Raw genomic sequence first — 72089 nt, 5'->3', positions numbered from 1 at the left:
TGACTACATACGGAGCAAAATGAATGAATCTACACTCTAAAATATGTCTATATACATCTGTATGTGGTAGTTATTTGAAATCTCTAAAAAGACAAGTATTTAGGAACGGAGGGAGTATTTTGTACTGCCTTCCCTGATACTATGAAATCCAGGTGGCAAACCTTCCTAATTATGCTGTGCCTTGGCCTGGGTAAAGCCTTTCAGTGGGTGGGATTATGACTGGTCGTTGCTAACACGAGACGCATGTCGCCTGTGAGGTCCGGGGCACGCTTGAACCACTTTGAACTTCTGAACTCCAGGATTTATGTACTGCATTTACTAGTAAGTGTGCATGTGCACATCTCAATTGTGATTAAATGATCACAAAGTACTGTATATCATAAAAGTAGAAATGTTCCAAAATTGTTGATTAAATGATCACAAAGTATATAATAAAAGTAAAAATGTTCCAAAAAATATATGAACCGAAGGAATGCACAATAGTGTAATGTCGCTTGTATTTGTCCAAAGCTCCTCGGGTAGGTTAATCCACACAAAAACCAAAATTACTATGCTAGTAGCCTATAAAAACATCAATGCATCAGTTCTCCAAATTTGACTAATGCAAGTACTTCTAATGTAATTTGTTTTGAAATAGAGCAATGTAACCCATCTTCCCTTTGATTAAACCCAATGGTTTTTAACAATGGTATTTTTGCATCGAAAACAATTTTGAACTCTCATAATTCATCAACCTGAAGAATGTTATCTTAAGAAAACAACATCTGAATAATGTTCTAAAGATATCCGCTTCAATTTCTGAATTCACTGTTAGGCTATATTTTCTAAGGGATAAAAACAGAACTCTGAATTGAAATCATACTACTACTGCTGATGCTACTACTACTACTATGAAGTGATAGTGCAACTGCTGATGCTGCTACTACTATTACTGTGAAGTGATAGTGCAACCAGATCCACAAAACATGAGAACCAAAGGTTGCCAATCTAAAGATTGTCCATTGATTCAGTATATTTCCTCAGCATGTCGCTGTTTCTCCTCAGATGCGTTTAGTTCATTAGCAATAGAAGATTGTTCATCTGTGTTTTTGTCAGCTATGTTGGTCTGAATACGAGTGGGCAGGCTCTTGAAAATTAAAATGCTTTACCCTTGGTTATATGTGTTACGTGATCCCAGACTCCGGCCCCCGCGTCGCCAACCCTTGGTGACATAGGGGAGATCGCGCCACCGTGCCCTAGACCTCCTCTCCCCGATCTCTCCTTCCCGCCGCCGCCCGAGTTCACGCCGGCGAAGTCCGACTGTGGGCTGTGACGGCGGCGGCGGGGTCCTCTCCTCACGCGCGGTGGCGTCTTCCTCTAGCGGCGGCGACATGGTCACTCCGGTGATTCGGCGGCGCGGTGCGGCATGATCCCGAAGAAGGATGTGGCGGCGACAACGGCGACGCAGCCTCCCGCAGCGGAGGCACCCCTGTGGCGGTGGCCGGAATCTCGGATCTCGCCGGGCCCAGTTGGGCTTAGGCGGGCCGGTGGATCTGTTGCGCGGCGGCAAGGTGGTGCGGTGGGCCTGACGTAACCGGCTGCTCTGGCACTGTGGTGGTGCCGTTGCCAGTCAGGCGGCGGCAACTGGTTCTTTTGGTCCGGTCCCCGGCATAGAAGGTGGCGATCCATGCACAAAAAGATGGATGGAGTTCTTCGAACAGATCTGGGTGAAAACCTGCTCTCGGCTAGATGCCAAGGCCGACGATGGCGACACTCTTCGGTGTCGTTCCTTTTTTGGAGGCATCGTCATGGAGAAGTTCTAGGCCAACATCTGCTACCTCCGAGGGAAACCATAGATCAGTAGATCGGAAGACGGCGGTGCTCTTGTGTCATTTCCCCTTGGGGGCGTCGTTCTTGGAGGTGTGCATGGACTCGATGGACCAGTGACCGCAACTTTGGTGGAGCGGTGCTTCATCCTACACATTGATGGCAACGGATCTCGACAGTGTGGTGCAGTGCATATTCGGTGTCCGATGTGCGGGGATGGACTCGCGCAGGAGGACGACGCTGTCTGGCGTCATGGTGGCGTCGATGGCAGAGAGGCCTGACATGATCGATGCGTCAGTTTCTGCTCTGAAGATGGATCGATGGAAGACGGTGGTGTCGGGCCTTGCAGGATGCGCATGTGGTGCCTGTTGTGACTGCGCCGGACCGGTGTGTGACCCAGTCCCGGTATGTAGTTAGGCTGGGGCATCTGACGTTAGATGTTAGGCTTTGGTGCGATGTCTGTTTGGTATTAGGCTCGGACATTCGGCACCCCTTCATCAAGGGGATAGGAGTAGAAACAGGTGTTGCCTGGATGGTGGCTTTAGGCATACTGATGTTTTTTTTTAGAAAAGGAGGATGTACCCCCAGCCTCTGCATTTGGACGATGCATGCAACCATATTATTAATTATTCACAAAGACCATACAATGTGATACATCAATAATCCTAAAGCCACCATCTTGGCAACGTTGTTGCTACTCCTATCCCCTTGATGAAGGCGTGTCGAATGTCTGGGCCTAATACCAAATAGACATCGCACCAAAGCCTAACATCTAAAACCTAGTGTCCCATCCAAGCCACTACTTGGATTGGATCCCACACCGGTCTGGCATCCCAGTGAGCACCGCACGCTGCAAGGGTCGTCACCTCCATCTTCCCTCGGTCCATCCTTAATGCAGAACTGATGCACCGACCTTGCTAGGCCTCTCTACCATCAACGCCACCATGACGCCAGACAACTTCTCCTCCTGCGCGAGTCCATCTCCAATACACGCCCATCGCCGAACCTCCGCGACACCATGCCGCCGGGATCCGCCGTCGGTCTTGCGGTAGATGTAACACTGCTCCTCCTCTTGTCCCCTCCAGCCAGCACGTGCTCCAAAATGATGCCCCCAGGAGGGACAACGGGCATTGAAGGTGCCATCATTGTTCGATCCAGTAGACCCAGATCTAGGGTTTCCCTCGGAGCATCACGAGTGGGGCGCCATGACCTACAACAATGATGCCTCAAGAAGGGAACAACATCATAGACGCCGCCATCGTCCGCCATGACCGTAGTCCGCGCGATTTTCACTGGAAATCACGCCCCCCCCGAACTCGCAGGTGACTGAAACCGAACGGAGCTTCGCCGTGAAGACCAAAGCCGACGCCAGCATGCCGGCAGGGAGCCTCCAACTGCCCCTCACCGGTCCTCCACACGCCACCAGTTGCCACGCCGGGGCGGATCTAGACGGGACACCAGATTCACGGCTTCCGTCGCCCATCTTCAAGCATAGACTCCACCGAGGGGAAGAGCACCATGCCGGCCATGGATCTGGCTGCCGCCGCATAGGCAAAGGAACGCCGCCCTACCTGCTGCTCGCGGATCCAACACCGAAGTCGCCCCTGTTGCCTCCGAGTGATCCCGCAGCCCCCGCCGTGTCCGGCCCTCCACACGCAGGACAAGGCACCGCAACACCGCGGTCGGACCTGCCCGTGCGCCGCCATGCCCCGGATGAATGCGCCGCCGCCGCCCGAGGACGCCCGCCCGCTCCGAGCCCTCGCGCGAGGAGGAGATGGGGCCCCATCACCGCCAGCACCTACCGGGCTTTGCCCGGCGGTGCGGACCGATGGCGGTGAGGGGAGGAGAGGGGCGGGGGGTCCTGAGGCGCCGGCGGCTAGGGTAGCCCCCTCGGTCGCTCGCGGGGGGAGCGACACGAGAGGGTTACGCGGGGGAGCCATGTAGTGCGCTCTCTTCAGGCGTAGTGATATATTACTTTGTAAGGTCTTTGTGAATAATTAATAAAATAGCTACATGCATCGTCTAGATGCGGAGGCCGGGGATACATCCTCCTTTGTTTTAAAAAGGGTTGAAGTCATGATGAGGATATTACTCCTACAGTTACACCGACAACCCCTATTGCTACATATACTGGATGAATTATTAGAGCTCGCGCACGCCAATTAAATTACCAGGTACTTCGTTTCTTGGTAACGATTCTCATGTTCATGAGAATATGATGCTTCCTAAATTGGATGCATTTGTTTTACTTACAAATGAAGGGCCTAACATGGATAAGGATGAACATTAGAGCATGATCAAGTATGGAGGGGATGGCGCGTGCAAGGGGAACAATAATGAAGTTTTCCATGGAGTTTTCAGCACTTAGGAGTCACCATGATGACATATAAGGACATAGATGAAATATATAATATGACCTTTTATAAATTTCGTCCATAGCTTAATATAGCTGCCGCATCACCTTATTTTTAGGCCAGGCCCATGTATTTTCGCAATACACTTAATAGGCAGTTTAGAGTTTGCATTCATAGGGAAAATGACTTAGGATAGAATTTAGTCCCACCTTACCAAGGGTGGGCAAAATTCTCCTCTATCTCCCTATAAATACAATAAATACATCCCTTAGGGCGTCGTTTTAGACTTGGGTTTTGTTTAGATTAAAGTTCTTCATAGCTGCAACTCGCGTCATTCATTTGTGTTCAACGACCAGACCAAGATGTCAAAGAACCCCACTTTCATCAATAAAGCTTTCCTTTTATAGTCGAAATATCCATATTGCAATGTCAGTTTCCTACTTGTTCTTTGTTTATGTGCAGGAAATAGACCTCGTTGTCAGTTGATCATGCTCCGGCGTGATCAATAACCTCTCGGAGTTGTCTTAGCGATTGTTAAGGCGTGACATCTTCGCATGTTCGTAGTCTGATCGTCAAAGTTGACTTCCACCAAAAACGATAGCTACCTCTCATCAAAACACCTTCGCCTTTATCAAGTGGTATCATATTTCTAGGTTGCTCGGTGAGATTTTACTAGTTTTTCGTAGTCTAGATCGCATTTGTTTCATACCTATAATCCACAAAAAAGCCAGAAAAATATGGTTAGTTCATCGTATCCAAACCAATCTAAGCCTTTGCATAATCTTTTTAGTGTTTTGCTCTATTGAATCTATGGTTGTATCGTCGCGTCGAGTTGCTGGTCTTAGCATTTGTCACATGTTTTCATGCCGCCGGCGCACCATCTTCATCGCCACTGCCAAATACCATCACTACATATCTGCCACCAATCCGAGTCCATATACACCACCCATATCCGTCGCCATCAGGCCAATAAGAGTCCACCTTCAACACATATCCAACGTCCTCATGCCAAACAGAGTCCACCTCCAGCACATATCTGCTGTGATCATGCCAATCCCAGTCCAGCTCCAACGCATATCCATCACCAGTCCGAGTTCCACCAGATTCATCTCCGCCACCAGTCCAATTCAACCAGATATACATCTCCACCACCAGTCCGCTTCAACCAGATATACATCTCCGCCGCCAGTCCGATTCAACCAGATATACATCTTCGCCACCAATCATAGTCCGAGCTCACTATCTGACTCTTTGTTATTGCTTTCAATATCACGCCATAGTACATGTCGTGATCAAGTATGTTCTAGCCTAGGACCAGCACAATACCGTTGTTGATCATTTATTCAACTTTGCATGTCTGAATTGATTATTGCTGATCCTTTTTGCTACCATATTATAAGCCTTCCCAGCTCCACATACATCTACACACGCGTTTGACACCACCTGGCAATAGATTTGTCCAAGCTTTGAGAGTGTTAACTACAACAATTGCCGATCGCCACCTACTGCTTGGTAAGAACGGGTAATAATTTCTGATTAGCTTGACGGATTTGTGGCTTTCCACCACACCACAACCTACTAGTAGTCAGTAGGACCATATTCTTGTGTGTTTCTATTGCTGCTAACCATGACAGGATCACACGCCGACGAGCTAGACTAGGCGAGCATGATGAACAAGGAGCTACATGATAAATTTCAATAAATTATGTTTGAAAAGGTGCAAGAATGTTGCTAATTTTGTGGCTGTTACTACTACCGTCGAGCACTACGATTACTATGATGGTGATTACAAAGATGATGTTGTTCAAAATCAGATTTACGTGCTGCCACCAATACCAGCACCAGCACCAACACCAACACCAGGTCATCTACATGCATATAATCGCAATGGCAGGGCTGCACCACCCCCTGAAGTACGAGATCATGACCATGTCCCTAAACTGAAATTGAATATTCCACCGTTTGATGGTAGATACATTCATGATGTCTATCTTACTTGGGAGTTAGAAACTGAACAACGTGTAGGAACAAAGTATGTCTACCAGAGGAGGGGTGAATGGGACTTCTAAAATTTCTTTCGAAACTTCAAAACTCTCGGAACCCAGGAGCAGAGCGAATGAAAACAAACTATAGCGAGCAAATAAAAACTAGCGAATGATAACAAAAACCGGCATAAAAAATGAACACATGATTGAAACATATTATACAACGCTGAGCGAATGTAAATAAGAGGAGTAGAGGAGACCAGTGATGCTCGATAGTGACAAGGTATTTGGTAGACCAGTTTGCCCTTCTGCAAAAGGACTACGTCTAGTTGGAGGGGTTGTGATTTAACACATAAGATAAACTCACTTAGCCCTATTCTCCTCAACAAATGATTCGTCAATCAATGCCGATTACTCATGGTAGATACTTGAGGTGATCTCCTAACCTTTACAATCTTATTCTTCTTTGAGAACCACAACCAACCTTGGTTTCTAAAGAAAATGACACCTAACAGTCTAGAGAGTCGGTGGCTCTCAAGAGTAATAGGTGGAGCGTACTGGACTTAGATTCGAGTGATGTTAAACCACTACCTAATTTTTTGGCTCTGGGTTTTTTCTCTTGATGATTTTAAACTCAAATCACTCAGGAGAGAGGGTTGGTCACACAATCTTCTTGGAATCACATGGAGCAGCCAACTAACAATGTTTGTGCGGGGTGGCTATTTATAGCCGCAACCTTCCCTGGTGAGAAATGACCATTTTGGACACATGGTCCAGTCAATGGCCAACCGACACGTTCTCAGCGGCCGGATTTTGGGAGCAACTGTAACATTACTTGAGGAACAAGTAATGCTAACTCCTCGCTCTGAATAAAATCTCTCGCAGCAAAGAAGAACAACATATTTGGCTAGCGAGTATTCATTCGGAACACAAAGAGAGAAGATTTCTCTCTAATCTCACATAGGATTTGGTTTAGCATTAGAGAATCAAAGTTTTGAACTCTATACCTCTCTTAATAGTACGGTGGTCCTATGACTCGGTAAAGCGAAAGAAGAACAAAAAAATAAATGCTACATCTTCACTTCGTCTTCAACTTCTCAGTTGTAGTCAATTTCTTCGGACAAACACCAAACCAATTGATTTGCGTCAACAATTTTTGGGGGTCACTCTCGATAGCATAATCTTCGGTGATAATCCTTGCTGCCACACAAGAGATTATCTTCAGAGTTTGTACCAAACTCCACATGACTTAAGGGACTTGTTACTCTGTGTGTACTAGAAAACACATTACTCCCTCACTGTTTATGAAAACAATCTCCAAAGCATAAGGAGGCAAATTTATTGCACCAACAATCTCCCCATTTTTGGATGATTGTTGGCAAAATAGATAATCATTAAAGTAAGGATAGATAAGAAAAAAGTAAATCAATCGAAAGTGAACAAGTGTTACTCTAGTCGAAGATGAAATGGACCCCCCTAAATGCATGCAGGGAAATATTTTTTGAGATACAATTTCCTGCAAGTGTTAATATATGGAGGAAAATTCAATCATTCAAGAATAATTGATTCGCACTGAAGAATACTATCCAATGATAGCATAGTGCAATCATCCGAAACTTCTGATAATAATTGCACCTCAAAATAGATACTTCGAGAGATATGGTGCAACAGGAGGGGTTATTAATATTACAGCACAAAAGTTTAACGAGAGTTTTACAACTTATCAAGGTCAGCCATGAGAGGTAGAAGTTTCAAACTAGAGAGAAAACACAATCAACTAAAACCAAAAGGCAAATCTACTGAACCTCGATGTAATTCTCCCCCTTTTGTCAACAAGTGGCAAAAAGGTGAAGAATAACATGAGGCTTGAAGCTAGAGACTTGTATCACTCCAAGGCATCACCGGATGAGCTATTAAAAGATTCTTCTTCGTCTTCGAATGTGACTGGAGGCACAAGAATTTCTTCGTCGTCAGCAGCAACAACTTTTCCTTCAAGTGAAATGACATGGGGCAGAGCAGATGATCCAGGCATGGTGGGATAAGCCAATGGAGGAACCCGAGTCAATGCATTGCCTTTGGTTGGTTTTACAGTTAGCCACCGGGGAGTGCTACTTCTTGAGCTTGTGTTGGTTTTTCCCTTAAAGAGGAAAGGGTGATGCAACAAAGTAGAGATAAGTATTCCCCTCAGTTTGAGAACCAAGGTATCAATCTAGTAGGAGACAACGCACAAATCACCAATACCTGCACAAACAATCAAACAACTTGCACCCAACACGATAAAGGGGTTGTCAATCCCTTGATGATTACTTGCTAAAGTGAGATCAGATAGAGATAGATAAACGACAAAGTAAATATTTTTGGTATTTTTGGTTTATAGATTGGAAAGTAAAAGATTGCAAAAATAGTAGATCGGAAACTTATATGATGGAAAATAGAAATTTATATGATGGAAAATAGACCCGGGGGCCATAGGTTTCACTAGAGGCTTATCTCAAGATAGCAAATAATACAGTGGGTGACAAATTACTGTCGAGCAATTGATAGAAAAGCGCAAAGTTATGACGATATCTAAGGCAATGATCATGAATATAGGCATCACGTCCGTGTCAAGTAGACCGAAATGATTTTGCATGTACTATATTACTCCACACATCGACCGACTCCTACCTGCATCTAGAGTATTAAGTTCATGAAGAACAGAGTAACGCATTAAGTAAGATGAGATGATGTAGAGGAATTAACTGAAGCAATATGATGAAAACCCCATATTTTTATCCTCGACAGCAACAATACAATACTTGCCTTGCTACCCCTACTGTCACTGGGAAAGGACACCGCAAGATTGAACCCAAAGCTAAGCACTTCTCCTATTGCAAGAAAAACAAATCTAGTTGGCCAAACCAAACCGATAGTTCAAAGAGAATTACAAAGATATCAAATCATGCATAAAATAATTCAGAGAAGATTCAAATAATATTCATAGATAAACTGATCATGAATCCACAATTCATCGGATCTCGGCAAACACACCGCAAAAAAGTATTACATTGGATAGATCTCCAAGAACATTGAGGAGACCATGGTAAGAATCAGAGAGAGAGAGAGAAGCCATCTAGCTACTAGCTATGGACCCATAGGTCTGTGGCAAACTAATCACGCTTCACCGGAAGGGCAATAGAGTTGATGTAGAAGCCCTCCGTGATCGAATCCCCCTCCGGTAGGGTGTCGGAAAAGGTCCCTAGATGGGATCTCACGGGTACAGAAGGTTGTGGCAGTGGAAAAGTGTTTTCATGGACGCCTCTGGTGGTTTGGGGGATATTTGGGAATATACAGGCGAAATAATTAGGTCAGGAGGGTCACGGGAGGGGGGGGGCATGATAACCCACAAGTATAGGGGATCATTTGTAGCCTTTTTCGATAAATAAGAGTGTCGAACCCAATGATGAGCTAAAGGTAGAACAAATATTCCCTCAAGTTCTATCGACCACCAATACAACTCTACGCACACTTGATGTTTGCTTTACCGAAAACAAGTATGAAACTATTTTGTAGGTGTGATGCTAGAACTACTTTGCATGAATAAAACTAGAAGTACTTTACAAGATAATAAAATTTATGTGTTTAGTAAAAGGGTTTGTGTCAACAAGAAAGTTATTTGTCCCTAGGCAATCGATAACAAGTATCATTCTTGCAATTCTATATGAGGGAGAGGCATGAGCTAACATACTTTCTCTACTTGGTTCATATGCACTTATGATTGGAACTCTAGCAAGCATCTGCTACTACTAAAGATCATTAAGGTCGTGAAACCCAACCATAGCATTAAGTATCAAGTCCTCTTTATCCCATACGCCATAGCCCACCTACTTGGGTTTAAGCTTCTGTCACTCTCGCAACCCACCTTAAGCGAACCATGAACATATTGCAACACCCTACAGCGAGGGCTCCTCACATTTGCGCGAGAACGGAGGGCACCGTAGGACAACACCATAAATAAAATATACAATCATACCAACCAAGATCACGATTAACCCACAGGACAAATCGGATCTATTCAAACATCATAGGATAACCATAAATCATTGGAAAATAATATATGAAGTTGAGCACCATGTTTAAGTAGAGAAGCGGGGAGAAGAGGTGTTACACCGCTGCATAGAGGGGGAGAGAGTTGGTGTTGACGGTAGCGAGATTGTTGATGTAGATCGCCATCTCGATCGTTGCCCCGACGGCACTCCGGCGCCACCGAAAGCGAGGGGGAGAGAGCCCCCCTCCTTCTTCTTCTTCCTTGGCCTCCCCCTAGATGGGAGGAGAGTTCACCCTCTGGTCCATGGCCTCCATGGCGGCGGAGGGGCGGGAGCCCCTCCGAGATTTGATCTCCTACTCTGTTCTCTTCTGTTTCGCACTCCCCAGATCTGGCCCTTCACGGTTTCTTAAATTCCCAGAGATTTGTAACTCTGATTGTGCTGAAATTTTTACACGAGTTTTTTCCATAAATTATCTTTCTTGCGCTAGAAGAAGGGCCCCAACCGACTTTCGAAGAGGGCACAAGATCCCTGGGTGCGCCAGGGGGTGCCTGGCGCGCCCTGGTGGGTTGTGGGCTCTGTGGCCCCCCGTTTGCGTTGATTCCACCTACTAAAAATCCCACCTAATAAAAATCACATATATTCCAAAATAATTCTTCGTAAATTTTTATCGCATTTGGACTTCGTTTGATATGGATTTTCTGCGAAACAAAAACATGCAACAAACAGGAACTGACACTAGGCACTGAATAAGTAAGTTAGTCCAAATAAATTATATAAAAAGTTTCCAAAAGTATGTAAAAGGTGAGAGCGCTGATATGGGTCGTACTACCATATGGTAGTACTATCCGGACCATTGAACCGCACAGATGAGGGCAGTTCGGCGCATTGAATTCCATGTGCGCGATCTCCAGAAAATGGCGTAATTCGCGAGCGGGCCACCCCAAGGAGCCGGGATACGATACGAATACGGGGGGTCACTTGGGTCGGCCCCGCATAGAACACACGAGAGCTGACGGAGTTAGACCACTGGGACAGAGCGGAAAGGGGCACTGAATTGAGGCGGGTGCGTCCTGGGAGGATACGGAAGCGGCCACCGCCGTGGCTGCCGAAGAGGTTTTCCCGGTAGATTAGGTGTGCAGGCGACCACGGCCGCCCCCACCTTCCCTCCCGTTCGCCCGACCTGGTCCACCGATTTTTTTGAATGTCTGTCCATGTTCTGTTTTGCATCTCAGGTTGCCCATCTTTCCCGACGGTGGCGTGGCGTCGGGTGGGTCCGTCCAGGATGAGATTAGCGAGGGTCCGGCTGGCGCCGTGCTGGGGTACCTGGTTCTTCTGTTGCTGGTCAAGATAACTGCGGCCAGCCATCGGGAGAAGGTAGAATCGATAGCGCTCCAGCGGAGTCCGACGAGTCAGCAATAAAGCCTGATCCGAAGGCAGCCGACTGGATAAGAAGGTACATCTCATATCATTCCCCGTAGACTAAAATTCATAGATGACAACCCAAAAAATGGACAGTTCGTGGTGGATGCCCCCTCCAGTGTTGTTTACAGGAATTTCCTTAGTGTCGGTGCTGTATATTTTTTAGGAGAGTGTTCGTAAGTCCAAAAATTAGCCGTATGGTGTGAACTGCTAAATTTGGTGAGTGTGAGGAAGAAATCAAACAAAGCCAATGTGTGTTTCAGCCTAAGAGGGGGTGATGGTAAAAGAATATGACTTTGCCATCCAAACTAAAGAATTCCTATATCATTTGTTGGGCTGCAACGATATAGTTACGTATAGAAAATAATCTTGGCAAAAATTATCTTTTGTGTAACCAAATAGTGTGGCCCCAAAAAAGTGGTAGGATAAAATTGTGGTTCAGAGAATTCTCTTTGTGTTGACAAAAAATGTTTTACTCCTTACATTTCGCCTTGATGTCTCAGTGGTGCAGGGTCCGTGTGGGCGCAAATCCTATAGAGCGAACACCATGCCCAGGAAGGATGGGGGTGCTAGAGAAGACAATCAGGGGTTTTGCAGACAGAGACAGAGAGGAGGTTGTGAAGCTAGAATTGGGTACATCCTTCGACTCATTGACAGAGGCTTATGATTTTTACAATTTATATTCGTGGGAGCATGGTTTTGGGATTAGATATGGGAAAAGTCGGCTGAATCCAGACAAAAGGAAGACCATGCAGGAGATCGTCTGTGGATGCTCGGTACAAGCACTAGCCATTATGTGATCGTCTGTGGGTAGAATTAATATGCTTTTCCGCTAAAGGATGAACTGGTCTGTTTTTTTTAAATGATGTGGAACAGGGGAAGCCCTTGCAGGAGAACACACGATCCTGTAGGTGTGAGTGTCCGGCAATGATTAGGCTTTTGTGGGCATCCGATCAGGTAGAAAAAGATGCATTGTACAAAGGGACACATACTAGGCCTGATAAATGGGAGAAATGGAGAAGAGTTGTTTTCCTGGTGAGAATGCATGACAATGGTGAACACTTTGAGTGCGAGTGTGGGCTGTCTGTACACATGCCCATGTACTCAAGGTTGTTGACTATACTTTGCATTTCAGATCAGATCACAAAGCCGATGTTTGTAAAAACCCCAATTTGTTGACAAAAATATTCATGCGTTCCAGGTGATGGATTATCCTGGGATTACTGAGATACCAAAAAAAGCATATAGTAAAAAGATGGACAAAAGAGGCTCGTGACATACTACCAGAACACCTGCAACACTACCAGCGAGATAACATTGGTGCGACCACATTGACATTCAGGCATAACCGAATGTATGTTCAGGCGCTGGAGTTGGTGAGGCTGGGGGATGCTAGTGTGAAAGCTTACGAAACTCTAATGGCTCTGTTCAATCAAGCACTGGTCCTGATGGGACCAATTGATATGGCGAGAGATGGCCTAGGACTCGAAGATCGCGTGAACAACAATGGTCAGCGAAATGGAGACGAGGTTAAGTTCAGTGCATTGAAGATCAGGAAGACATGATTTCCAGGCACAACAGTTCGCTTGTCGAGTTGGCGCCTCCCAGTAAGAAGAGGAAGGCAGGGAGGCTGACGAACAGTAGAGACAAAGCTCCGTACGAGGGGATGACAAAGAGGAGTCGGTTCTGCAGCATCTGCAAGACTAAGGGGCACAAGCGCACGACTTGCCCGCAACGAGGTGATGCCCCAAAAATGCCTAGAAAAGAAGCAAAGTGCAGCAACTGCGACGTCGTCGGGCATAGGAAGAACACATGCGGCAGAGCTGCTGGCCAAGGTGCTGATGGTGATGTGGTGTAGATTTAACCCAGAATTTCTGTTGTAACAAAACTTGTAAAAATGTTGCTTTGTGTTCCTAGCCAACAAGCTGGCCAGCTCGCCGGTGGACATAAATGAGTGTCACACGGCTATCATTGACGAAACTGCACTAAAACACCACCACCCAGGCGGCTCAGGTGCTACATATGCTGGTCCAAGAAAAAGCATGGAGCGAAGACCGTACTGGACCAAGTTAGATGAGCCTCGTAAATGATATCAAACAAACACATTCGCCACTGTGCAAAAATGAATTCCCAAAGTGAATACATCGGCCTTTACCTGCATGAACGTGGATCTCGAGGAGGATCAACTACTGGGATAATAGTACTATATGGCAGTATGAGCCATATCGAATATTCGGTAAAAGTTGAATAATATTGGCATGAAACAATCAAAAATTATAGATACGACGAAGACGTATCAGCATCCCCAACCTTAATTCCTGCTCGTCCTCGAGTAGGTAAATGATACAAAAGATAATTTTTGATGTGGAATGCTACCTAGCATAAACTTGATCATATATCTAATCATGGCATGAATATTAAGGCATAAGTGATTCAAAGCAATAGTCTATAATTTGACATAAAGAGATCAATACTCAGACATCCCAACAAACAATCATGTCTTTCAAAATATCAACGCTAAAGAAAGCTATCCCTACAAAATCATATATTCTATTCATGCTCTGTCTTCTTAACACAAAGTATTTATCATGCACAACCCTGATGACAAGCTGAGCAATTGCTTCATACTTTTTAACGCGCTTCAGCTTTTTCAACTCTCACGCAATACATGAGCGCAAGCCATGGATATAGCACTACGGGTGGAATAGAGTATGATGATAGGGGTAAATATAAAGAAGACAAAAAGGTAAGAAAGTCCCACACCTGCGCGGCTAACTAACAGGCTATGGAGATGCCCATCAATTGATATCAATGCGAGGAGTAGGGATTGCCATGCAACGAATGCACTGAGAGCTATAAGTCTACGAAAGCTCAATGTGAAAACTAAGTGGACGTGCATCTAATCCTATAATGAAAAATTCCCACTAGTATATGAAAGTGACAACATAGGAGACTCTCCATATGAAAAACATGGTGCTACTTTTAAGCACAAGTGTGGTAAATGATACTAACAATGCCCCTTCTCACTTTGTTTATTTATTTTTTTCTTTTCCTTTTTTTCTTATTTCTTTTTCCTTTCTTATTTCTTTTTTGTCTTTTTTTCCTTTTTTCCTTTTATTTTTCTCTCATTGTTCGGAGTCTCATCCCGACTTGTGGGAAATCATAGTCTCCATCATCCTTTCCTCATCGGGGCACTGCTCTAAAAATGAATAATGATGATCATCACACTTCTATTTATTTATAACTCAAAAAAATTACATGTAACGTCTCGGATGTAACATTCCATAATTATAACCCCAACTCTTGCCATTTCTGGCTATGTTATATCCTCCGTGGTTGGGTTTTGTCCTTGTTTTGCATTTTTATTCATGTCATGCATTTCATCTCATGTCATCATGTGCATCTCATTTGCATTCGTGTTCGTCTCATGCATCCGGTCATTTTCCCCGTTGTCCATTTCGGAATCCGACACTCACACATGCACCCGTTGCACCTCTTAGATCTTGTTTCGTGAGCAGTAGAAAAACGTTCTCGGAATAGGCCGAGATTTTTTGAGTGGCCTTGGTACATCACCTGTAGGCCGCCTGTCAAATTTCGTTCCATTTGGAGGTCGTTTGATACCCCAACAGTTAACCGTGTAACCGTCGAAACCCCTCTCTCTTTGCAGCCCAACACCCCTCCACAACAGCCCACTAGCCCATATAAACCCCCTCCATGTTATCCATCGTTGGATCACGATCGTGTGGGCGAAAGCCGCACCTCATTTGGACTCTCCTAGCTCCCTCTACCTATAAAAATGCCTCCCCCTCCGAAATCACGGGAAAACCCTAGCCATTTCGCTCCCCGCGCCACCGAACACGTCCGCCGATGGCCGGGCCCGTCCAGTCGCCGCGTCCGGACCAATCAGTGGCTTCCACATCGCCTCCCGCGCCCACTTCGCCGCAAGGCCCGCCGGGCCCAGGCGGGGCCCGCCCGACCCGACCGAGCCACCCGCGCCCCCGCGCCTCTCGGCCCACGCATCGCCGCGCCGGATCTCGCCGCCCGCCGCTGCCTCGGGCATCGCCGGACCTCGCCGTCCCGCTGCCGTGCCGCCACCTCACCGCGTCTTCACCGTCCCTCTGCCGCGCCGCCACCTCGCCGCTCGCCGCCGCCGAGCGCCGCCGCCCACGCCGCGCCGTCCCCGTCGCCGAGAGTCGCCGCCCTCGCCGGATCCCGTCGCCGGCGCCCTACCCCACGAACCTCGTCGCCAGATCCGGCCTCGTCTATCCTCGGTTCGTGTGCCGCCGAAGAACCCTAGATCTCGAGGTCGAATTTCTTTCCAAGTCCCCAGATCTACTATCTCATGTGTGCCCCTTTGACATGCCGTAACTTCATGCTCGTGGCTTCGATTTGTGCGTATGATATATCAAAATGTTCATCTCGTGATGATCTACATGCTACTGTCATTTGCATGCATTTTACTGTCCCTATTGATGCCCTAATATGCATTGCAAAAGTGCTAAATGATGTTGTCTGCTAGAATCCATCATAGCTTGCTGATTTGTCTTTTTCATAGCATTTTGTGTGTTCATCCTTTGAGCATCATGTCTATATGTTTTAGGAGCATCCTCATGCCATCTTTAAAGTGGTGTAATCCTTGTATTTTTTTGTGCCTTGTGGTGACTAGCACAAGCATGCCAAGTAGGCCACTTGATGTTGCTGTTTTCAACCACTTAGTTTTTCTGCCAAGTCTTTTGCTGTTACATTAGGTTGCTATGTTGACTTGTTGCCACAAATAGATCCATGCATATTTTTATGAAGTTCAGTAAGGGTGTTTTGAAGATATGGTTATTCTCTATCCATTCATGCCTTTTTTGGTAATTATGGCGTACTGTATCGTGTCATTACCATGCTCTCTTTTTGCTAAATATTATTGCTGTCAGTCTGTTAACAGGAAGTGCAATTTTGCCATGTGTTTTGCTAGTGATCCATGCACCCTATGAATGTGCTCTTGACATGTTTAGCTTCATAAATGTGTCTTCTTACTGTTAGTTGCTTTGTTATGGCATGAAATGCTTTGTGGTGAGTGGCACATGCTTTCCAAGTTGCTATCATGAATCTTTTTTTGCCATGCCATTTTTTTTCTACTAAGTCTGAATCTGTTCATATCACTTGCCATGTTTGCATTGATACTACCGTCTTTTCTGTGCATTTTTGGCTCAAGTTCAGTAAGGGAGTTTTGTTAATTGCCTTTAGTACTAGCATGCCATGCTCAATTTTGCCATGATAGGTTATTGTAGCATGTAGTTTATTAGCTCTAAACATTGCTACCTGATGCTGTTTATGCCATGTTCAGTATTTTCACTAAGTCTGTGAAACTGTTGTCATTTGCATTTTTCCATGCTGTTTTAGACTTGTTCTAGTGAGTTCTAGCAGGATCTCAGTGTTCATGATTTGTGAAACTTCATGTGTACTTCATTGCCATGTGTTTTGTTGCTTTGTTGGAGTGCTGTAACATAGTTTCATGATGCATCTTAAGTGCTATGTTGCTGTTAAGCGCAGTTTTGCATCGTTGTTGTTTTGCTTGTCATTTGGAAACCATGCATCCGTTTCTAGTGATCTTTATATCGATTTGGACCGAAATCTCCTAATCTTTCCAGTGGCATGTTTGGTTTGCCAAGTTGATGCCATGGTCATATTTTCCCTTCCGGAGTACCCATATGCATTGCACATCATATCTTGCATCCCATGCCATGTCTTGCATCATGTTGCTTGTGCATTGCACCGTGATTGATTGTTGTTACGTTGCTTGTGTTCTTGCTTTGGGAAGAGCTGGGAGATGAGTTCATGAACGAGGATCCTGTCGAGTACGTTTACGAGGAGCAAGCTTTCGAAAACCCTGAGAACTTTGCAGGCAAGATGATCATTACCCCCGATATCACTTCTATCTTTGCTTGCTAGTTATTCATTCTATCGCTATGTCGCGCTACCTACCACTTGTTATTAAGCCTCCCATATTGCCATGTCAAGCCTCTAACCCACCTTCCTAGCAAACCGTTGTTTGGCTATGTTACCGCTTTTGCTCAGCCCCTCTTATAGTGTTGCTAGTTGCAGGTGCAGTGCAGGTTGTTCCATGTTGGAACATGGATATGTTGGGATATCACAATATCTCTTATTTTAATTAATGCATCTATATACTTGGCAAAGGATGGAAGGCTTGGCCTTTTGCTCGATGTTTTGTTCCACTCTTGCCGCCCTAGTTTCTGTCATACCGGTGTTATGTTCCTTGATTTTGCGTTCCTTACGCGGTTGGGGTTATGGGACCCCCTTGACAGTTCGCTTTGAATAAAACTCCTCCAGCAAGGCCCAACCTTGGATTTACCATTTGCCTAATAACAACTAAAATTTGCCTAGGGAGTAATTAAATCGAGGATTCTTAATCAACAACCCGGGCCAGTGTTCCTCTGAGTGCTGGTCCAACCTGGGCGATGTGCGGCGCCCCCTGGGCAACCAGGGTCTCAGCCAACCCGATGCCTGGCCCATCCGGTGTGCCCTGAGAACGAGATATGTGCGACTCCTTTCGGGATTTGTCGGCATATCGGGCGGTCTTACTGGTCTTGTTTTACCATTGTCGAAATGTCTTGTAATCAGGATTCCGAGTATGATCGGGTTGTTTCGAGAGAAGGAATATCCTTTATTGATCGTGAGAGTTTGTGATGGGCTAAGTTGGGACACCACTGCAGGGTATAAACTTTCGAGAGCCGTGCCCGCGGTTATGTGGCAGATGGGAATTTGTTAATATCCGGTTGTAGAGAACTTGACACTTGACTTAATTAAAATACACCAATCGCGTGGGTAACCATGATGGTCTCTTTTCGACGAGGTTCGGGAAGTGAACAAGGTTGGGTTATGTATGAACGTAAGTAGTTCAGGATCACTTCTTGATCACTTCTAGCTCTAGTCCGTTGCGTAGTTTCTCATCTTACTCTTGTACTCGTATGTTAGCCACCATATTTGCTTAGTGCTTGCTGCAACTCCACCTTATAACCACATCCTACCTATAAGCTTAAATAGTCTAGATCTCATGGGTTTTGAGATTGCTGAGTCCTCGTGACTCACAGATACTACCAAAACAGTTGCAGGTGCCGATGATACCAGTGCAGGTGATGCCACTGAGCACAAGTGGGAGTTCGACGAAGACCTTGGCCGTTACTATGTTTCCTTTCTAGATGATCAGTAGTGGTGCCCAGTTGGGATGATCGGGATTTAGCATTTGGGGTTGTCTTCTTTTCATTTGGATTCGTCCGTAGTCGGACCTTGTGTGTACTCTGATTGATGTACGAATATTTTTGATCATTGTGTGATGTGGCGATTGTAAGCCAACCATTTACTTCCTTGTTCACTTACATGGGATTATGTGAAGATGACCCTTCTTGCGACCATACCAAAATGTGGTTATGCCTCTAAGTCGTTGTAACGCCCCATATGTAACCTGCCATATTTGTATTCCAACTCTTGCCATTTTTGGCACTAAGTTATGATATTCCTCGTTGTTGGGTTTTGTCTTCGTTTTGTTTTTGTCTTTGTCATGCATCTCTTATCATGTCATCATGTGCATCGCATTTGCATACGTGTTCGTCTCATGCATCCGAGCATTTTCCCCGTTGTCCGTTTTGCATTCCGGTGCTCCTATGTCCTCCGGTGTCCCCTTTTACCTCTTTTCGTGTGCGGGTGTTAAACGTTCTCAGATTGGACCGAGACTTGCCAAGCGGCCTTGGTTTACTACCGGTAGACCGCCTGTCAAGTTTCATGCCATTTGGACTTCGTTTGATACTCCAACGGTTAACCGAGGAACCGTAAAGGCCTCGTGTGTGTTGCAGCCCAACACCTCTCCAAAGTGGCCCAAAACCCACCAAAACCCCCTCCATCATCTCGGTCGTTTGATCACGATCGCGTGGTCGAAAACCGCACCTCATTTGGAGTCTCCTAGCTCCCTCTACCTATAAATGTGTGCCCTTCCCGTCCATTTCGTGGTCCAAACCCTAGATCCATCCCCGCCACCGCCGAACACGTCCACCGCCGGCCGGATGCGTCCGCCACCGCCCGCGTCCAATCAGAATTTCACACGTGTCCCCTACCGGCTCTCTCTCTCCTCCGGCCCGCCGGGCCCATCACGGACCCGCCCAGCCCGGTCGCCGCCGCCGCTCGCCCGAGGCGAGGCCGCCTCACCGCGCCGCCCGCCGGCCTCCCCTCGCGCCGCCGCCGCCACCCGGCTCTTCCGCCGCTGCCGGCTGGACTCCGCCACCGCTCGCCGCCCCGTCGCCTCGTCTTCCGTGCCGCCTCGAGCCCACGCGCCTCACCCGAGCTCCTCTCCGTCCCGCGCCCCGCTCCTCGTGACCCCGCCGCCGGAATCGACCCTCCGCCGCCGTCTCCCACGCCTCCGACCACCTCGCCGTCGCCGGACCCGGCCCGCTCCAGATCCGGTCCGGGTGGACCAGATCTACCAGGCCCATGATCCAAACGCCTCCGCTCGTCCCCGCACGTCTCCGTCTCGGAACCCCGAGATCCAGTTTTTGCGAGGGTAAAAATCTGCTAAGTCCTGAAATTTACATATTATATTGCCCTGTTCATTATGCCATAACTCATCATCCATAGGTCCGTTTTGGGCGTGTAGCATATCAAATTGTTCGTCTCGATGTGTACTTCATTTCATTCCATTGCACCATGTTTATTTGAGTTCATCTTGATGCCCTAAATGTTGTTGCAAGAGTGCTATGTAATGTTAGTTTCAGTTTCTTAGCAGAGATTGGACATTTGTCATTTTTGCCATGTTTAATGTGTGCCTCCTATGAACTTGAGCCCTACATGTGTTTTTAAGTATGCCATGCCATCTTTACAGGGGTGTATGCCATGTATTTTTGTGATCTATGTGGTGACTAGCACAAGCATGCAAAGTAGCTCTCGTAATGTTGTTGATTTCAGGGACTTCGAATTCTTACAAGTCTTTTCCCTGATAATATTTTTATGCCATGTATTCTTGTTGCTACAGAGTGATCCATGCCTCTTTTGAGCATGTTCAGTAAGGATGCTTTTGAGATATTTTTATGCTCTATCCATCCATGTCTTTGTTTGTAATTATGGAGCACCCTAGCATCACTCAATCTTGCTCTACTTTTGGTATAATATGTTCCTGGCAGATTGTTTACATGGTAATCAATTTTGCCGAGGTTGTTGTAGTTGATCTATGCATTCTATGAGAGTGTTCTTGCCATGGTTAGCTTATTTATCATGTCTACTTGTTGGGTGTATGCTTAGTTTGTCATGCAATGCTTTGTGGTGAGTGCATCGAGCTCGTAAACATGCCTACGTGAATCTGTTTTGCCATGTTCCAGTTTTCTGGTAAGTCTGAATCTGTTAACCAAACTTGCTATTTTTACATGGTTGCCATTGTATTTTGTGATCCCTTTTGGCTTATGGTCAGTAAGGGACTTTTGTTGTATGCTTTGAGTAGCTTCATGCCATGCTTTGCTTTGCCATGATATGTTCCTGTAGCATGTTGTTATGTTGCTCTAAACTTTGCTTCCCGATGTTAATTCCTGACATGTTAATTTCACTAAGTCTGTGAACCTGATATCTTTTGCACTTTTGCCATGTTTGTTTGAACCTGCTTGTAAGTGCATCTAGTGCCACCCCTTGTTGGTTTTGGAGTATTGACGACAAACCTAGTTGAGGGACTAATGTGTTTGTGAGAATTGCAGGATAACACAGGTAGAAGTCCCTCATTGATTCGGTTTTCCTACTAGAGATGACCCCTAAAAATATATGAAGACATTGAAGTCAAAGGTGGTATATGAAGATATTCACATTGAAGACTTTGACAAGAGAAGGTACCACATGAAGCCTATGGAGCTCAAAGACTTAGATCTTTCCTAGTTCTTTTTCTTTTGTGTTGAGTCATAGGAACCACCGTACTGTTAAGTGGGGTCCAAGAGAACCAGTCAGACTGACTGAAGTGATGCCTAACCAAAAACCTATGTCTTCGAGTGAAGACTATGAGAGCGAATCTTGTCCAGAGTCGGACAAGTCAGCTTTGCTTGTAGCCCAAGTAAAGTTGCCGTGTGAGTTTGAAATCTAACCGTTGGAACACGTGTCAGTTCCTTAGTGACCCAGGGTCATTTCAGACAAATCAGGTCAGGTTGCCAAGTGGCTATAAATAGCCCACCCCCACAACCATAAACGGTTGGCTGCTCAGATTGAGAGTACGGCTTTTGTCGTTTGAGAGCAACCCACCTTGAAGCCTTTGAGAGAGAATTCCTTGCGAGGATAAAGCCCTAACCACCCAGAGCCAGAGAGAATTGGGCATCACTTAAGTCTTCTTGTCTGTGTGATCTGAAGACTTATTACACTTGAGGACTGTGCATCCTCCAGCCGGTTAGGCGTCGCGTTCTGAGCATCCAAGAGACATTGTGGATTGCCGGTGAACGAAGTCTGTGAAGGTTTGGGAGTCTACCTTGAAGACTTACCAGAGTGATTGGGCGAGGTCTGTGTGACCTTAGCTCAAGGGGAATACGGTGAGGACTGGGTGTCCTGAGCTGCGTGTTCAGGACTGGGTGTCCGGGACTGTGTGTCCTAAGGTTTAAATACCTAGCCGCCCAACCAGACGTACAGTTGTCACAACAACTGGAACTGGTCCAACAAATCATTGTCTTCAACGAGTCACTGGTTTCATCTTCCCTTCCCTTTACTTACTGTTGCTCCTTGTGAAGTCATTGTATGTTTGCACTATCTTTTGTCTTCACTGAGTGACTGCATGCTTTGTATGGCTTCATAATATCTTCCTACCTGATCCTTACTACATTGTTGCTATTAAGTCATTGTGCTTTCACTTCATTGAACACTTGACTATGGCTTGCCTAGTGTAGTCTACCTTCCGCTGCATGGTAATAGGTTTATTTCTATCGTTTGTCTTCATAACTTCCATGTTTTGAAGACTTTCATAAAAATCGCCTATTCGCCCCCCTCTAGTCGATATAACGCACTTTCAATTGGTATCAGAGCAAGGTGCTCCCTTGTTCTGTGTGATTCGGTTTAACCACCTAGAGTTTTAGCTATGTCGACTGCAGGGATAATTAAAGTCTCCGCTGCGTGCCCCGTCTTCGATGGAACTGAATATCCCTACTGGAAGAATAAGATGCGCATGCATCTTGAAGCCATTGATGTCGACCTATGGTATGTCGTTGAAAACGGCGTTCCCAAGGCTGGAGAAGGTGTCATTGCTGCTGACGTCAAGAAATTTGTTCAACTGGACTCTACTGCCAAGAATATCATCTGTGGTCACCTGACCAAAGGACAGTATGGCAGTGTGAGTGCTTTGAAGACATCTAAGCTGGTCTGGGACTGGCTCTCCAAGGTCAATGAAGGCATCTCAACCCAGAGAGATCAGAGAATCAGTGTCCTTCGCAACCTCTTCAACCGCTTCAAGCGAAATGACAATGAGAATGTCGAGCACACTTTTGACCGACTCACTGACATCACAAATGAGCTTCAAGCCCTCGGCGCTACTGAGATCACCAAACATGAAGTCGTCAAGACACTACTGAGATCACTTGATAGTTCGTTTGACATCCTAGCCCCGATGATTCAAGAACGTCCTGATTTCAAGACACTTGATCCATCTGACATACTTGAGAGGCTCAACACACATGAGTTTTAGCTTTCTGAGAAAAGAGATATCTACGGTCCATACTATGGACGAACTCGTGCCTTGAAGGCAAAAGCTGTCTCCTCATCTGAAGAAGAATCTGACAGCAGTTCTGATGATCCTGAAGACATTGGAAGAGAACTTGCTATGCTTGTGAAGAAGTTCCAAAAATTCACCAAGAAGAAAGCCTTCAGAAAGTCTTCCCGATCAAGCTCAAGGAATGATGAAGCTTCTGCTCACGACTACAAGAAGAAAACATGTCACAAGTGCAAGAAACCTGGCCACTTCATCTCTGAGTATCCACAGTGGGACAATGAGAAAAAAAGGAAGAAGAAGAGCAAGGAATATGACTCTGACGACAAGAAGAAGAAGAAATACTCAAAGTCTTCGTCCAAGTCTTCCTCAAAGTCTTCATCACACAAGAAGAGCTCATCTGGCAAGGCACGTGCGTTTGTTGGCAAGGAAATGGACTCGGAGGAGGAGTCCGCTTCTGAGGAGGCGGAGGTGGAGTCTGAGGAGGAGTCCGATTCAGGCGTCGCAAGTCTGGCTACAACATACGTTGCCAAGTCCATCTTCAATGCTGAAGACAATGACCTCATCACCGACACCGGTGCAATTGACAAGGACTACCACGCTTCTACCTACTGCTTCATGGCACGCGGTGCCAAGGTAAACACACGCACTACTCACTATCAAACATCTAGTGATGATGACTCTGATTGTGATTCAAAACCCAGCTACAAAACACTTGCTAAAATTGCAACTGAACAGCAGAAAGCTATGGAACATATTCAAAAACTGTTAGACAGAAGCGATGATCTATTAGGTGCTGAAATGACTCGATCTGAATCCTTAATTGAAGACATAAAAAATCTTCACGTTAAGTATCAGGAACTTGAAAGTCGTCATGAAACTCTCTCAACAACTCATGAAAAGCTTTCCTATGATTATCTTCAAAGGAAGCAAGATCTTGAGAAATTGAGAGCGGTTCATGAAGATCTTCAAAAGGAAAACGAGTCACTTCACTCCAAACAGATCAGTCCCGCTCAGGAAGGATTTGAACCACCATGTCTTAAATGCATTGAGCGTGATAATGCTACTTCTGTTGCTGAATGTTCTACTGCTACTACTGTTGCAATATCTTCAACTTTTGATGTGGTAACTAACCCCTCTGCTGAGGATACCACTGCTATTGCTGATGAGAATGCTAGGTTGAAGACATTGCTTGAAACAGGGATGTACAAAAGTCTTAAAGGGCATCAGACACTATGTGATGTCCTCAAAAAGCAGATTCTGAACCGAAACCCGAGGAAAGAGGGTGTTGGGTTCGTAAGGAAAATGAATGCTGATGGCTCGTACTAGAAACCTGAGCAGTACCCCAAAACCATGTGGGTTGCTGCAAAGGAACCTTCAGCAGACCCATCCAATCTATCCGGCTTCACCTGTGCTAACCCCATTATCGTTGATGAATCCTTTGATGCAAACTATATACTGTTTAAGAATCAGAATGGTGAAGTGTTTGCCAGGTACATTGGTACTAACTGCAGGAATGGACCGCCTATGAAGAAGATCTGGGTTCCGAAAAGGTGTCTGGAGAATCTTCCTGTGAATGTCATCATGACACCTCATGTGAAGAAGACAAACCTCAGACCAAAGGCTTCATACGGTCCAAAGGCTTCATACAGACAGAGGACTCACCTGAGTCGCACTAACGCAAGTGTTTTGCAGGGAAACCATACTCAGGCATATGAATATGAGAGCGGTTCGTCAAACCGCCATGTTCATAAGACCAAGAACTATTCTGCTTATTCTTATGAGTACTATTGTCCGCCTGCAAGACTGTTTGCTAGGGCTCCAAAGCCAAAATTCTCAGATGCTGCACTTAGACTTATTGCTTCTCAGCCACCCTTGAAGATGTGGGTGGCTAAGAAAGCTTAACTCTCTTTTGCAGGGAAAGGTCTCCAGCAGAAAACCAAAATCATCTGACGCCATTGCTGGGGACCTTAAACATCTTGTAGGGCGCAAGATCAAATGCCCGAATGGTCTTACTATGTACTTCGTTCCTGAATCGCTTTCTACTCTCCCTATTAGTCCTAATCTGGATCTTGGCTTTCATAACCCATTGGTTCGTCAAATGTTTTTGCTTCACAATGCTCTTGGTGAAGCATATCCCCTTAACTGCACTGTAGGGTACGACACCAGCGTCTTCAGAATGGATTATTGATAGTGGGTGTACAAATCACATGACTAGCAAAAGAAGTCTTCTTATGGACTCAACCTTACGTCCGTCCGACAAGAGCCACATCACATTTGCTGACACTGGTAAAAGTAAGGTATTGGGTCTAGGTAGAGTTGCAATCTCAAGGGATCAACACATGGACAAAGTCATGTTTGTTGAATCCCTTGGCTTCAACTTAATGTCTATCTCAATGCTTTGCGATTTGAACATGATCGTAATATATGGAAAATATCGTTGCCTTGTACTAATGGAATCTGACAAGTCTCTAGTGTTTGAAGTGTATCGAAAAGATGATCTGTACATAGTAGATTTCTCAGCAGGACCACAACTTGCCGTATGTCTTCTAGCAAAAGCTTCAGAATGTTGGCTCTGGCATCGGAGGCTTGGGCATGCTGGCATGAGGAACCTTCACACCCTTGCGAAGAAGAAGCATGTCATAGGCATCGAGGGCGTCAAGTTCAAGAAAGACCATTTATGCGGTGCCTGTGAAGCAGGGAAGATGACAAGGGCCAAACATCCTTCGAAGACAATCATGACCACTACTCGACCCTTCGAACTGCTTCACATGGATCTTTTCGGTCCCACTCATTACTCAACTCTTACTACTACTGCATGCCTCTATGGCTTTGTTATTGTTGATGATTACTCTAGATACACTTGGGTGCACATAATCCTTTACAAGACTGAAGTGCAGGATGTCTTCAGATGCTTCACCAATCGAGCTATGAACAATTATGGCGCCAAGATAAAGCACATCAGAAGTGACAATGGCACTGAATTCAAGAACACTGGCCTTGATACATATCTTGATACCTTGGGCATCACACATGAATTCTCAGCCCCGTACACGCCACAGTAGAATGGCGTCGTCGAACGCAAGAACAGAAGACTCATTGAGATGGCCAGAACGATGCTAGATGAATACAAGACCCCAAGAAAATTCTGGCCTGAAGCCATTGATACTGCATGCCATACAATCAATCGTGTTTATCTTCACAAGCTTCTGAACAAGACATCCTATGAGCTCCTTACTGGCAAGAAGCCAAATGTCAGTTACTTCAGAGTATTTGGCGCAAGGTGCTGGATCAAGGACCCACATCACACCTCAAAGTTTGCACCAAAAGCACATGAGGGTTTTATGCTTGGATATGGAAAGGATTCGCACTCCTACAGAGTCTTCAATCTCTTTCATTACAAAGTGGTTCAAACAGTGGATGTGCGGTTCGATGAGACCAATGGTTCACAAAGAGAGCAATTGCCAAATGTGCTAGATGAAGTTCCATCTAGTGAATCAATCAAGCTAATGGGAACTGGAGAAATTATACCTTCTGAAGCTCATCCTGAAGAAGAACTTATCATCTCAGCACCTGATCAACATGAAGACAATGCTCAGCCTGAAGACATTCCTTCTAACAACGACAATGATCAGCAAGAGCAAAGTCTTCGCCGTGTACATCCTCGCGTTGCCAATGAAGTGCAGATTGAAAGAATAATTGATAACATCAATGCACCCGGTCCACTCACTCGTTCAAGAGCATCTCAGCTAGCAAATTTCTGTGGGCACTTTGCATTCGTCTCACTAACAGAACCCAAGAAAGTTGAAGAAGCCTTCATGGAACCTGAATGGATTCAAGCTATGCAAGAAGAGCTTCAACAGTTCGAGCTGAATAATGTATGGGAACTAGTTAAGCATCCTGATCCACGAAAGCACAATATAATAGGCACCAAATGGATATACCGCAACAAGCAAGATGAGCATGGTCAAGTTGTCAGAAACAAAGCTCGTCTCGTTGCTCAAGGATATACTCAAGTGGAAGGCATTGACTTCGATGAAACATTTGCTCCTGTGGCTAGACTTGAAGCCATACGCATACTGCTGGCCTATGCAAATCATCACAACATACTTCTATATCAAATGGATGTAAAGAGTGCTTTTCTCAATGGCAAGATTGAAGAAGAAGTGTATGTTGCACAACCGCCTGGCTTTGAAGATCCAAAACATCCTGACATGGTATACAAGCTCAACAAGGCACTGTATGGCCTCAAACAAGCCCCTCGGGCCTGGTATGACACACTCAAATACTTCCTGAAGAGCAAAGGCTTCATACCTGGTTCCCTAGACCCCACTCTCTTCACGAAGACATATGATGGTGAACTGTTTGTGTGTCAAATATATGTGGATGACATTATCTTCGGCTGCACCAATCAGAAGTACAGTGAAGAGTTTGGATATATGATGCAAGAGCAATATCAGATGTCCATGATGGGAGAGCTGAAGTTCTTCCTCGGTCTTCAAATACGACAACAACGCAACGACATCTTCATATCTCAAGAGAAGTATCTCAAAGATTGCCTGAAGAAGTTCGGTATGCAAGACTGCAAAGGCTTCACAACACCAATGCCAGCCAAACATCATCTGGGTCCCGACGACAATGGTAAAGAGTTCGATCAAAAGGTATACCGCTCCAGGATTGGTTCTTTACTTTATCTATGTGCATCTAGGCCAGATATTATGCTTAGTGTTTGCATGTGTGCTCGATTTCAAGCGGCACCAAAGGAGTCGCATCACTTAGCTGTGAAGCGAATTCTTCGATATTTGGCTCACACCCCAACTCTAGGATTATGGTATCCAAAGGGCTCAGAGTTTGATCTGGTTGGATTCTCGGATGCTGACTATGCTGGTGACAAAGTTGATCGCAAGTCTACATCAGGCACATGTCACTTTCTGGGACGATCACTTGTATGTTGGTCTTCAAAGAAGCAGAACTGTGTATCTCTCTCCACTGCTGAATCTGAATACATTGCTGCTGGATCTTGCTGCGCTTAGCTTCTGTGGATGAAGCAAACACTCAAGGACTATGGCATTCATCTGAAGCAAGTGCCACTTTACTGCGACAACGAAAGCACCATCAAGATCGCCAACAACCCAGTTCAGCACTCGAAGACAAAGCACATTGAAATTCGTCATCACTTTCTCAGAGATCATGTTGTGAAGGAAGATATTGATATCATACACGTCAACACTGAAGAGCAATTGGCAGATATCTTCACCAAGCCCTTGGATGAGAAGAGATTTTGCAAGTTACGGTGTGAGCTAAATATCCTGGAATCCTCAAATGTCCTGTGATTAGGCACACATCCTAACCCTTATGCATATTGATGACTTAGATGTGCAACACACGAAGTAAAGTATATCTTCAATCAATGAAGACATACATTCTAAGTGTGAATACATTAATGTGGAATTTGACTTCGGAGCGCCACGATAATTGTGCGCCGTGTCTGGGTCTAATACTTCCTATATGGTGGGTAACGCCACCACCAAATGTTCTATTTTGAAGTGTTTCACTCATGGCGTTACCTTGCAATGTCTTCACATTTGGTTTGGCTTCGATCTCAATATATCTTCATGATTATCTTCACTATGTTGATTATACATATATATTAGTGTTCTGTCCTCTACAGCATTCACTTATAGCTATGTCTTCATTGTTGAATCTTTTGAACTAAGTGAATGTGATCGGACCCTAACCTCTCTATGCTTTCTATCTCAAATTCTATCTCTCCAAATCATATGCATTCTATTGAAACTGTCGAATGTCTTCTCTGCGTCCTTGTCAGCAGAAGATACAGAGACAACCATTAAGTCCGTTTTCAATGCTCATTCCTCCACATGAAGTAGGAACGACCACCCGACAATCAAGGCGTGCGTGGGACGTGGAACAAACCCCAAAATTCCGCATAATGGCCACGTGTTCCTCAGATGCGAATCGCCAGGAGCACCTGTGTAATAGCGCAGTGCCGCCCATGTACCTATAAATACACACTTCACAGCGGTCATTATCTCTTCTTCCACTCTCGCACGAACCCTTGCGCCACCGCTAGCCCTCGACGACGCCGGCGACGAAGCGCTTCGCTGCTGCAACCTCTCCGACGCCGTCTTCACGCCGACCGCGGACATCGTCCTCTCCGGCATCGCCGTAGGTGTCCTCCGTCGCCAAGTTAGGGCACGGAAGATCGAACTGCTCGGCCTCATCTTCCACTTCGTCTAGCAGTTCTTAGTGTGGTAAATAAAACTTCCTTTTTACAGCACCGTTGATCCTATGGATTTGTCACTTTCTACCAAAAGCAGTTTCTATTCACACAAGTTAGATCTCTCTCATACTGCATCTCATAACATGCCTAGTATATTCACTTATGCGTCACAAAGTAGTTAGATTCCTCACTTGTACTGATCTGTGGATTCGTACAAATCTGGAACCAACTCCTTATCTATGAGTGAATGTCTTCACAAAATGAGGTCAATGTCTTCTAAACTGATTTATCTTCAAAATCTTCTGAGAATGCATATGACCTCTTCCCCTTCCCTCGCACCTTAATGCTGTCACAGGTACATGTCCGTGGGAGAATCCTTTGGTTCTCATAGTCTGCATTCATTTGCAGAATTCTTACAGCATCACATTAATTCTCCCGAAGCCAGTTCCTGTTGGTCCAGCAAGCGAAAACCTTTGAAGCCTTTGAACGTGTTGAAGCCTTTCAAGTTAAAGTTTATGGCTTCAGAGAAAGCAGCAAGGAAGGGTGGCAGAAAGCATTGTGGAGAAACATCCAGAGATCTGCCAGATGAACTCTCAGAACTGTACAAGACAGATCCTGAAGAGGATTACAATCTGCGCAAGACCCGAATCCAATGGATTTGAAGATATTGGGCAGAACAATGGTTCAAATACCGATTTGTAACCCAAGAATATGCTGAGAAAAATGCCATCAAGAGACCGTGGGGAGACATCCAATACAAGAATCTTCTACCCAGGTCCAGAGATGAAGCCATTGCTCAAGGCTTCTATCCCTGCATGGTCTGTGGGCCACAGCCAGCTGATGCACACCCATCGTCACTACTATGGTGTCGTGACGACAATCTGTTCAAGCGCAACTTCCAGTTTGCCCAAAACTCAGCGAAGCAGAACAAGAAGACTTTGGGGTTAGACTTCAACCCTGGTCCCTCAGCACCAAGGGCAGATGGCACACGAGATGCAGAACCCAATGTCATCGGTCCTTTCCACAACCTTGAAGGCCTCATCACCCGCATCTTAGTTCAAGGGACTGCAGTGAATGAGCCTGCAGCTGACGCTGAATCAGAAGAAGCTCCTGCAGCGCCGAAGACAAAGAAGATGAAGAAGCCTAAAGCTTCAAAGCCTGCCCCTCACCAAAAATCTCAAGGGCGAAGCCACTGGCAACTGCACCTCCTAAAGACAGTGTGCAGTCCGAAGACTTATCTCGCATCTCCAAGCCCCAGAAAGTCAAGATGCCTCTGACTCACACCGGACAAGAGCTAACTGCTGCTGCCATTCTGCGCAATGACGACATTGATCTGTCAAGTGATGAAGATCTAGCAGATGACGCTCTTGAGCAACTCATTAAGAGAAAAGAAGAAGCAGAAATCTTCAATGATCTGCCTCTCTTTGATGTGACCATCATCCACAACTTCATTGACGAGTGGTTTGACACGCCAAACATCAGCTTTGAAGATCTGCAGCTACCAATTGGCCTCAGTGTCGCCTTCCAAGGCGCCATTGCTTCAGAACTCGCTATTGCCCAGCGCATTGTTGAACTGAAGCAAAAGATTGACTATGAAAAGGCTCAGTTCAAGAAGCATATGGCCAAGCTCAGCGTGCAGGAAGTGAAGAATTTCAAGAGTATGATGCACGAGCTCAAGGAAGCCTTTGTAAAGAAACATGCAGAGGCTCAGGGTTCGCGTGAGCGCATGAAGACTCTAGCTGACAGATGTGTGCAAGCCTATAATGAGGCTGAGAAGCGCAAGGCCCTTGGGCGTCCTGGCATCGACCCCAGGATGGCCGCAAAGAAGAAGAAGAAGCCTGCTACGGCTGAACCTAACGCACCAAGGCAGGAAGCAGTTCCTATTGTCTTCCCAACTAAAATGACTGGCTCGAAGCCAAAAAGTCGGTTAACAGCTTCAGAGCTCAAGAAGACAAGGACTGCTGAGGCTGAAGCTAGGAAGAGGAAACATTCTGAAGCCTCTCCAAGAAGAAGAGGAAGACCAAGAAAGATCGGGCAGCTCCCATAGGGCCCTTGATAGTTGAACCCATTTCTATGGTCTATCCTGAAGCTGAACGCCATGAATGCCAACTGACTATCCATGAGCCTACTTCCACAGAGGCTCATGAAGCTGAAGACTTTCCAGCAGCTGATCCCATCGCTGCTGAAGACATTGGTCAACATGACAATGTAGAAGACGGTGCGGTCCTTCCTCAGAACAACGAACTCATCAGCATTGGTCGTCCACTGACGCCAATTGCACAGGATGCTTCATGGGAAGATCGCCCACAAGAGGAAGAAGACTATGAGGCCCAACCCACTCCAACTCCACAGGCGTCGCTCGCGTTGCGCAGGCTTCGCAAAGGTCCAAGGCCTCAAGTCTCTGCTGAAGACAATCCGGCTGCATCAGACGCGGAAGATGAAGTCCCACAAGTTGCCACTCCACTGTCCCACCAAGAAGCAGTTCTCAAGGAGAACGTGCTTGAAAATCTTGCGGCTGCCACAACCACCAATGAAGCTAATGTGGAGCCCTCCCCAATGGAGAAAGAAGACAGTGAAGCCACTAATCCCGTCACTTCTGTTCCCGAGTCTGCTGCCGGTCCACAGTTCGACTATCATGTTGAGCACAGGCCTCAGGTACAGAAGCCAATCCCAAGATTGCCAAGGTTCCCAGGTCCTGCATCAGCATCTGGCTCCTTCAATATCAATGGGTTCAGGGCAGACAACACATTCTTCGATAGCTCCAGGAACCCCTACTCAAGGGAAAGGATATCATCTGATCGGTTCTGGAGCTATCCTCAGCGAAGCTATTACTCATGCATTCTTTACAACCAAGGTCGCATCTTCCCACACAAGCTCCTTGACATTGAAGCCATAGCTGGTCTGCCTTGTCTGGAAGAAACTTTGGATTGCTTCAAGGAAGTTGGACTGCTGCCGTTCGTTACTGACCAAGAGCATTGGAATGAAGAGCTGCTGCTCCAATTCTATGCCACACTTCACATCCGCGGGTACATCAGAGATCCGAAGACTTGGGTCCTGGAGTGGATGGCCGGAAATGTTCATCATGAAGCCAATGCATTTGACATCATTGAGCTCACTGGTTTGCCCACTCCTGGCTATCTCTACGAGCATGGCTGTCAGCTACATAGTGAAGCTATTGAGAGCATCTTTAAGAGGCCAGAACCTGATATGAGTCAGATCCTCAGCATGATGAAGCCATTGCCCCAAGATGCTGCTTATCCAACAGAGTTCTTCATTGAAGACCTTGAGTATCTGCCACGAACCATCTATCACATCATCAGGCGAACTCTCTGGCCCATCAAAGGGCACTCTCCAAATGCCACGCTTGAGGGTGCAATGAAGACTTAGGTCTTCTATATTCTTCATGGAAAATGCTTCAATGCACAAGACTTATTCATCCGCCAACTTGCTGCATCGGGCTCTGATTTGTTTGGCTTGAAGTTCTACGCCCCATGGGTAATGAGGCTAATTAAAATTCACTTCGATATCTCATATCAGCCATCTGCTCGCAATCATAGGATTTTTCTGCCTGATGTGGATATCTCTACTGAAGCCATCTATCCTGAGCCTGCAAAGGAACCTCTAAGTCTTCAGAATGCAGAGCATCAGAGTTTCTCACAGAACATTGAAGGAGTTGAAGCAGTCACTCGGGTGTATCCTTTGGCTGGCACTACACGTGCACCACACCCTGCGTCTACTAAAGCCACTGATAGTACAACTGCTCCAAGACCCAAGAAGCGCACTCATGTTCTCAACGACCGAGAGCTTCTTGTGGCTCTTCATCAGAAACAGGATAGGCATCATGACTGGCTGAAGCGTCAGATGAAAAGCCTCTTGGTGGAAGTTAATCGCATTCGCAATCTTGCCACCAAGAATGCTTTCGTTGCCCATGAAACCTGTCGCCGTACATGGAAAGGGCTAACGATGATGTGTTTTGAAGATGATCTCCAAGAGGATGGCTTCACAGAGCGATTCAAGTTTGACTCCACACCTCCTCGAAGAGCTGTGCTGCTAGGAACTCCACCCCTTGAAGACTGAGTTCTCTTCATCTGCTGCAATAGTGACTGCCAGAGTTATCGAGGATGAAGATGATGCTACTTCACCACCACCTCCTTCAGCACGCGTCAACTCTGCTCCAAGCTCTTCAGCACCGCCAAACACCACCAACGACCCTGCTACTTCACCTACTCCATATGGGAACGAGTAGATGCTCTATGTCTTCAAACCTTTTTGGTCCTTACTGACAAAAGGGGGAGAAGCATATGAGGTTGATAGTCTTCAAGCGGGTCCATATGGGCGGGTGCTTTATATTTTGCTTCGTGCTTACAACTCTCATTTTGCTACATTTGGTTCTTTGAGTTGTAACACTTAAACTCGATGGTCGTCTGCTACTTATCTGCCACTTTGTTTTGCGATGATAAATTCCGCATGTGCGACGATAAATTCCGCACTTAGATCATTCTGCAGACGTCCATTTTCCATTATGCATGTCATTATCTTCATATACTTTCACATGCATAGTGGATTGTTGAAAATTACCTATATGCCATGTGCATTTGCATTCCAAAAGCAAATTACCTATATGCACATCTTCAGGGGGAGCCCTTGCAACTTATGAAGACAATTCCTTATCCTTTAGAATTTCACAGATTATATTCCTCGTTGAAAACTTCAACTAGTTTGTCATCAATCACCAAAAAGGGGGAGATTGTAAGTGCATCTAGTGCCACCCCTAGTTCGTTTTGGAGTATTGACAACAAACCTAGTTGAGGGACTAATGTGTTTGTGAGAATTGCAGGATAACACATGTAGAAGTCCCTCATTGATTCGGTTTTCCTACCAGAGATGACCCCTAAAAATGTATGAAGACATTGAAGTCAAAGGTGGTATATGAAGATATTCACATTGAAGACTATGACAAGAGAAGACACCACATGAAGCCTATGGAGCTCGAAGACTTAGATCTTTCGTAGTTCTTTTTCTTTTGTGTTGAGTCATAGGAACCACTGTACTGTTAAGTGGGGTCCAAGAGAACCAGTCAGACTGACTGAAGTGATGCCTAACCAAAAACCTATGTCTTCGAGTGAAGACTATGAGAGCGAATCTTGTCCAGAGTCGGACAAGTCAGCTTTGCTTGTAGCCCAAGTAAAGTTGCCGTGTGAGTTTGAAATCTGACCGTTGGAACCCGTGTCAGTTCCTTAGTGACCCAGGGTCATTTTGGACAAATCAGGTCGGGTTGCCAAGTGGCTATAAATAGCCCACCCCCCACAACTATAAACGGTTGGCTGCTCAGATTGAGAGTACGGCTTTTGTCGTTTGAGAGCAACCCACCTCGAAGCCTTTGAGAGAGAATTCCTTGCGAGGATAAAGCCCTAACCACCCAGAGCCAGAGAGAATTGGGCATCACTTAAGTCTTCTTGTCTGTGTGATCTGAAGACTTATTACACTTGAGGACTGTGCATCCTCCAGCCGGTTAGGCGTCGCGTTCTGAGCATCCAAGAGACATTGTGGATTGCCGGTGAACGAAGTCTTTGAAGGTTTGGGAGTCTACCTTGAAGACTTACCAGAGTGATTGGGCGAGGTCTGTGTGACCTTAGCTAAAGGGGAATACGGTGAGGACTGGGTGTCCTGAGCTACGTGTTCAGGACTGGGTGTCCTAAGGTTTAAATACCTAGCCGCCCCAACCAGACGTACAGTTGTCACAGCAACTGGAACTGGTCCAACAAATCATTGTCTTCAATGAGTCACTGGTTTCATCTTCCGTTCCCTTTACTTACTGTTGCTCCTTGTGAAGTCATTGTATGTTTGCACTATCTTTTGTCTTCACTGAGTGACTGCATGCTCTGTATGGCTTCATAATATCTTCCTACCTGATCCTTACTACATTGCTGCTATTAAGTCATTGTGCTTTCACTTCATTGAACACTTGACTATGGCTTGCCTAGTCTAGTCTACCTTCCGCTGCATGGTAATAGGTTTATTTCTATTGTTTGTCTTCATAACTTCCACGTTTTGAAGACTTTCATAAAAATCGCCTATTCACCCCCCTCTAGTCGATATAACGCACTTTCACTGCTATTGAGTGAATTAGCCATAGCTCAGTGTTCATCTTTTGTCAAGCATCTTGAGTGGGTAACTGCCATGTGATTTGTTGCTATGTTAGAGTGCAGTAGCTTATTGTTCTTGATGCATTTAGATGGCCTCGTGTTGTTAATCGCAGCTTCGTGTCATTATTGTTTTGCTTGCCATTTGCAAACCGTGCATCCGATTCCGGTGATCTTTATATTGATTTCGACCGAAATCAACTCATCTTTCCAGCGGCACTCTTGGTTTTCCAAGTTGAGGCTAGGCTCAATCTTTTCTGTCCGAAACATGCATATGCATTGCATATCACGTCCCGCATATCATGCCATGTTTTGCATCATGTTGCTTGTGCATTGCACCGTGGTTGATTGTGTCCCCCTTTGCTTGTGTTCTTGCTTTGGGTAGAGCCGGGAGACGAGTACGTGATTGAGGAACCCGTTGAGAACGTTTACGAGGATCAAGCTTACGTCAACTCGGAGAACTTTGCAGGCAAGATGACCATACTCTCGAAATCACTTCTATCTTTGCTTGCTAGTTGCTCGCTCTATTGCTATGCCTATGCTACGATACCTACCACTTGCTTATCATGCCTCCCATATTGCCATGTCAAACCTCTAACCCACCTTGTCCTAGCAAACCATTGTTTGGCTATGTTACCGCTTTGCTCAGCCCCTCTTATAGCGTTGCTAGTTGCAGGTGAAGATTGGAGTTTGTTCCTTGTTGGAACATGTTTATTGTTGGGATATCATTATTATATCTTGTCTACTTTAATGCATCTATATACTTGGTAAAGGATGGAAGGCTCGGCCTTATGCCTGGTGTTTTGTTCCACTCTTGCCGCCTTAGTTTCCGTCATACTGGTGATATGTTCCTTGATTTTGCGTTCCTTACACGGTTGGGTTATAATGGGAACCCCTTGACAGTTCGCCTTGAATAAAACTCCTCCAGCAAGGCCCAACCTTGGTTTTAACATTCGCCACCTAGCCTCGTTTTCCCTTGGGTTCCGCGGACTCAAGGGTCATCTTTATTTTGAACCCCCAGACCAGTGCTCCTCTAAGTGTTGGTACAAACTAGAGCCCTTTGCAGCGCCCCCTCGGGGAAACTCGAGGTTTGGTTTTAGTTGTACGGAGCGCTCATCCAGTGTGCCCTGAGAACGAGATATGTGCAGCTCCTATTAGGATTTGTCGGCACATTCGGGCGGCTTTGTTGGTTTAGTTTTACCATTGCCGAGATGTCTTGTGACCAGGATTCCGAGTCTGATCGGGTTGTCTTGGGAGAAGGAATATCCTTCGTTGACGTGACAGCTTGTGATGGGCTAAGTTGGGACACCCCTGCAGGGATTTGAACTTCCGAAAGCCGTGCCCGCGGTTATGGGCAGATGGGATTTTGTTAATGTCCGGTTGCAGAAAGCCTGAAACTTAACTTCATTAAAATGTATCAATAGCGTGTGTGGCTGTGATGGTTTCTTTTTGGCGGAGTCCGGGAAGAGAACACGGTCTCGTGTTATGCTTGAACGTAGGTTGTTCTAGGATCACTTCTTGATCATAGATTCTCGACCGTGCCTTGCCTTTCTTTTCTCGCTCTCATTTGCGTGTGTTAGCCACCATATATGCTAGTGCTTGCTGCAGCTCCACCTCATATCTTTTCCCTACCTATAAGCTTAAATAGTCTTGATCGCGAGGGTGTGAGATTGCTAAGTCCCCGTGACTCACAGATTACTTCAAAACCAGATGCAGGGACCGATGATACTGTTCCAGGAGAGGCGACTGAGCTCAAGTGGGAGTTCGATGAGGACTCAGGATGATACTACGTTTCCTTTCCAGACGATCAGTAGTGGATCCCAGTTGGGGCGATCGGGGACATTATGCATTTGGGGTTGTCTTTATTTTGGTCCCGTAGTCAGACCTTGATTGTATCTTGATGATTGTAATGCTATATTTATGTATTGTTTGAAGTGGTGATTGTAAGCCAACTATGTACCTCTTTTCTTATTCAATACATGGGATGTGTAAAGATTACCCCTCTTGCTACATTGCCTACAATGCGATTATGCCTCTAAGTCATGCTCCGACAGGTGGGAGATATAGCCGCATCGTGGGCGTTACAAGTTGGTAATCAGAGCCTTCCCGACTTAGGAGCCCCCTTCTTGATCGAATCTTTGGCGTTGTTGAGTCTAGAAAAATGTTTTGAGTCTGTTAGGATTTATATATATCGGAGAGTAGGATTCTTTTTACTCCTCAGCCCTTCGTCGCTCTGGTGAGGCATCCTGACGTAGAGTTTTGACTCTTCTCTTCTCAAATTTCACAATTTTTTTTAGGATCACGCGGGTATCTTGGAATCGTTCCGATGGTTTTGTGACGAGAACATTGTTCTTGGTGCCTCCTGACATTTAGGGGTTGTGGTAGTGTCCTGGGGAGTTGAGCTCCGAGGTGTTGTCATCACAATTTTATCGTTGCAGTTCTGGAATACCTGAGTTTCACCGACATTGAAAATCTCTTTTATGCAGTTGTTGGTGAGATAACCTCGACGCCACCCAGTACTGGGGCAGGAGTTCGGGAGTATTGCCATAACTCGTATAACGGATGCTTTTTCGAAGGTTGAGGTAAATGATTTCCGAAGGTTTCTTGGTTATGTGTTGAAGGATGGATATAGCTGGATGTAGGATTTGCTAGCTTTGGGTGAGATATTATGCTTCCCCTATATCCCAACACCTGATTGCATAACCGGGAAAAGTTCGGGAGTTTCATAGGTGGGAATTCTTGTAGCTCTAGTTTTTCTTCCGCGGATATTTGGTTTGTGATTGGGTAATCCTAACCAAGTATATGTTCATGTCCGTACCTTGTTGTTTTATTCATCTATCTCTATCTAAGTGGCTTCTCAATTTATGGAAGTGTGACCATTTAATGTGGAATGCATTCGTTCGTTCTTGTTTGGATGTTAAGACTATATGTTGCAATTTCGATCCATTTGATTCAACTTGAATATATGTCTGTCAAGATGCTAACGGATGTCACCCTCTTCAGGATGGATCCTCCAACGCGTCAGAATCCTGAACCGCCGCCACCACCTCCACCTCCGGAGGCATGGCAAGCTGTGATGGCCTCTACCAATGCCAACACGCAGATGCTTATGCAACTCTTGCAAGAGCGCAACCAAGGAAATCAAGGCCATGGCAACAATCAGAATCAGTTTGCTACACTCAACCAGTTCCTCGCAAACCAGCCAAAGACCTTTAGTAACTGTGTCGAGGCAACAGACGCTGATGATTGGCTCATGGATATCTGCAAGCATTTCGAGTGCAGCAACGTCAGGCCTGAGGACTTTGTCAAGTTTGCTTCGTTCCAACTCAAAGACCAACCTGCAGAGTGGTATCAGCAATACAAAGATTCCAGAGGAGGTCGTGTGATTACCTGGGATGAATTCCGCCAAGACTTCAGAGCTCACCACATTCCTCAGAGTGTTGTTGAGAGCAAGTGTGAGGAGTTCCGCAATCTAAAGCAAGGCAGCTTGTCTGTTTACCAGTATAACATCATGTTCCAGAAGCTCGCTCATTTCGCTAAGCAAGACGTCCCTGACGAGAAGAGCATGATTTATCAGTTCAGAGGTGGCCTCAGAGAAGATCTACAACTAGCCCTTGTGCTTTTTGAGACGAAGAAGTACGATGAGTTCTACAACATGGTACTGAAACAAGAGACTGCTCAGCTCAAGTGCGATGCTTCCAAGAAGTGAGTCAGGGATGCAACTCCTTCTTCCTCAACTCAAGTGGCAACTAAGCAGCAAAAGTATTGGTTGCCTCCTCCTCCTCCGTTCCGTCATCCTTATCAGCAGAAGAGCAAAGGTGGCAATGGATCTTCCCACCCACCCAACCCAGGCTTTCAGAACAAGACTTCGTCTCATGCTCCAAGATCAAGTGCTCCGTATCACCGTCCGCTTTCAGAGGTCACGTGCAACAAGTGTCAGAAGAAGGGTCACTATGCCAACAAATGCTTCAACCAGAGGCGTCTTCCTCCTCCTCCTCCCGTGAGATCTGCTAGCACCGCAGTGATCAAGCATAATCCCAAGCATGCCAAGGTCAACTTGATGAACGCAACTCAGGCAGATGACTCGTCAGAAGTTATCATGGGTAACCTTCCTATTAATGATGTTCCTGCAAAATTTCTTTTTGACACTGGTGCATCACATTGTTTCATTTCTAAACCTTTTGCATCAAAGTATGAGTGTGATTATCAACATTTGCCAAGATCTTTATCAATTGTGTCCCCGGGCAAGCAAATGACAGCTAATATCTGCGTCCCGGATGTTACTATCACGTTGGGCGACTACAAATTTCTAGCTTCTCCTATTGTTCTTGGTGACTCGGATATTGATCTTATTCTTGAAATGGACTGGCTTTCTAAGCACAAGGCTCAGCTTGATTGTGCTGCCAGGCGGATTCAATTGACACATTCGTCTGAGGATGTAATCGTCTTTGCCGCTCATGATGATACCATTCGAATGTTTTCTCTCAATGAGAAGGGCGAGCTGCATGCCATCTCTCAGATTCCAGTCGTTTGTGAATATCAAGACGTCTTTCCATAAGAGCTTCCAGGAATGCCTCCTCACTAGCCAGTTGAATTCGTCATCGATCTTGAGCCTGGCACTGAACCTGTTTGCAAACGTCCTTACAAGCTTGGACCTGAAGAGTTGAAGGAGCTGAAGAAACAACTCGATATTCAAGAGCGTATGGGTATCATCCGACCAAGTTCTTCTCCATGGGGTTGTGGTGTTCTTTTTGTCAAGAAGAAGGATGGAACGGACCGACTTTGTGTCGGCTACCGTCCATTGAACAAGAAGACCATAAAGAACAATTACCCACTTCCCAACATCAATGAGCTTTTCGAACAACTCAAAGGTGCTCAAGTATTATCCAAGCTTGACCTCCGTATGGGATATCATCAAATTCACATTCGTGAAGAAGATATCCCCAAGACAGCATTCAAAACAAGCTATGGTTCATATGAATACACTGTCATGTCTTTCGGCCTTGTCAATGCTCCTCCAACATTCTCTTGCATGATGAACTTCAGCTTCAACCCCTACACAAATGACTTCGTTTTGGTCTATCTTGATGACATTTTGGTCTTTTCCAAGAACAAGGAGGATCATGCCAAGCACTTGAGATTGGTTCTGGACAAACATAGAGAACATCAGTTCTATGCGAAGTTTGCAAAGTGCGAGTTTTGGCTCGATGAGGTTCTCTACCTTGGGCATATCATCTCCGCCAAGGGCATAGCTGTGAATCCTGAGAAGGTGTCTGCAATTGTTAATTGGGAACCGCCTCAGAATGTGAAGCAACTCCGTAGCTTCCTTGGACTTGCAAGCTATTGTCGAAGGTTCGTTGAGAATTTCTCTAAGATCGCGAAGGCTCTTTCCAACCTCCTCCAGAAGCATGTGAAGTATGTTTGGTCGCCTGAATGTGACATCGCTTTCAACACCCTCAAAGAGAAGTTAGTCACAGCTCCAGTTCTGACTCCTCCTGATGAATCCAAACCGTTTGAGGTCTTTTGTGATGCTTCCCTTCAAGGTCTCGGTGCAGTGTTGATGCAAGAGAAGAAAGTTGTGGCCTATACCTCTTGCCAGTTGAAGCCCAATGAAAAGAACTACCCCACTCACGACCTCGAGCTGGCGGCAGTTGTCCATGCTCTTTTAACATGGAGACATCTCTTATTGGGAAGAAAAGTGGACATCTTCACTGATCATAAGAGTCTCAAGTACATCTTCACTCAGCCCAACCTCGACCTTAGGCAGACTTGTTGGGTCAAAATGATTCAAGAGTATAATCCGAGTATCGAATATACTCCAGGCAAGGCCAATGTAATTGCTGACGCATTGAGCAGGAAGGCTTACTGCAACAGTTTGATTATCCACAAGCTTAATCTCCAAATTGTTCCTCAAGGATTCCTTGCCAACCTCGAAGTCTCTCCTACTTTGGAAGATCAGATTCGTGAGGCTCAGCTTCTTGATGCTATGGTGAATAAGGTGAAGACTGGGATTGCCAAGAGTCAACCCAAGTACAAGTGCTATCGCCTTGATGACAAGGATACTCTATTCTTCGAGGATCGCATTGTTGTTCCTAAGGGTGACCTTCGTAAAATCATTATGAATGAGGCTCACAATTCACTCCTCTCTATTCACACTGGAAGTACAAAGATGTACCATGACCTCAAGCAGTCGTATTGGTGGCTCAAATGAAGCGCGAGATTTCTCAGTTCGTGAATGAATGTGATGTCTGCAGAAGAGTGAAAGCAGAACACCAACGACCAGCTGGTCTCCTCCAACCTCTTGCCATTCTAGAATGGAAGTTTGACCATATTGAGATGGACTTCGTGACTGGATTTCCCAAGTCCAAGTGTGGCAATGATGCTATCTTTGTTGTCATCGACAAGCTCCCTAAAGTGGCTCATTTTCTTCCTATCAAAGAATCTATCACAACAACTCAGTTGGCAGAGCTATATACCTCCAGGATTGTCTCTCTGCATGGCATTCCGCAGTTGATATCTTCAGATCGTGGAAGCATTTTCACTTCTAAGTTTTGGGATTCTTTTCAGAAGGCCATGGGTACCAACATTCGCTTCCGCACAGCTTTTCATCCTCAAACCAGTGGCCAAGTCAAGCGAGTCAATCAAATTCTTGAAGATATGCTCAGGGCTTGTGTCATTTTTTTCGGCATGAAGTGGGAAGATTGTCTTCCATATGCCGAGTTCTCCTACAACAACAGCTTCCAAGCGAGTTCGGGCAAGGCCCCATTCGAGATTCTCTATGGCAGGAAGTGTCGTACTCCTCTTAACTGGTCAGAGACTTGTGAACGCCAACTTCTTGGCAATCACTTGATCACAGAGGCTGAAGAAATGTGCAAAGTCATTCGTGAAAATCTCAAAGCTGCGCAATTGCGCCAGAAGAGTTACTATGATAGCAAGCATCGTGACTTGGCTTTCGAGATCGGAGACCATGTCTACCTCCGCATCTCTCCAATGAAAGGTACTCGTCGCTTCGGTATCAAAGGAAAGCTTGCCCCTAGATACGTGGGTCCTTTCAAGATCATTGGAAAAAGAGGCAATGTCGCCTATCAACTTGAGTTTCCATCGAACTTTGAAAACGTGCACGATGTGTTTCACGTGTCTCAGCTCCGCAAGTGGTTCAAGACTCCTGTCCGCACCATCAACTTCAAAGAGATTGATCTCCAGGAAGACCTGTCTTATCATGAGCATCCCGTTGCTATTCTCAAGGAAACTGAGCGCAAGACTCGCAACAAGTCTATCAAATTCCTGAAAGTGAAGTGGTCACATCATTCCGACCATGAAGCCACCTAGGAACGCGAGGACCACCTCCGTTCCGAATACCCGGAGTTTTTCCAGTCCTAGATCTCGGGATGAGATCCTTTCGTAGTGGTGGAGTGTTGTAACGCCCCATATGTAACCTGCCATTTGTATCCCAACTCTTGCCATTTTCGGCACTAAGTTCTGATATTCCTTGTTGTTGGTTTTGTCTTCGTTTTGTTTTTGTCTTCGTCATGCATCTCTTATCATGTCATCATGTGCATCGCATTTGCATACGTGTTCGTCTCATGCATCCGAGCATTTTCCCCGTTGTCCGTTTTGCATTTCGGCGCTCCTATGTCCTTCCGTGTCCCCTTTTACCTCTTTTCGTGTGCGGGTGTTAAACGTTCTCGTATTGGACCGAGACTTGCCAAGCGACCTCGGTTTACTACCGGTAGACTGCCTGTCAAGTTTCGGGCCATTTGGACTTCGTTTGATACTCCAACGGTTAACCGAGGAACCGTAAAGGCCTCATGTGTGTTGCAGCCCTACACGTCTCCAAAGTGGCCCAAAACCCACCTAAACCCCCTCCATCATCTCGGTCGTTCGATCACGATCGCGTGACCGAAAACCGCACCTCATTTGGAGTCTCCTAGCTCCCTCTACCTATAAATATGTGCCCTTCCCGTCCATTTCGCGGTCCAAAACCCTAGATCCATCCCCGCCGCCGCCAGACATGTCCGCCGCTAGCCGGACGCCCGCGTCCAATCAGAATTTGACACGTGTCCCTCGCCGGCTCTCTCTCTCCTCTGGCCCGCCGGGCCCATCACGGACCCGCCCGGCCCGGTCGCCGCCGCCGCTAGCCCGAGGCGAGGCCGCCCCACCGCGCCGCCCGCCGGCCTCCCCTCGCGCCGCCGCCGCCACCCGGCTCTTCCGCCGCCGCCGGCCGGACTCTGCCACCGCTCGCCGCCCCGTCGCGTCGGCTTCCGCTCCGCCCGAGCCCACGCGCCACGCTCGAGCTCCTCTCCGTCCCGCGCCCCGCTCCCCGTGACCCCGCTGCCGGAATCGGCCCTCCGTCGCCGTCTCCCACGCCTCCGGCCACCTCACCGTCACCGGACCCGGTCCGCTCCAGATCCGGTCTGGGTGGACCAGATCTACCAGGCCCACGATCCAAACGCCTCCGCTCGTCCCCGCACGTCTCCGTCCCGGAACCCCGAGATCTAGTTTCTGTGAGGGTAAAAATCTGCTAAGTCCTGAGATTTGCATATTATGTTGCCCTGTTCATCATGCCATAACTCATCATCCGTAGCTACGTTTTGGGCGTGTAGCCTATAAAATTGTTCGTCTCGATATGTAATTCATTTCATTCCATTGCACCATGTTCATTTGAGTTCATATTGATGCCCTAAATGCTGTTGCAAGAGTGCTATGTAATGTTAGTTTCAGTTTCTTAGTAGATATTGGACATTTGTCATTTTTGCCATGTTTAATGTGTGCCTCCTATGAACTTGAGCCCTACATGTGTTTTGATGTATGCCATGCCATCTTTACAGGGGTGTATGCCATGTATTTTTGTGATCTATGTGGTGACTAGCACAAGCATGCAAAGTAGCTCTCGTAATGTTGCTGATTTCAGGGAATTAGAATTGTTCTAAGTCTTTTCCTTGATAATATTTTTATGCCATGTATTCTTGTTGCTACAGAGTGATCCATGCCTCTTTTGAGCATGTTCCGTAAGGATGTTTTTCAGATATTGTTATGCTCTATCCATCCATGTCTTTGTTTGCAATTATGGTGCAACCTAGCATGACTCAATCTTGCTCTACTTTTGCTATAATATGTTCCTAGTAGATTGTTTACATGTTAATCAATTTTGCTGAGGTTGTTGTAGTTGATCTATGCATGCTATGAGAGTGTTCTTGCCATGGTTAGCTTATTTATCATGTCTACTTGCTGGGTGTATGATTAGTTTGTCATGCAATGCTTTGTGGTGAGTGCATCGAGCTCGTAAACATGCCTACGTGAATCTGTTTTGCCATGTTCCAGTTTTCTGCTAAATCTGAATCTGTTAACGAAACTTGCTATGTTTACATGGTTGCCATTGTATTTTCTGATCCCTTTTGGCTTATGGTTAGTAAGGGACTTTTGTTGTATGCTTTGAGTAGCTTCATGCCATGCTTTGCTTTGCCATGATATGTTCCTGTAGCATGTTGTTATCTTGCTCTAAAGTTTGCTTCTTGATGTTAATTCCTGACATGTTAATTTCACCAAGTCTGTGAACCTGATATCTTTTGCACTTTTTCCATGTTTGTTTGAACCTACTATTGAGTGAATTAGCCGTAGCTCAATGTTCATCTTTTGTCAAGCATCTTGAGTGGGTCACTGCCATGTGATTTGTTGCTATGTTAGAGTGCAGTAGCTTATTGTTCTTGATGCATTTAGATGGCCTCATGCTGTTAATCGCAGCTTCATACCATTATTGTTTTGCTTGCCATTTGCAAACCGTGTATCCGATTCCGGTGATCTTTATATCGGTTTCGACCAAAATCAACTCATCTTTCCAGCGGTGCTCTTTGTTTTCCAAGTTGTGCCCTGACTCAATCTTTCCTTTCCAAAACATGCATATGCATTGCATATCACGTCCCGCATATCATGCCATGTTTTTCATCATGTTGCTTGTGCATTGCACCGTGGTTGATTGTGTCTCCCTTTGCCTGTGTTCTTGCTTTGGGTAGAGCCAGGAGACGAGTACGTGATCGAGGAACCCGCTGAGAACATTTACGAGGATCAAGCTTACGTCAACTCGGAGAACTTTGCAGGCAAGATGACCATACCCTCGAAATCACTTCTATCTTTTCTTGCTAGTTGCTCGCTCTATTGCTATGCCTATGCTACGATACCTACCACTTGCTTATCATGCCTCCCATATTGCCATGTCAAACCTCTAACCCACCTTGTCCTAGCAAACCGTTGTTTGGCTATGTTACCGCTTTGCTCAGCCCCTCTTATAGCATTGCTAGTTGCAGGTGAAGATTGGAGTTTGTTCTTTGTTGGAACATGTTTATTGTTGGGATATCATTATTATATCTTGTCTACTTTAATGCATCTATATACTTGGTAAAGGGTGGAAGGCTCGACCTTATGCCTGGTGTTTTGTTCCACTCTTGCCGCCTTAGTTTCCGTCATATCGGTGTTATGTTTCTTGATTTTGCGTTCCTTACACAGTTGGGTTATAATGGGAACCCCTTGAAAGTTCGCCTTGAATAAAACTCCTCCAGCAAGGCCCAACCTTGGTTTTACCATTCGCCACCTAGCCTCTTTTTCCCTTGGGTTCCGCAGACTCAAGGGTCATCTTTATTCTAAACCCCCGGGCCAGTGCTCCTCTGAGTGTTGGTCCAAACTAGAGCCCTTTGCAGTGCCCCCTCGGGGAAACTCGAGGTTTGGTTTTAGTTGTACGGAGCGCTCATCTGGTGTGCCCTGAGAACGAGATATGTGCAGCTCCTATCGGTATTTGTCGGCACATTCGGGCGGCTTTGCTGGTTTAGTTTTACCATTGTCGAGATGTCTTGTAACCGGGATTCCGAGTCTGATCGGGTTGTCTTGGGAGAAGGAATATCCTTCGTTGATCGTGAGAGCTTGTGATGGGCTAAGTTGGGACACCCCTGCAGGGATTTGAACTTTCGAAAGCCGTGCCCGCGGTTATGGGCAGATGGGATTTTGTTAATGTCCGGTTGTAGAAAACCTGAAACTTAACTTAATTAAAATGGATCAACAATGTGTGTGGCCGTGATGGTTTCTTTTCGGCGGAGTCCGGGAAGAGAACATGGTCTTGTGTTATGCTTGAACGTAGGTTGTTCTAGGATCACTTCTTGATCGTAGATTCTCGACCGTGCCTTGCCTTTCTCTTCTCGCTCTCATTTGCGTATGTTAGACACCATATATGCTAGTGCTTGCTGCAGCTCCACCTGATACCTTTTCCCTACCTATAAGCTTAAATAGTCTTGATCACGAGGGTGTGAGATTGCTGAGTCCCCGTGACTCACAGATTACTTCAAAACCAGATGCAGGGACCGATGATACCATTCCAGGAGAGGCGACTGAGCTCAAGTGGGAGTTTGATGAGGACTCAGGATGATACTACATTTCCTTTCCAGACGATCAGTAGTGGAGCCCAGTTGGGGCGATCGGGGACATTATGCATTTGGGGTTGTCTTTATTTTGGTTCAGTAGTCGGACCTTGATTGTATCTGGATGATTGTAATGCTATATTTATGTATTGTTTGAAGTGGCGATGTTAAGCCAACTATGTACGTCTTTTCTTATTCAGTGCATGGGATGTGTAAAGATTACACCTCTTGTGACATTGCCTACAATGCGGTTATGCCTCTAAGTCGTGCTCCGACACGTGGGAGATATAGCTGCATCGTGGGCGTTACAGTCGTGCCCCGACACATGGGAGATATAGCCGCATTTTGGGCGTTACATTACAACTCGATACCTATGACAAAGTATGACTCTATATGAATGCCTCTGGCATGTTCCAGGATGCGCAATGATATAGCGTAACATGTACGAAAAATGATGAACGATGGCTGAGCCACAACTACTATGTCAGCTATATGATCATGCAAAGCAATATGACAATGAATGCTCAAGTCATCAAACGGAAGCGGTGGAAGTTGCATGGCATCTATGGTCTTAAGGACCGCATCTGGCCTGATTTTATTTGTCACTTCCGTCTCTTCCGTGGTGAGCTTTCTGTTGTGAATCATTCAGATATAAGCTGGCATGTAGACGATCATCTTCCTAAGGTAAGGCCGATCGCTATACGATCTAAATGGCTTTGAGAGTAGCAGCTTATGGTTAACTCTCATTCTACGAAGTTGCCGGCGGCGAGTGTGTCTACCTCATCGGCCGGGGCGAGTATCCCATTTGGCAAGTTCAACTTTCCGATTTTTTCGGATCATGATTCGCATATTCGATTGGGGGATTTTGTTCTCAATCAGAAAGATTTCTTGCATAGTGCTCGCACTTCTTTTCATGGCCCCCACTTCAAGGAATCATATTGGCAGTCTCTCTCGGATGAAAAGTTATTCCATATTATGGATGGTTGGCAAGCTGGATATTCGGATAATGAGGTTAAAGCTATAGTGCAAATCAAAGATGTGCCTACTCAGGACTATATTGATGCCAGGCTGCTGAAATGTTTGAATTGCTCTCGACATGGTCATTTGGTTGGAGATTGCCCAGGTAAATTTTGTCAAAGATGCATCAAACGGATCCATGGGTGCACCTGCCATATGACACGTTCGATGGAGGCTACATGCATGATGGGCCGTAACCCTGCGTGCACTGCATGCCGCAGAAATGACCACCAAGTTAACCAATGCCCTGGTCTTATTCGATGTGATTCATGTGGCTCTTTGGGTCACAAAGCCCATGGGCAGCAGCACCAGCAACATTGGCCCAAGTTCAAATGGCAGACCATACCCGCCTCGGGTAGTTTTGGGATTAATGATATGGATGGGAGTTTTCCGATTTGTGCCCAAAAACAAAATCATGGAAATCGAAACGCTTTGGAAAATAATCGGAGTTCAGTTTGGCAAGTGAAATAGAAAATCCCACCACGTGTTGATGTGGCAACTTCTCATTGCATGCCGATACGCCTCCCCCCTGCTTCAGCTATCAACTCCACCGCCCGGGGGACCCAATCCTTTCTAGTCTCCTCTATTTCCAAAACCACCTCGGCCTCCTCCAAACTCGCTCCTCCATCGCCATCCAAGAACTCTGTTGCGCCGATGACCAACTCCGGCAACAAGATGGCGAACTTTCCAGTCAGGCCGTTCGCGTTCGCTCCGCTCAGTGCCAACATTGAGAAGGGGCCAGATCATCGGCTGTAGAGGAGTGTCATGGTGGTGGATGACCCGCCATTAAACCATGACTGGTATGCTATCATCTCGATTCATCCTCCTCCTCCCGATCATCAGAAGAGATTTTGGTTAGAAGAGATTTGCTGCATCATTAGGGAGGATCTGGAGTATCAGATTTTAGATGAATTTATTTATCCGTTTGGCATTGGTTGCGTTGCTTTTGAAGATATGCAAAGCAGAGATGAGGCCATTAGAGATGGTCCTCATGCTATAGATGATGATTCTTATTTCACCCTCACTCCCCATGATGAAGGCATCAATATGCAGATGCCCGCTTTTCAGTATGAAGTTTGGGTCATGATGCTAGCTTTTCCGATGGATTACATGACAGAGCACTACGTGCACAAGGCTGTATCTAAGTTTGGAAAGTTAATAGTTTGGCCAAGGCCCAATGAGAACAAAGCCAAGGTCTTAGTTAAGTGCCACATTAAGGATACCGCGCAGGTACCACACAGTCTGGTAGTGTCTAGAGTTGGCATGCTCCCAGGATTGGGCTGATCTTGGTCAGTACCAGTTTATGTTATGAATGGCAGAGATACCGTGCCTGGGTTGGTCGACAATGAGGATGTTCCACCCCTCCTCAATGCCTCCCCCACCCTTATCAACTCCCTTATTATACTCTGATGCAGAAAGCCAGGATAAATGATATGGAGGCCCAGTAGGCGGCCAATGAGCAGATGTGGAATGCTGCTGGACACGTGCAAGAAGAAGTTCAGGCAAATGGTTGGGCTGCTTGGCCGGTAGTCCCACCTCCTTACACTGGATTGTGGACAATCTGTCAGATGTTTGGTCTGAATTCTCTCAGGTTGAAGAATTGGCTGACAATTTTATTAATGGGGTCCCTTCGGCACAGTTTGCTTTTGTCAGGGCTGGGGGTGAATCTGTCTCTTTCCTGATAACTGCAGACATTGAACTGCTGTGGTGGATTGGAGGCATGCTTAAAAGGATTTACACAAAGTCGCTACTTCCTGCTGTCCACCCTGAAGGAGCTTATTTGCCACTCAATCCTTTTACTTTCTTACAGCAGCAGCTACATGTGATTGCCAGTGCTTTGATGGACTCGATTTCTCCTGAAGTTGATGTGCTTGGCCGCTTCTTCAGCTCTTCATTTGAGGGTATCATCATTGATAAATGCTGTAGTGACATTGTGGATGTTTCTGTTTCTGTTGAAGCTTCTTCTGCTGACGAGCAGAACATGCAGAGATCTTGTTCTGTTGCTGATCACATTAGCTCTTTGCTGCCTAATGAGCCTGCACATGTGGACACCGTTCTGTTGCGCCGGAGTGCGCGCTCTAACAAGTATGATGGGTTTAAAGTGCCGCTGATGTCTGACAGGAAACTGGTGCAGTCCAAAGTGAAGCCATGGAAAGTTCCTCAAGTGCAATGCTCTTCTTCTGCTACAGTGCCATGTGTTTCAGATAAGAATGACAAGATACATAGTGAGACCCCCCCTCCCACACCTATTTATACCATACAATCTATTGGTACTAATATGTGTGGCTTGCGCCCAAATCAGTTAAGCAAGCAGAAACTACTCGCGTCCGTGGCGGCGCAGGAGCGTGACGATCTCAAGGCTGATGCTTAAGGCGTGGAAGGTGTTGTGCTGGAACATGCGGGGGATCAACTCCGACCAGAAACTTTTGGCGTTGCGCAATGCAATTGATAGTAGTGGTTGTTCTGTTATCTGTCTTCAAGAAACTAAGCGTGCCTCTTTTGATAAGTCTTTTGAAAGAACTTTCTGTCCAAAACGGTTTGATAAATTTCAGGTTGTGCCCTCTCAAGGGGCCTCTGGGGTCTGATCACTTTATGGGATAGTTCGATCTTTATTGGAGATCTTATCTGCTTTGAATCTTTTGCTTTGGGCATTAAGTTTACTTCGTTGCAAACTGCCAAATCGTGGAACTTGTTTAATGTATATGGCCCATGCGATGGTCCTGTTAGGACAACCTTTACCTCCTGGCTATTTGATCTTGATATTCCAGACAATGAGGACTGGTTGTTATGTGGAGATTTCAACTATATCAGGGCCCCGGATAATCGCAACAAGCCAGGCGGGAAGGTTAATGACATGTTAACTTTCAATGATTCCATCCAATCACAAGCCCTAGTGGAACTGCCGATTAAAGGGAGGAGGTTTACATGGAGTAACATGCAGACAGATCCACTCCTAGAGAAACTTGATTGGTTCTTCACCTCAGCCAATTGGACCTCTAGTTACCCCAACACGACAGTTGCACCTCTCCCAAAACCGGTCTCGGATCATGTGCCGTGTGTGATCTCAATTCAGACTTCTGTCCCTAAATCTAAAATCTTTCATTTTGAAAACTTCTGGATATCACACCCTGGGTTCTTTGAAGTTGTGCAGTCCACTTGGGACAAAAGTTGTTTTGCACATAATTTGGCTGCTAGGTTGTGCAAAAAATTTAAACACCTGAGATATGCACTGAAGAAGTGGAGCAAGAACATCTCCAGATTGAATCTGTGTATTGATAACTCCAATTGGGCTCTTCTAGAATTGGACGGGATTGAGGATTTGAGGCCTCTCACAATCCCGGAGAAGAACTTCCGTGTTATCCTTAAGGAACATTTGGTTGTTCTCCTTGGTTATAAACGAGAATATTGGAGGAAGAGGTACACGGTTAGATGGTTCCAGTGTGGGGGGACAACACTAAGTTCTTTCACTCCGCAGCGAGTGAGCGTTTCAGGAGAAAGTCGATCGCCTCTTTGAAACTATCTGATGGATCGATTGTTTCTGATCATGCAGGGAAAGCGCTTGAGCTTTATCAGACATACAAAAACAGGTTGGGCAGGGTGGAACCACATGACATGAAGTTTGATCTGACTCAGCTTATTAAAAAGGTGGAGGGGCTCGATGAACTGACAAAACCCTTTACACATGAGGAGATCGATAAAGTGGTCCAAGAAATGCCACCAGATCGTGCGCCTGGGCCGGATGGTTTTAATGGGTGTTTTTTAAAATCATGCTGGCACATCATAAAACATGACTTCTACACCCTTTGTGCTGATTTCTATGATGGAAAGCTGGATCTCCAGAGCCTAAACTCGGGGTTTAGCACCTTGATCCCGAAATCCTACTCGCCTGAGACTGCAAATGACTACATGCCCATCACCCTCCTGAACTATTGTTTGAAGTTGATAACCAAACTCCTGGCTAATCAGCTACAGAAGGTAATTCTCAAAATCATCCATAAAAACCAGTATGGTTTTCTTAAAGGGAGATCGATACAGGACTGCCTAGCTTGGGCTTTCGAATACATTCACCAGTGTCAAGCTTCAGGCTGTGCTTGTTGTCTGCTCAAGTTAGACTTTGCCAAATCTTTTGACACAATACATCATGAACCTATGATCGAGATCATGAGGCATATGGGCTTTGATGAGAGGTGGATTGGATGGATCAGAAGTATTTTCTCCACGGGTACTTCCTCTGTGTTGCTCAACGGTACCCCGGGGAAGCAATTCTCCTGTCTGTGTGGAGTGATACAAGGAGATCCACTCTTGCCTCTAATCTTCGTTCTCGCTGCAGACCTCTTGCAAGCGGCGATTAACGAGGCCTGCAGAGCTGGGCAACTACAACTGCCGATTCCATCACACGATAACAACTACCCAGTTATTCAGTATGCTGACGACACGATCCTAGTGTTCCCAGCTTGCCCGAATCAAGCCCGAGTCCTCAAAAAAATACTGTTGGACTACGCGACATTTGTTGGTCTGAAAATCAATTTCCACAAATCAACAATTGTCCCAATCAACCTAGAGCCGGCAGCAACGACTGAATTGGCAGAGATTTTTGGGTGCGTCGTGCGACAAATGCCATTCACGTATCTAGGGTTGCCTATGGGGACAACCCGTCCCACAGTTACGAATCTGTTGCCCATGGTCACCGCAGTGCAGAGAAAAATTCCAGCAGTGGTTTCCTTGCTCGATTATGGCTCCAAGCTGACTCTTCTGAACTCAGTTGTGACCTCGCTTGCGATATACGCAATGTGTTCCATCAAGTTAAACCCCAGGATCATTGAACACCTAGACAAACTCCGAAGATCCTGTCTATGGCTGAGGAAAACTGAGGATGGCACCAAAGGCAACTCCCTCGCAGCGTGGGACATGGTCTGCAGGCCAAAAAACAAGGGAGGCTTAGGGGTCATAAACCTCAAAATACAGAATCAGGGTTTGTTATTGAAACAACTTCATAAATTCTATAACAAGCAAGATGTTCCATGGGTCCAGCTTGTCTGGAACTCGTATTACAACCATCAAACCCCACATGCAATGGACCCTTGTGGCTCATTCTGGTGGAAAGATCTCATGCAGCTGTCTGATATCTACAGAGGGGTTTCCAAGGCGTCTGTTGGGTCAGGTGGCTCGATCCTCTTCTAGAAGGATGAGTGGAAAGATGGTCTACTCCAAGACACATTCCCGAGAGCCTTTTCTTTTGCCAGGGATCCAGATATGTCAGTCCAGTCCCTACTTTCCTCGGTGAGGTTAGGTGATGTATCCCACCTCCCCCTCTCAATGGAAGCTCGGCTTGAGGTGACCAATTTGCAACTGGCCACGATGGATATGTCTCTGACTGTCAGGGATGATACATGGAATTGTGTGTGGGGAGGAAGTGATTTCAAAGCCACTAAATTTTATGAACATTGCTTCAGGAATATGCAAGTGGATGAGGCCTTTTGCTGGATCTGGAAGACCAAATGTACCATGCAATGGAAAATGTTCGCGTGGCTGCTGCTGGCCGATCGTTTGAACACCAGAAATATGCTGAGAAGGAGGAACTATAAAATACAGAATGATGATTATACCTGCCTACTCTGTCAAAACCCACCTGAAGAGGACGTTACTCACCTCTTCTTTAACTGACCCTTCAGTAAAAGATGTTGGGAAAATATTGGGATTCATTGGCCAGTTGGGGACTGTCGGCTCACATTATTGCACGCAGGTAAAAACTCTTGGAATGGACACATGTTCATGGAGGTGTTCACGGTGGTGGCCTGGGGGATCTGGAAGGAAAGGAATGATAAACACTTTAGAGGGATCCAGCCGCCCTTTACATCCTGTAAGAACAGATTCAAGCATGATTTTGCTCTGCTGGTCCATAGGGCCAAGCAGGAGTTTGCTCCTTATATCCTGTCACTAGTAGCTGCTTTGTAATTAGGGGGATATCACCTTATGTAAATCTTCTTCTCCCCCTCTTTCATGTAGTAGTGACTTGTGTAGTAGGATTGTAGGCTAACTGGACTGGACTGTTTGGACGGTACTAACCCTTTAACACTTTAATATAAAGTCAGTGGGACCCTCCCCCACTGTCATCAGTTCTCAAAAAAAGTTGCATGGCAATATATCTCGGAATGGCCATGGAAAAGCCATAATAGGTAGGTATGGTGGCTGTTTTGAGGAAGATGTAATAAGGCTTATGTGTGATAGAGCATATCATATCACAGGGTTTGGATGCACCTGCGAAGTTTGCACCACGTCTCGATGTGAGAAAGGGCAATGCACAGTACCGTAGAGGCTAGTAAATTGCAGAAAGGTAAGAGTGCGTATAATCCATGGACTCACATTAATCATAAAGAACTCATATACTTATTGCAAAAGTTTATTAGCCCTCGAAGCAAAGTGTCGGATTTCGGGTTCCGGCATACCCTTGAGGTTCGAACACTGGGGTGCGCGTGGAGATCTCGCCTTTTACCTACCTGCACCCCTCCGCCTCGCTAAGATCTAAGCTATGGAAAGAACAGCACAAGAGACACAGGGTTTATACTGGTTCGGGCCACCGTTGTGGTGTAATACCCTACTCCAGTGTGTGGTGTGGTGGATTGCCTCTTGGGCTGATGATGATGAGCAATACAAGGAAGAACAGCCTCACGAGGGTCTGTTCTTGGCTGAGGGGATGAACTGCTAGGAGGAGTTCAGTCACCCTTCTCTCTCTGATTTCGATTTGATCCGATCTCTTTATCCCCCCTACCCTATGGGTGGCTAGTCCTATTTATAGGCAAAGGCCCTGGGCCTCTTCCCAAATATTGAGCGGGAAGGGCGCCAACAATTGGCCATTTTGAAGGGGAACATCTGGTACACTTATCCTGACTAAAGTTGGTCCTCGCCTGCCAAAGGCTCTGGTGGTGACGCTGGCTTGGGCTCCACAATGACTTCCTCTCTGCCGTTGGACTGGTCTTGGTCTCGTTGCACCAAAACGGGTGCCTTTGCTTGATGCTCTCGCCTGCGCTTGCTCCCTTTGCACCAAAGAGGAAAGGAGGACACTGCGCGGCTGGCGCCCGCCTGGCGCCTTTGGTCGTCATGGCTTGCGTCACGGGCACCTCGTGAGGTACCCCGCCTTGATCTCTCCGCCTCCTCGCGAGCCAGCTTGATGAGGCCGTGCCTAAGGAAGCTCCGTGTCATTCGCCCCGCCAGGCTTGGCTCTGTGTTGATGAAGACGGGCCGTGCTGGGCCCCATTTTGAGCCACGCCGCAGGCAGGCAAGTCTGGGGACCCCCGTTCCCAAAACGCCGACAGTAGCCCCCGGGCTCAAGGCGTGCCCGGACTTGGCCGTGCAGGGAGGCGAAAGGGCAAGCACGAAGTGCCACGGGCCCTAACAGCCTACGGCCTTGGGTGCCGCGTGGCGGTTGATTGGACGTGGGCATATCCACTTCCCCATGGCGCCTCGGCAACTGCACGGATTGGACAAGTCCCTGTATGCAAAGCGGGTCATGATTACCTGCGATCGTGGAGGTCGGCGGTTGGCCTTCGCCGGCCATAAGTACGAAACGTCGCGCGCCCTTCCAGTCCATCCCTTCTTGCTTCTCCTTCTTCCTGGTCCTTGCTCCGTCTTGCTGCGATGGCTCCGATCCGCTGGTTCTCGACGGCAGAGAAGGGAAAGGCTCCCCGAGAGGAACCAGACCCACTCCCGCCGAAGAAATGGCTCGCCCTCCGCGGCCGGGACGAGGGGGCCCATCAGGTGGTGTCGAGGCCCTGGTGCGAGCGGCCACCGCCGGGGTTCTCGCTTCCCTTGTACGCCCACATTGAGGGCTCTGAAGGAGTCGATGCCGATCGCCACGGGCGGCGCCGCCGTCGGCGCCGACGGGTCACGAAGGTGTGGGTCGTCCCCCCTGGGGTTCACACCGAGGGCTCCTCCCGAGAGTTCGTGCTCCATGCCGCCATGCCTCCTCAGTCTTGGATTCGCCTTCCTCCCTTCTTCGCCTCCATCATCCCGCAGGGAGAACTCCTGGAGCTTTTGCTGCAGCACGCCGGCTGTAGCACCCTCGCGACCGAGGCAGAGGTCGCGGTCGTTGCCCCGGGCGAGGTCTTCATGACTCGAGGCTGGAGCGAAATCGCCCGGGTTTGCAGGACAAGAGGCGCCCTCGCGATCCACTTGGAGTACGACGGTGCTTCGGTGATGTTCTTCAAGGTCTTCGATGCTAACGGGTGCCGGCTGGAGTGCTGCCTCGGGAGAGGTGGTCGGGACCCTGCTACGGCGAGGACTGGGCCCGCCGACCGCTCCCTTGGCGGCTCCTCAGGCGGTGGAGGCGTCGGAGGTTCCAGTGACTCCGGCGAGCTCTTCGCGACTCCGGAGATGAGCGACGACAGCTACGAGCCCCCGAGCCGGCGCCGCTCCTAGAACAGGGCGGGCTCGTCAGGCCGTCACCGACTCTGATCTGGATGGGGTTGGCGCCGGTGCTTGAAGGCCCACTATTGATGATGGCGTCTTTTGCAGGGGCGCGCGTAGTTAGCATCCTTTTAGGATCTGTTCCCTGCAAGGAATCAAAGACGCGTCCCGTGGGGGCTTGTAAGGTGCCTGTGATCCTGTTTTGTTAATATAACCCTTGTCCTAGAACTGTGCGAGTTGCTCATTCCGTCTTAGCTCAGTTCTCCCTTTCGAACCTCACGAGGGCTTGGTGCTCTGCGCCGATAGGTCCCAGTCCCAAGGCGGCTTCAGCCGTCGCTGGTATGCCAGGTCGCGATGCCGTGGTCAAGGCCAGGAGGTGAGCGACCCGGGGTCCGGTAAGAGCCCCTAAGTCGCAATGCTCAGGAGGTCCCCTTTGGCGCTCAAGCAGCCGTCGTTCAGTGAGAAAGGAGAGCGGCGTCGCTAACACGGGATTGCATTAGGTGCGGGGATGGTGCCACGGTAGCTGGTGCTTCCGGGTGGTGACTTATCTCGAGAATCAGGGGCCGCTCTCTGGTGTGTCGCCGGGTCCGTGCATCGGCAGGCGTGAGGTTGCTCGGCGAGGTCCTCGCGTGTCCCTCCCCTCTCGCCTTTGCTCCCCTTTCTGCTCTACGTCCTCGGGTCCCGACCCTCGAGCGAGTCTCAGCCGTCGCTGGTATGCCAAGTCGCGATGCCGTGGACAAGGCAAGAGGGTGAGGGCTGGAGAGCCAGTAGGAGCCCTGAGTCGCGATGCTCAGGCACCCCCCTTTAACGTGCAAGCGGTTCGCGCGGATGAGAGTGAAGGAGACACCGCAAGGGCCTCGCCTGACGTAGCTCCTTTAGGAGATCTTGTAGACCCATCATAGAAAGAACGAGGGGTTGCCATGACAATTGACAGTCAGCCATTAGTTTCTTCCGAGGGGCGATGAGGCATTGAAGGCTTGACGAGGTGGCGCCATGCGGGGCTGCCGTGGCCAGAGCTCAGCCATTCAGGTTTGTCGGCGTTGCAGGGACGGACCCATGCGCAAGTGTCGTGCCGTTTGGGAGCAGTTCCGTCAGTTGGCGTCAGTTGAGCGGGCAACTAGGTCAAACACATTAGCCGCGAAGGAGTGGATTCATTCAAATAGGTGCTGGGAAGGTGGACATCACTGGGTCAGGCCCGAGCGACTTGGGGATGATGCAGCCCGTGGGGCGCCCCCAACAACGTAAGCTAACAACATGAAATAAAAGGGATACATGCCGCAGGGACGGACCCACGCGACCTGGGAATAATGCAGCCTTGGGGGGCGCTCCCAGCTGGAAATGAAACTTGAAAGATGTCACCTGATGATGTTGAGGACGAAGGAGTGTTGGTGTAGCAGACTCGGTGGGCTGCGGAAGCCGATCCTCATGAGCCCCCAGGCCCAGGGGCCTCGGGAGGCTCCGGAGGCGCTGGTGGCTCCTCGCGGACCATCTCCATCTCCGCCAGGGCTGCTGAACGCCTGGCCTCTTGAGCCTCCATGATGCCCCTCATGAGGCGCTGGTACGTGGCAGCAGCGTTCGGCAAGCCGTAAGGCATGCGAACGTAGCTGTGGGGTGGACCTTCACAGCGCCCCACTCGCGAGGGCCAGAGGTGCTCTAGAGAGGTGACTCGATTGAGCCCTGGTATGTAGATGCAGATGTGCAACCCACCATCCTCGCCTGGATGGGGAGCCACAGCTGGTAGGCGGTGACCGCCTTTCATGACTCTTGACTCCTGTAGCTCCCGAATGGCCTTGCTGACGAACTCCTGAGGGTCTGGCCCTCCTTGCCTTACTCCTTCTTGAGGGAAACGTGCTTCGAAACACGCCCCCATGTGGTGCCCAAGCGCCTCCCTCGTGGCCTTAGCCAGGTCGGTGGCCCTCCAGGGGAGAGCCCCCGAGCCCTGCCTGAGGAGGGCGCCGGGTGCGCTTTCCTATGCGATGGAAGGAGGTTCCCCCTAGGCAGGCGCGGGCCCTGAGGGGCCGGGCCGGACGATGTCTTCTTCTTCTTGGGGGCGGTCTCGGGAAGCCTCCTGCTTCCGCGATCCGGGTCTTCCAGTGATGCAACCTGAAAGGCTCGTTCCAGGGAACACACCGCATTCTTCTCTTCATAGGGCACCGTGATGACCCCGCCACTTCCTGGCGTCTTGAGGACGTTGTAGCCGTGGTGAGTTACGGCCATGAACTTGGCCAGCGCTGGGTACCCAAGGATGGCGTTGTACGGCAGGCGAATGTGAGCGACGTCGAAGTCGATGAGCTCGGTGCAGTAGTTGTCGCATGCCCCGAAGGTGACAGGGAGGCGGACCTGCCCAATCGGGACCGTGGAGCCGTCGGTGACTCCGAAGAAAGGCTTGGTTGGCTGAAGCTGGTTGTAGGGCACTTGAAGATTGTTGAATGTTTCCACGGACAGGACGTTGAGCCCTGCCCCGCCATCGATGAGGGTCCTGGTGACCACCACGTTTCTGATGATTGGGGAACAAAGCATCGGGAGGACTCCGGCTGTGGCCGCACACTTGAGCTGATCTGCTAAGCTGAACGTGACGGCGCACGCTGACCACCTGAGAGGGCGCGTGGCTTCGAGCTTGGGGAGGACTGCATTCACTTCGCGGGCGAACTGCTTGAAGATGCGTTGAGAGGCTGGGGCTTGAGCCCCGCCCAGGATGCAGGCGATCACGCGCGGCTCCTGGAAGCCCCCAGCCCCCTCGTCCTGATGGCAGTCCTTGTTTCTCCTTGGCTGCGGCGGCAGCGGAGGGAGGCCTACGTTGCCTTGCGGGCGATCCTCGCGAGGCTGATCCCTCCAGTCTCCCTCGCGAGGCGGGTCTTGCCAGCGATCCTCGCGAGGTCGATCGCGCCACCATTGGCGCGGGCAGCGGTCTTCCCAGCGTCCTGCGTTCCTTCCTCCTCCTCGACCGTAGCCCCGGTCACCGCGGTCGGGGCGACGGCCGATCCTTCCTTCTCGCACGGCTCGGAGCTCTTGACATTCGTTGGTGTTGTGGGTGTGGAGGTCGTGGTACACATAGTACCGACTGCCCTTGGAAGGTTCGGGCTGATCTCTGCCCCGCTTGGCGTCTGGTTCTGCCGCGAGCACGGCAGCCCCCTTGCGCTTCACATCCTTGGCCTTGGGCTTCTTCTCTTCTGGGTCTGCGGCAGGTAGCTCGAGGAGGGAGAGTCGCCCTTCCTCAGCCCTGGCGCACTTGGTTGCCAAGTTGAACAACTCCAAGGAAGTGCACAGGTCTTCATGCATCGCCAGCTCCTCCTTCATCTTGACATCGCGCACGCCGTCGGAGAAGGCTGAGATGATGGCCTCGTCGGTCACCTTGGGAATCTTGAGGCGTGCGTTGTTGAAGCGTTGGATGTACTTCTGCAGGGTCTCTCCGGGTTGTTGCTTGATGCGGCGCATGTCGCTCATGGCGGGTGGCCGGTCGCGAGTACCTTGGAAGTTGGTGATGAAGCGGGTGCGCATCTCGTCCCAGGAGGAGATCGTGCCTGGAGCCAGGTTCAGGAGCCAGGTGCGGGCCCCGTCCTTGAGCGCCATGGGAAACCAGTTCACCATGACCTTCTCGTCTCCGTTGGCAGCTTCGATGCCCAGCTCATAGAGCTGGAGGAACTCCGCAGGGTCGGCCGTGCCGTCGTAATGAGGAGGCAGGTCTGGCTTGAACTTGCCGGGCCACGCGACGCTGCATAGCTCGGTGGTGAAGGCACGACAGCCAGCTGTGGCCACGGGAGGCCTTGGGTGACAGAGAGCTTGGTCTTGCATGTCCCCACGCGCTGCAGCTGGGAGCAGCGCGGGGTCTTGACGTGCGGGAGCAGGAGCGTGGTCGCGACGTGCTGGAGCAGGGAGCGCCCGGGCAGCTTCTTGCGGGCGAGGGACTTCTTGGCAGCTCTGCTCTTGCCGCGCTGGCACCTGACGGAGCGGGTTCCGCCCAGGGGCCACACGCCTTGGAGCCATGGCGCCTTCTTGAGGAGGAGGCGACCGGGGCGCCGCCGGAGCTTCATCGCCCGCGCGGGGCGGGGTGCGGTGCAGCGGAATGGACGGTGCAAGAGAGCCCCCTGCGGCGTGGACGATCTCGGCGACGCGGTCGAGCCATTCTTCGTAGACATCGTCGACGGGACGGTAGAGCAGCAGCTCGTTTGCCACGATGAGCGCAGCTCGAGACTCCATGGGTGCGCGGAGCACGCGGAACGAAGAACCAGCTGGGGTGAGCTAGGGAGTAGCGGTGCGGCCGTCTTGCCGCACGGACGGATGCTGAGACGACGCTTGCTGCTCGTCCCCCGTCGGCCCGGTGGCGGCGTTGATGGTAGGTGACGGGGAACGGCGAGGGCACCCGCCGACAGGAGCCGTCTGGGCGACGCGGGAAGCGAGCGCGGCTCGGCGCTCGGTGCGGGCCCGACGAGCGTCAGACATGGACGCGATGGTCGGAGGAGAACGGGGTGGTGGAAGACGAGTTCCGGTGCACCCCTACCTGGCACGCCAAATGTCGGATTTCGGGTTCCGGCAGACCCTTGAGGTTTGAACACTGGGGTGCGCGCGGAGATTTCGCTTTCTACCTACCTGCACCCCTCCGCCTCGCTAGGATCTAAGCTATGGAAAGAAGAGCACAAGAGACAAAGGGTTTATACTGGTTCGGGCCACCGTTGTGGTGTAATACCCTACTCCAATGTGTGGTGTGGTGGATTGCCTCTTGGGCTGATGATGATGAGCAATACAAGGAAGAACAGCCTCGCGAGGGTCTGTTCTTGGCTGAGGGGATGAACTGTTGGGAGGAGTTCAGTCACCCTTCTCTCTCTCTGATTTCGATTTGATCCGATCTCTTTATCCCCCCTGCCCTATGGGTGGCTAGTCCTCTTTATAGGCAAAGGCCCTGGGCCTATTCCCAAATATTGAGCGGGAAGGGCGCCAACAATTGGCCATTTTGAAGGGGAACATCTGGTACACTTATCCTGACTAAAGTTGGTCCTCGCCTGCCAAAGGCTCTGGTGGTGACGCTGGCTTGGGCTCCACAATGACTTCCTCTCTACCGTTGGACTGGTCTTGGTCTTGTTGCACCGAAACGGATGCCTTTGCTTGATGCTCTCGCCCGCGCTTGCTCCCTTTGCACTAAAGAGGAAAGGAGGACACTGCGCGGCTGGCGCCCGCCTGGCGCCTTTGGTCGTCATGGCTTGTGTCACGGGCACCTCATGAGGTACCCTGCCTTGATCTCTCCGCCTCCTCGTGAGCCAACCTGATGAGGCCGTGCCTGAGGAAGCTCCGTGTCGTCCGCCCCGCGAGGCTTGGCCCCTCGCGAGGGTCTTGGGTCTGTGTTGATGAAGACGGGCCGCGCTGGGCCCCCTTTTGAGCCACGCCGCAGGCCGCAGGCAGGCAAGTATGGGGACCCCCGTTCCCAGAACGCTGACACAAAGTACTACTACGCATGCCCCTAGGGGGATAGATTGGTAGGAAAAGACCATCGCTCGTCCCCGACCGCCACTCATAAGGAAGCCAATCAATAATAAATCATGCTCCAACATCATAGCATAACGAGAGACTATACGGGCATGCTTTGGGAATCACAAATCTTAACACCAATATTCTTACTAAACACAACCATTTACTAGTACCTCCCACATATTCCATCTCTATATCGCAGAACTATTGCAAGGAATCAAACATATCATATTCAGTGATCCATAAGTTTTATGTAGGATTTTATGACTAACCATGCAATTGACCAATTCCTGTTGACTCTCTAAATAGATATAAGTGAAGCATGAGAGTTTAATTCTTTCTACAAAATACCATGATGTAATAAATATAAGTGAATCAAAAGAGCATTCTTCAAACAACGGTTTTCTATGTGAAGGGAAACAGGCAATCCAAACTTCAAATGATATAAGTGAAGCACATGAAGCATTCTATAAAGCCATGCTCGAAAGATATAAGTGAAGTGCAATGACTATTCTATAAATCAACCATGGACTATCTCATACAATCATGGTTCATAAAAGTAAAGTGAAAACTAAATGCAAAAGATGCTCCAAGATTTGCACATATCGCATGAACGAAACGAATCTGAAAACATACCGATACTTGTTGAAGAAAGGTGGGATGCCTTTCGGGGCATCCCCAAGATTACAGCTTGAGTCTCCTTGAATATTTACTTGGGGTTCCTTTGGCATCCCCAAGCTTGATATCTTGCCTCTCCTCCTTCTCCTCACATCGAGACCTCCTCGATCTTCGAACACTTCATCCACACAAAACTTAACCAAACTTTTAGTGGCGGGGTTAGTGAATATGGCAATGAAATCCCATCATGTACTGCTGTAACATTATTGTATAATTATAAACAAACATTACCCAATGTATGCTATCACAATTCTATGGCCCCAAGTCAAGGAGGCTTCAACAAGAATTCAAACATACGCAAATAATGAAGCTATAACAGCAATATGTGAAAACAGGACAATCTGTAAAGATTCGGACTACCACCATACTTCTGTAACTCAAAAAATTATTACAAATTAGGAAAAAATAAACATTTTGTATAGAAAGACAGTGCAAAAAGTTTCAGAACCGTTTGACATTCCAGTAAAAAATGTAAAATCGAGCACTACAGCCAAAGTTTCTGTTTTGCACCGCACAAACCAACAAGCAATTTAATCATCCTAAAGGCAAACCTTGGCACATTATTTTTATAATATAATGGAATTGTACAAGGGGATAATTATTTTTTCTGAAAAGTTTCTGTAATTTAAGATTCACAAAGTTTCCGTGAGCATGACAAAGTTCAAGGAGCTCCCCCACTTCAACAATGCTTGTCTCTCTCACTTTCACTTTCCTTTTTGAAAAGTTTTGTGTTCCCCTCTATATTTTTTTGTTTTTGAACTTTATAAAAGAACTCAACATAAATAAATGACTCTGTAAAACTTCAGGGTTGTCTCCTTGGCAGCGTTTTCTTTAAAGCCATTAAGCTAGGCATAAAGTGCTCAAGTAATGGATCCACCCGGATCCCAAGGTATATCAAAGCCAATTTTAATTAGCAATGATCTGGCATTTAGTAGTGAGCACAAAGTAACATATATCAAGAAATGAAGAAGTCTAACTCTCTTCCTATGCATCGGCATGTCATACAAGAACAATTCATGCACATCAAGTAAAGGCCAATACATAACATAAGCAGTTTCTTGCAATTTTATCGTGTTGGAAACATAGAGAGGTGGAGATATAGTTCCTCTCTCATAATAATTGCAAGTAGGAGCATCAAGCATGTGCATATTATATTCATCAAAATCATCATGTGCAACGGTAAAAGGCAACCCATCAATATAATCCTTAACAAGAGCAAACTTCTCTGATATAGTGTAGTTGGGAGAATTCAAAAAGATAATAGGACTATCATGTGTGGGTGCAATAGCAACAATGTAATTCTTAACATAAGGAACTATAGCAAGTTGATCTCCATAAGCATAATTTATATTGGCATCTTGGACACAAGAATAACAAGCATCAAGTTCATCAAAAAGGGATATTTCAAATGAATCAACGGGATCATAACAATTATCATAGCATTCATCCTTCGGTAAGAACAAAGGGGCATTAAATAATGTATGAGTTGAATAGTTACTCTCATTAGAAGGTGGGCACAGGTAGCTAATTGTCTCTTCCTCCGTTTGTTCTTCGCTCCCCTCCTCATTCTTTTCATCCAATGAGCTCACAGTTTCAACATTTTCTTCTTCCATAGACTCCTGCAAAATGTTAGTCTCTTCTTGGACAGTGGAGATATTCTCAATAAATGCATCAATATAGCAATTGTATTTATAATTATAATAGAAATATTTAAGAATATCAAGATTTTCAGGTCTATAGCTAGCATCATCATCATCTTCATACTTTAAAACAGAGATTCAATTTCAGAAGAACCCTTAAAAGCAACAAATTCTTCTATTCGTTCGACATCATAGTAATCATATATACCATTAGCATAAGAAGATAAGGTTTCATTATCATTAAATTTGCATGAAAAGGGAAGATGTGGAGCATTCATCCTAGAGCAACAAGTATAATCATATCTCAAGCACAGATTCCAAGCATACCATTTCAACATATGAGTTTGATCCCATAACAATTTCCTTTTATGAGTCAAGCGATAATCCCTAAAGTATTCACGTTGATCCAACGTTACTCCCATTATATAGTTGAATGGGGTTTTCTCAGGATTATCAAAGTAGTGCATAATATCTTTCACATAACGAGCATCGAGGGTATTAGGAGGTTCCCCATCTCCATGAGTAGCAGGTACAACTAATTTTTTGGTGTTTCATGTTCCATATCCATAACTAAAGATAGAGAACAACTTAGAACATGAAATAAAAACTACTTGGTGATAAAGCAAACAAGCACACACGAGAATATTCACCCCACGCTATAACTCACCGGCAACGACGCCAGAAAAAGGTCTTGATAACCCACAAGTATAGGGAATTGTTTGTAGCCTTTTTCGATAATAAGAGTGTAGAACCCAACGAGGAGCTAAAGGTAGAACAAATATTCCCTCAAGTTCTATTTACCACCGATACAACTCTACGCACACTTGACGTTTGCTTTACCGAAAACAAGTATGAAACTATTTTGTAGGTGTGATGCTAGAACTACTTTGCATGAATAAAACTAGAAGTACTTTGCAAGATAATAAAAGTTAGGTGTTTAGTAAAAGGGTTTGTGTCAACAAGAAAGTTATTTGTCCCTAGGCAATTGATAATAAGTACCGATAATCATTCTTGCAATTCTATATGAGGGAGAGGCATGAGCTAACATACTTTCTCTACTTGGATCATATGCACTTATGATTGGAACTCTAGCAAGAATCCGCAACTACTAAAGATCATTAAGGTCATGAAACCCAACCATAGCATTAAGTATCAAGTCCTCTTTATCCCATACGCCATAGCCCACCTACTCGGGTTTAAGCTTCTGTCACTCTCGCAACCCACCATAAGCGAACCATGAACATATTTCAACACCCTATAGAGAGGGCCCCTCACGTTCGCGCAAGAATGTAGGGCACCATAGGACAGCACCATAAATAAAATATACAATCATACCAACCAAGATCACGATTAACCCACAGGACAAAACGGATCTACTCAAACACCATAGGATAACCATAGATCATTGGGAAATAATATATGGAGTTGAGCACCATATTTAAGTAGAGATTACAGTAGGGAGAAGAGGTGTTACACCGCTACATAGAGGGGGAGAGAGTTGGTGTTGACGGTAGCGAGATTGTTGATGTAGATCGCCATCCCGATCGTTGCCCCGACTCCACCGGAAGCGAGGGGAAGAGAGCCCCCCTCCTTCTTCTTCTTCCTTGGCCTCCCCCTAGATGGGAGGAGAGTTCCCCCTCTGGTCCATGGCCTCCATGGCAGCGGAGGGGCGGGATCCCCTCCATGATTGGATCTCCCTCTATGTTCTCTTCTGTTTCACGCTCCCCAGATCTAGCCCTTCATGGTTTCTTAAATTCTCGGAGATCCATAACTCCGATTGTGCTGAAATTTTTACACGATTTTTTCCATAAATTATCTTTATTGTGCTAGAAGAAGGGCCTGAACTGACCTTCGAGGAGGGCACAAGAGACCTGTGCACGCCAGGGGGTGCCTGGCACGCCCTAGTGGGTTGTGGGCTCTGTTTGTCCCCGTTTGCGTTGATTCCACCTCCTAAAAATCACATATATTCCAAAATAATTCTCTGTAAATTTTTATCGCGTTTGGACTTCATTTGATATGGATTTTCTGCAAAACAAAAACATGCAACAAACAGGGACTGGCACTGGTCACTAGATAAGTAAGTTAGTCCAAATAAATCATATAAAAAGTTGCGAAAAGTATGTAAAAGTTGAATAATATTGGCATGAAACAATCAAAAATTGTATATACAACAGAGACATATCAGGCCACAAGGGTGCCTCGTGGATCTTCTGACTTGATCTTCTAGTCTCTGGGGTGTCTTCTGGTCCAAGAAAAATCATTGCGAAGGTTTCATTCTGTTTGGTATTCCTTTTCCGCGAAGCTAAAAAGACAGGAAAAACAGAAACTAGCACTGGGCCCTAGTTTAATAGGTTAGTCCCAAAAATAATATAAAATAGCACATTAATGCATATAAAACATACAAAATAGATAACATAATAGTATGGAACAATCAAAAATTATATATACATTGGAGAAGTATCACTCGTCGCCCCACAGCCTAGCCAGATTCGCGTGAGTAAGGTAGAAGATGAACACGGCAGTTTACCCAAGTTCGGGCCACCTTCTGGTGTAAGACCCTACTCCTGCTTTGTGGTGGATTGGCCTCACGAGGAGGTGAGGATCAACTGGTACAAGAGATGAACAACATCACGAGGTTGAGGGGTGAGGAATGATTCGACCAGGATCGGATCAGGATCTCCCTCTCTACGGTGGTGGCTAACCTATATTTATTGTGGCCTCGGTCCTCTTCCCCTAAACATAGGCGGGAAGATATCACACAGTGGCCAATTTGAAAGGGGACAAGTAGTACATCTTATCCTAACGAAAGGTGGTCTTCGCCTGCAAAGCTTATGGACTACATTAAAGTTTTTATTAAATAGTAAACTTCCATATTATAGCTTCAATATCATTGATCATACGCATTGCCATTCAATGATCTACATGTAAGTTTTTATTATACAACTCTTGTATACCTATCATTTTTGGTCTAAACATATAACTGATGCAAATTAACACTACCTACTCTACTCTCAAAAGATATAAGTGAAGCATGAGATTGCAATTGATTTCTTTAAAATATAAGTTTCGTCATGATCTAAAGATATAAGTGAAGCACATGAGCAAATTGCCTTAAGTCAAAAGGTATAAGTGAAGCATAATGAGCATTCTAATAAATTGTGGTCAATGTATCTCTATCATAATAGGTGTGGTCATCAAACAATGATTGTGGAAGCAAGCAAACAAAATAAAACTATAGCACACAACGCTCCAAGCGAAACACATATCATGTGATGAATAAAAATATAGCTTCGAGTAATATTACCTATAGATTGGAGACAAAATAGGGGATGCCTTCTAGGGCATCCCCAAGCTTAGATGCTTGGATCTTCCTTGGATATTACCTTGGGGTGCCTTGGGCATCCCCAATCTTAGGGTCTTGCCGCTCCTTATTCTTTCATCCATCGTCATCTCACACAAAACTTGAAAACTTCAATCACACAAAACTCAACAAAACCTCATGAGATCCATTAGATAATAAATCAATCATCCACTTGGGTACTGTTATAAATAGATTCATAATTGTTCTTGAATACTACTTACTGTATTCTGACTTCTCCATGGCTTATACCTCCTGATACATTCCATAGCATCATCAAAACAAGTACACTATGCAATTAAACAGAATCTGTCTAAAAAAGAACAATACATAATGACAAAATTTTTCTCCATACTTCTATAACTATAAAACTTTTCAAAAACTAGGAAAATTTAACCAATTTGTAACCCAGTACTATGTAAATTTGAGCAATTGATCATGTTGCATCATAGAATTAAAATTCAAATACTGGGTGCAAAATTTCTGTTTATGCACATGATCAAATTAACTATCATCCATGGTCGTTGAGGATGTGGGGATGTTACAGATCAGTTGAACAGAATACGTGGGATATGGGTTCGATGTCAGTCCCCACAACCATCCATGGTATCTCAAGCGCGAAGGTGTGCTGACGAGGCACATAGAGCGCGACGAAGACGGGCATGTCATGGGGCACGCATCCTTATTTGCAGCGAACACAGGGGGGCTCCCATGATGGGGATCAGGCTCGGAACCGTTCAGCCTTTACGACGGGCTGATACTTCAGCCCGTTGGCGATGGCTTGGTCTTCGGCTGCCAGGGTAGTCGTGTGTTCCTCTGTCCGGAGTTAGCTCTCCATGTTGCCATTGATTCTTATGATGCCCGAGGGACCGGGCATCTTCAGCTTGAGTTAGGCGTAATGCGGGACGATGTTAAATTTGGCGAACGCCGTTCGGCCGAGGAGGGCATGGTAGCCACTGCGGAATGGAGCAATAGCGAAGATGAAATCTTCGCTTCAGAAATTATCCGGTGAGCTGAACACCACTTCAAGAGTTACCATGCCAGAGCATCGGGCTTCTATGACCGGAATAACCCCCTTAAAAGAGGTGTTGCTGGGTTTCATCCTTGATGGATCGATCCCCATTTTTCTCACTATGTATGCATAGATTTGATTTAGGCTGCTCCACCCGTCCATTAGGACTCTCGTGAAGTGGTACCCATCGATAATGGGGTCCAGTACCAGGGCCGCCGACCCTCCTTGACGGATACTGGTCGGATGGTCTCTACGGTCAAAGGTGATCGGGGAAGCCGACCGCGGGTTGAATTTCAGCGCTACGGGTTCGATGGCGTATATGTCCCGCAGCGTATGCTTCCTCTCCGTCCTTGGTATGTGAGTGGCATAGATCATGTTCACCATCTTGACCTCAGAAGGGAACGGTTTTTGGCCTCCACTGTTCAGCCTGCGGGGCTCTTTGTCGTCCTTGCTTTGTGGGCTTTTACTCGAGTCTTCGGCTTGAAGCTTTTTGGCCTATTTTATCACACAAAAATTGTGGTTGGAGTGGTTGGTGGGATTCTCCGTGGTGCCATGGATCTGGCAGGGTCTGTCCAGGATTGCGTCCAGCTTGGTTGGGCCATCCTGGTTGCCATTAGAGGGCCCTTTCTATGACCCGGACTTTTGATTACGGAATCTGACATTTACTATCGTTTCCTCAGCTTCACCGTCGTTATGGAGGCGCATGTTCTTGTTCCTTCGGGGCTTCCCATTCTCGTCCCGAACTTTTGAGGTGCCGGGGGTATCAGGATTGGTGCCTCCACGGGCCAACCAGCTATCCTCTCTGGCGTAGAAGCGGGTCATCAGGGAGGTAAGTGCGGCCATCGTTCTTTCCTTGTCTTGGCCGAACTGCCATGCTAGCCATTCATCCCGAATACTGTGCTTAAATGTGGCTATTGCTTTGGAGTCCGGGCAGTCAACGATTTGGTTTTTCTTGGTCAAAAACCGGTTCCAAAATTGGCGAGCTGACTCGCTGGGCTGCTGGATTACATGGCTCAGGTCATCGGCGTCCCAGGGCCGAACATAAGTGCCCTGAAAGTTGGCTTGAAAGGCCTCCTCGAGTTCTTCCAAACACCCTATTGAGTCTTCGGGAAGGCTGTTTAGCGAATGTCTGGCCGGACCCTTGAGCTTTAATGGTAGGTACTTGATGGCATGGAGGTCGTCTCCTCGTGCCATGTGGATGTGCAATAGAAAATATTCGATCCATACTGTAGTATCCGTTGTCCCATCGTAGGGCTCAATGTTCATAGGTTTGAAACCTTCTGCGAATTCATCTTTCATCACTTTATCTATGAAGCCAAGGGGGTGAGCGGCACCCCTGACTCGGGCTACATCACGCCAGAGGTCATCTGCCATCCGGGCTCGTTGCAGTTCCCAAGCTCTGTCATTTTGGTCTAACCCGGATTTGTATCTGTCCCGTCTAGCAAGAGGATCTCTTTTGGGCCCGTAAATGGACCTTATCCGGTCTACCCGAGCATCTAGGTCCCAGCAAAGGTCGTACTCATAGCCTGACCGTAATGGTTCCTTGCCTTGACGACGAGGGTGGGTGGTAGGTTTTTCGGCTTTATCAACTGTCTGATCCCGTCCTCGTGGGGGCGTCTGGTTGGTCTGCTTGAGTGTACCTTGGAGGTGCTGGCTCTACGGCCTCGTCGTCGAAAAGTGGCAGTAGCTTTCTCTCCGGGTAGCTTTTCGTCTGTTGCTTGTGGCTGTACTCCTCTTCGGTGGCCTGGACTTTAGTCCACATCTCATTGAGCGTGTCCTATTTAGCCTTTATTTTCTGCCGCTGTTTCTTCAGGCTGCGCGCGGTGGCGATAAGCTACCGCTTGAACTGCTCTTGATCCAGCAGGTCTTTAGGGATGATGAAATCTTCATCGCCCAGGCTCACCTCCTCTTTTGAGAGAGGGAGGTAATTGTCGTCTTCGGAGTGATCGAGATGTTATGGATTGAGTGGATCCTCATGCTCCTCATGCCCCTCATGGTAGATTTGTGGTTGTTTGTCGGAGCCGGGGTCAAGGTTGTTCGCATTGTCCAGGGTGGCATTTTCTCCGGCGTCCATGTTGCTCGTGTGGCTTCGATGCGCCTTGGAGCGGTGGCGCTGTCTGCGACGCTTTGGCAGCTCCTCGCTGGGCATGCTGTTATCCTTCCTGGGGGTGCTTTTGTCTCCCTTCTGGGTGTCTACCATGTAGACGTCATAAGTTGACGTGGCCGTCAAACGACTGGTAATGGGGGGAGTGGCATCAATGTTAGCCGTGGCACTACTGTCCTCATCCATGTATTCGGCATTTTCTAAGGTGTAATCCAGCATGTCGGTTAAATCTTCGACAGTGGATACTAAGTGGGTGGTCGGTGGGGCGTAAAATTCCCCGAGATATGCCTCGAAGGGTTGTTGAACGTGAGCTAAGGGCAGGTCCTCCCGAATAGCCATCTTCTGGATTCGGTCTAGTGCCTCGTTTAATAGGGCGAGGGTCGCTGAGCTTGCGGGCGGCGGGAGTTTCGGGCCGAACTCTAGCATAGCGGGGCGATGGGTAATCTATGCCCTAACTGGGTTTTGGTTTTCAAGGACCGAGTTGAGCTCGGAGCTCGGGACTGGACCATCATTGGAGACTGAAGGCGGGCCCTAGTCCTTGAGCGTTGTTTTCGCACCGAGGCTCGAGGCTGAGTTGATTTGGGCCCGGGGTAATTCCTGGCTGCCGATCGTCAACTCGTCGCAAGGGCTCAAGGCCGGAGGCGTGTTGTGAAGAGGGGGTTCGGCCGAGAGTGACTCTCGGCGTCCGAACCTTGCTTCCGCATCGAGGCCTGAAGGAGGGTCTTCGGCGGGTATTGTGAGCGTGGCTGAAGGGGATTCCTGGCCTCCGCCCGAAGTGGAGTCATCCAGACTCAACGGTGGCTGAAGGACCAGTGCCGATCCGTTGATCAGATCGGTAAGAGGCCCCAGAGCAGGCACGACGAGGCCCATGGGGGTGCGGGAAGAGGTTGTGAATCCGGTAAATACCAGATCAGCTCGCACGTCCGCAACATACTCCAAATTGCCGAATCAAATCTGGTGCTCAGGGGAAAAGTTGTCAATTTGGTCTAGATGACCAGTTGGGTTGGTGTGCAGCACAATGTTGCCGAACGCGAAGAGTTGGCCGGGGACTAAGAGGTCCCCGGAGCTGACGCCGTCTCCGATGATCAGGTGTGCCATTGATCCATGGGCAACCCAATAGCGGAACTCTCAATGAAAGTACCAATGTCGGTGTCAAAACCAGTGGATCTCAGGTAGGGGGTCCCGAGCTATGGATCTAGGATCAATGGGGAACAAGGGACGATGAACACGGTGTTTACCCAGGTTGGGCCCTCTCAGAGAGGTAATACCCTATGTCTTGCATGATTGTATTGGATGTATAATATGGTTATAGAGTAGATCTACCTT

The sequence above is a fragment of the Triticum dicoccoides genome, chromosome 3A (genome assembly GCF_002162155.2).
Source record: "Triticum dicoccoides isolate Atlit2015 ecotype Zavitan chromosome 3A, WEW_v2.0, whole genome shotgun sequence".
Lineage (NCBI taxonomy): Eukaryota > Viridiplantae > Streptophyta > Magnoliopsida > Poales > Poaceae > Triticum > Triticum dicoccoides.
Note: the sequence above shows the minus strand (reverse complement) of the source record.